At 43.9% G+C, this 72089-nt stretch overlaps 1 protein-coding gene across 1 annotated transcript; it reads right to left on the bottom strand.

Annotated features, from left to right (window-relative positions):
* Positions 1–14454: 14454 nt before the first annotated feature.
* Positions 14455–63579, bottom strand: LOC124798079 (bursicon-like). Its single transcript, XM_047261318.1, has 4 exons — positions 63422–63579; positions 36978–37302; positions 22455–22580; positions 14455–14589 (listed from the first exon to the last, which is right to left on the bottom strand). Exons 1-4 carry the CDS (start codon positions 63577–63579, stop codon positions 14455–14457), a joined length of 744 nt encoding a protein of 247 aa, XP_047117274.1.
* Between the last annotated feature and the right edge of the window lie 8510 nt (positions 63580–72089).

The following is a 72089-nucleotide window of genomic DNA, read 5'->3' as shown; positions in this document are numbered from 1 at the left end:
CCAAAAAAAATCCTATCCAAGCATGCTTTCTGTATTCTGTTCACAACCTCTTTCAAAAATACTTTTGCCGGCCGCGGTGGTCTAGCGGTTCTAGGCGCGCAGTCCGGAACCGCGCGGCTGCTACGGTCGCAGGTTCGAATCCTGCCTCGGGCATGGATGTGTGTGATGTCCTTAGGTTAGTTAGGTTTAAGTAGTTCTAAGTTCTAGGGGACTGATGACCACAGATGTTAAGTCCCATAGTGCTCAGAGCCATTTGAGCCAAAAATACTTTTTTGGCCAAACCATGTTCTTATAGCTTCTCAATGCATTTCTTCCAATTCATCACAACTCGTTCTCTTAGATGGCCTACCCCATCTTAAGCTAACTTAAATCTACTGAGCTCAGATGCATAAACTAAGGGACGAGGCAATGCAGCAACACAAAACAATTAACGCAAACAGTAATGACAAAAATGCAAATTGGTAAAGCAAGAAGCTGTAAATCTAAATTAACAGAGAAAATGCAACATTACAACTAATATGAGCCAATGTGCAGCAACAAGAAAAATAAATCAGTAGTAAAACTGGCTTAACAGAGTAATACAAAGTGAAATTCAGTAGCACTATGCGTGGTACACAGCAGCAGCAAATGCAATAACTTATACCTAAACATGACAAAGCTCAAGCAGAAAAAATAGTAAACTAAAATGGCCATGTTTAATACCTATGTCACGTCTTAATACTAGAGTGATGCATCACAATTTATTCTACAAAAGAAATTACCAAGTACTTGAAAACAAAATTATGTGTATAGTTTCTGTTATTAGTCCCTTCTTATTGTTCTTTCCTTTCCAAGTGCTCCTTTTTCGAAGAATGTGGATCATAAAATTATCATCTAACAGATCTGTCGACAGAAAGTGTTCACATTAGCAAATGCATTTAATTTTATTTTATAAAACCAATGATGCAACACATTTGGAAAACAGATATCAAATAAAATAAGCAACTATGTACAAAGTAAAGCATGAAACATCATTCGCTAGCCATATGGCATTTCATAAGGCAGTAGAAAATCTCTCAACTAGAAAGACAGTAGTCATAATCATGTGTATAGACATAAAATATTTCTCGTCATTTCATTAGGCATTTCAGTAAATATCATAAATTAAAAGCTCCACAGTGTAATCATATGTTTTCAAGTTTGAGCATGTCGTATTAGCGACACTTTCTACAAAGAAATGTCAATAGTGAGGATAATGGCCTCTTTTTTTTCCACCTGTGCCTCTGAAAGGCACACACTAATGGCTTTTTTCCAGGTGACTGTCGAGCAGCTGGGTGCCCACGACACATTACGTGAAGTTCCCTTAGGTTTCTTACCGAAATATTTACGACAGCAGTTTGCACTACAGTGACAGTCTCACACAAAAAAATTTCACAGGTCGAGAATTTGCATTACAAATGTGTACAAACAAAATCCTATAAATATAACAGTACCCAAAAAATTTTCGTCGGCATTGTAATACATCCACGCATTTACATACATTTCATAACTCTTAAAGTACGATTCTTCGTTTCCAACATCCTTTTTCACAAATCAGCGTCCCTAACCACTACTCATTATTCCTTACCTTATTACACATATACATATTCGTCGACATTCTTCAATATTTCATCATTATAAATATGTAGCATAATCAAATTCCTCATATAACATCAGCTTATTGATCATAAACATACCTCAACAGCATAATACAGATTGTCATCATAATAATAACATCGTAAAAACTCAGCCAAATCTCAAAAACGTCGTAACTTTCTGCAATAATGTCAAAACCTAAAAAATTCTCTGCTCATTTCAATAGTGTCATCTACCTCAAACGTATTTTAAAAATCATGCTCCCTTACCAAATACGACATTCAAAGCTCTCATAGTATCACAATGGGTCCGAAAACACAGTGCAGACAAAATACAATTTCATAAGTGTGAAGTTATCCGACTGTGTAATTACGTAAACATGTGTCACTGACGTAGTAAAAAGAATGTTTGTTTCTCTGTCAAATAATCAGATAGCAGTGTAATTCAGTGTTAGAGAAATATGGTACCGATGTGTAAAGTTGTATAAGCAAATACCATATTAGCTAGGGCTTCTTGTGCTTGCCAAACACATGGTGCACAAAGTAAGCGTGTACCCCCCTGAGTATTAATGTAATTATACCCCCAGGTGTTACAGATTACAGCAATGGAATGAAATGTATCACGGTAAACTTTCTTTGTAATTCAAAAACTTTGAAAAATAAATGGTTCAAGTACAAAATTAATCACTCAACTGCATGTCCTGTAGCGCTAAATGTGCGTCTTGCTGTAAGATAATTCTGTGGGAGTGTCGTAGTTATCGTCCTTTGTAAGCAAAGTTCTGCTGAAGTCAATGTACTTACCTCATCATGAACGAAAGTGAAATTCTTTGCGTATAGATATCGTAGTTATTACGTACCTCGCCGTGATCAAGAAAGTACTATAATGTAACGTATTGTTGTGCTACGGAAAAGGCTGTCTCATTGTAGCTATTCCACAAAAGTTACTATTAAAACATGTTTTACTTTCCAGAAGAGTTCAGAAAAACTGTGCAGATATAAAACAGATACACCGCAAAAGCAACAATGTAAATTGTGTCACATATTAGTAGCATCGTGATATAGTCATGTAGCTGTCAAATAAACTAACCACTGTGTCGTCTGGTATCTCTCAGAAAGCACTTTAAATCCATAATGTATTTTCAAGTAAACCAAAATGTTGCAGTAAAATCTCATTAGCAGTACCTGTACATGTTCTAAGTATGTGATCCTTATAGTCGTTATGTAATTGTGCATCTAACAAGCAAGAATGTACACGCACAATAACACTGTGTCGTCTGTTCACTATAACAATGCACTCGTAAATACTGTCTAAGTATGTTCCCTAGGTTCTAGACTGGATAGTTAACTTCAAAACATTGTTGCATGTTAACAGTTTCTCAGTGTGACAAATTGTACTAGTAGCGTGAAGTGAAAAATTTTATGGCAAAGACTAAGTTAAAAAGCGGATATCTTTCAATAAACGGTGTTACATGTGAAATGTGGTACAAGCCTTTACTCTTCCTAGTGCTCAGAATTAACTTAAAAGCCATTATCATGTTGTATACATCGGTAAGGAATGCTAAAATTTTTCTCAAGGTTAGCGTATATGTTATTTTTCTCTGAGCCAGCCGGCGCATGTTGCTTCCTGCGGTGCGACTCATTGTCTGTCTCTTTGTTGGCGCGCGTCGTTATTAGGATTAGGAGACCTAATTTCTACAAATTCACCTTGTCGAGAGTGCCCTGCTCTGTTTGAATTTCGCCAGTTCTGATGCAATTCAAGTCTGTCATTACGATTATATCGTCTGTCGTCATGTTGATAATTCCTGTAGTTTCTTTCTTGTCGGTTAAGTGGTGTAGAATTTCTCCCTGAATTATCACTGCATGGTGGACCGTTGCATCTGAAGTTATTCTATCTCCCGTGGTAATAATAGTTCTGGTTGCCATGTTGTCTGTTTCTATGATTGTCTCTGTTATATTCATTACTACGGAAATGCGATCTTTCTCTGTAATTATTACTACTGTGCCAACGGTTGTAATACGGGTGGTGTCTGTTTTGGTCACGATTTGTGTTGTGAGAATAGTCTTGTCGTGTCTTGTTATTATTTCTTTCATTGTGGAATTGTGACAGATGTGACCTGTAATTGTTGTGCTCCTGTTTTCGCGTCCCGCGATTATCAGTGTCAATTTCTAATTCTTGTAAGAGTCCCTGAAAAACTTCAACATCGTCTTTTCAACGTCCTGCCAAAATAATATGTCGTAAATGTTCAGGCAATTTGATTAAGCAAATGCGGATGAGTTCTGAGGGGCTCTATTGGTTTGACAGGTACTGATTCTTGTGCAACATGTCTTCAAAATATTTCACAAGACTGTAAAATTCAGATTGTACGAAATGTTTCATCATTATAATGCTATATTTTACTCGGTCTTGTGTAGCTTGAGACCAATATGCTGAGAGGAAGGCATGGTAAAATTCTCCTTCACTGTGACAATCATGAATGACCGATCGCATTCTTACAGCTGGTTCATTCTCTAAATAGCAACACATAAATTCTAATCTGTGCTCTAATGGCCAGTTGGGAGGAAAACAATGATGGAATTGATGAAGCCACGCTTGTGGATGAATGTCGTTGCCGGAATTCTTAAATGTTTTGAATTTACGTGTAGTAATGAACAGCTTATAGTCAAAATCATGGTATCGGCGAGTCGCATATCGGTCATTGTTACGTCGTGTCGGCGGTTCCATCTCAAAATTCGGTGCACCTTGCCAATTTATTTCATAATTTCCGAAATGCCCTGTGTTAATATTTTGTGGCTGTTCCGTATTTCTAAGTCCCTCTTCCAGTGTTGGAGCGCGAGTGTCCTCTGAAATACGTAATTCCTGTATTATCTGTGTCAGCTGATCTTGAACTTCCCGGATTTCTCTTTGGTGTTGCGTATTAATTTGATTCTGATTTTGTTTGAATTTCCTAATTTGTTCGCACTCTTCTGTGTCATTAAAGACTACCGGTTTTGTGTCATTCAGATTATCATCTACCTTCGTAGATAAATTATTTAGCTGATCCGAAAGTTCAAAAATGGTTCAAATGGCTCTGAGCACTATGGGACTCAACTGCTGAGGTCATTAGTCCCCTAGATCTTAGAACTAGTTAAACCTAACTAACCTAAGGACATCACAAACATCCATGCCCGAGGCAGGATTCGAACCTGCGACCATAGCGGTCTTGCGGTTCCAGACTGCAGCGCCTTTAACCGCACGGCCACTTCGGCCGGCCGATCCGAAAGTTCAACTACTTCCTGTGATAATGAACTAATTTCCTCCATGTGTCTTTCTGAACCAATTTTCAGAGAATCTACTGTGTCCTTTAAGCTTTCCTGAGTTTTTGCATGTTGCGTAACCGAATTGGTAGATGCAACTGAGTCAATTTTAGCTTGCAAGGTCTCATGATTTTCATGAACAACAGTTTGCAGTTCTTTTATGGCTGCTTCGTGATTTTGTAATGCATTTTCATGCCGCGAAAAAATAGGTTGAAAATGCTCACAAAATTGTGTTTTTACGTCATTACAGACTTTTTGACATTTCGATTCAATGTTATGTAACTCAGTAGTTAAATCTTCACGTGTTTGTTCAAGCGTGGTGTCTAACTTCCGAAGATTTTGTTCCATTGTGTCTAACTTTTGAAGATTTGGTTCCATTGTGTCTAACTTTCGAAGATTTTGTTCCATTGTGTCTAACTTTTGAAGCTTTTGCTGTATTTGTCCCATTTGTTGTATTAATTGTAATAACAATGCACTGGTGTCTGAAACATGTTCCTCAGTGCTTTTCTGCAGAGAATTTTCACCAGTAACATTCACATCTTGACAAGCAGAAAATGTGTCTTGACTTATTTGAGAAAACAGTGAGGACACAAAACCTGAATCTACAGAATTTGCGAGATTGTGTCCTGTCATTTCGGATTCCTGAGGCGAGCTATTGCCGACCGATCGATCGATAATGCTTCCCTGTTCTCTAATTGTTTCACTGTCTACGCCATTATTTGCCACCCACTCCATTTCCCTATGCACAATTACCAAATAACTACTTTGAATATCTGTTAATTCATTAGACAGTGGTGCTGATAGGCTACGCTCGTCGTCACTATTATTTCTCAGTTTACTTTGGAGCCTAGTGTTACGTTTTCCACACGCCATTATTGTCACAATATTTCACACGATAACACAGAAAAGCACAATTTGAAAAGCAACAATAAGAGAACACATTAACATAGCACTGTAAATAATATCTAGCTAATTGCAAGCACAGCTGTGAAATACTTGGTGCAAATCTACATACATGCCACAACTGTTTTACTATACAAGAATGAAAGACTGCACTACAATGGAAATTCTCTCTACAATTACACGCTAGCCATAAACAAAGGCTGCACTAATTGCACAAACTACAAGAAAAAATCAGAAGATTCCAGTGAGGTATCCTGGCAGGGTCGCCATAGTAAACGTCCCCTTAGAAAAATTTATCAATTGCTGTGCTGGTAAACCTCTTACATTATTTGCTTTCCAAACAGCTGAGCAAAACTGAACGTACCCTAACATTCACTAAAGTGACACACAATATTTTTAGCGCAACGGAATCTGACTTTCAATAATCCCTACAAAAGAATGGCCCTGACTAAATTAACCTATAAGTTTCACAAATCACTTACCTCACCAAAAATCTTCGTTACTCGAACTACTGCAATACAGCGAGCGCCACTACTGCCAGCTAAATAAAAGATTCAAACTACTGAAGGCACTAACTACTGATAGGCATAGTTAGCAAATGAAAGATTTTAATAGAGAACAAACAATGTATTTACCTTAATAGTGTTTAAAAATCATAACATACATAGCAGTTCATGACATCCAGTCTTACAAATTTCAAAACTCCGCCATTTCTCTCCCCACATCCACCACTGCTGGCGGCTCACCTCCAACTGCGCAACGCTACGCGCTGTTAACAGCCAACTGCCCAACACTACAATGGCAGACGACAATGCAAACTAGCCACAGACTGCACACAGCACAGCCAGTGATTTTCATACAGAGCGCTACGTGGCGTTACCAATATAAAAACTTAAACAGCCTACTTACACTCCCTGAAACTCTCTAGAACTTCTACTTCTTTCAACTTATCCAGGTCCCATTTCCTTAAACTCCTACCTTTCCGCAGGTTGTTCAGTTTTAACCTACATTTAATGACCAATCATCTGTGGTCAAAATCCACATCTGCCCTGGGAAATGTCTTACAATTTAAAACCTGGTTCCTAAATCTATGTCTTACCATTTTATAATCAATCTGAGAACTCCAGATGTCTCCAGGTCTCTTCCACATACACGATCTTCTTTGATGTTTTTTTAAACCAAGTGTTAGCAATGATTAAGTTATGCTCTGTGGAAAATTCTACCAGGTGGCTTCCTCTTTCATTGCTTACTCCCTGTCTATATTCACCTACTACTTTTCCTTCTCTTCCTTATTCTACTGTCGAATTCCAGGAAAGTATGTTTAGCAGCCTGAAAGAGGTGATGCCGACAGATGCCATCGATCCATTTCAAAAGATGTCGACTTACCCAGATGTCAACAAACAGTCACAGACATGGGAGGCACAAATGCGAATCACGAGAATGACATGTCATTAGTTTTCCCTCCTCATCTGAAACAACGTGCAGCAAGCAATCCATTCAGTAGACCTCCCACACAGGTGTAGCGATTGCTGCAGATATTTTAAGCACCAGCACGCAGCTTCGCATCGAAAGATGTCATTAGTGGTAGATGTGGCAAGAGACCTGTCGATCTCAGGCAGCACGCTTTGTCGTACACTACAGATAGGCCAGCAAATGCGGCAACCCACCAATGTCATACATTTATCATCATACACAGACAAATGTGTGCTTTCATTTTACCTGCACAGCAGAAAGATTTATCACCAACCTCGACTCTGTGTGGCGTCTAAACTGAGTACAGTATTGCATTCTTTCTGATCGGGAGCTGAAGTGAAAGAATCTAAGCCTTGAGGGTAGGTAGTGAGTTGGTCCCGAAGAGTCAATTCCAGAAAGTATTTTCGTCAATAGCAAGGCTCTGCCCCTGAGTCTGGCACGCTCTTCTTGCTTTTCGGCAAGCTTCTACAATAATCCCTACAGTATATACACTTCAACACGTTGTGAAGACACAACGTTTCATGAAAGGTTTCTTACATATGACATTTGTGAGTTCTCCCTCGATGACAAGCAAGTGAATGCACCCTCCAACTGCAACAGTCAGCAAAAGCTTTGAAACACACACCACATTTGTATGGCTTCTCGCCAGTCCGCACTTGGGTATGCCTCATAAGACTGGATGACTGGATGAAAGGCATACCGCAGGTGCGATGGGTATATGTGTACTCCCCAGTATGTAACAGCGATTGCCACCTGAGATGGCAGACTTCCCATATGTTCTCTCTCTAGTGAGTGCTACTGTGTACCACTATGGTGAAGGTTTTGAAACACGCATCCCAACTGAATGGCCTCTGTCCTCCGTGTCTTTTCAGACTACCCAACGTAACGAATATTGGGCAGGCTCCAAGTAATGACTACTGCTGTGGGCTATCACACGTCTTTACTAAAGATCCTGCATTAACTTCCAGTCTGAGCTGCATGTGGGAGCATGACGATAACTTTGGTAACCTCAGCTGTTTTAGGAATACAGGACAACATGAGTGTACAAATGAGGAATGGCAGCATTGGTGGGAAAACTAAGTATGTAAAGCAGTGCAACTGTTTTTATATGGTGACACAGCGAAAGCAGGCTTTCTAAATGAATGAACTTTGTTTTCTAAACTTTTTTCAGAAAATGCAAGGTCTATTAAATAAAACTCTCTTTCGATTCTCAAGTACATTCATTATTATAGCTTCCTAAGCTTTCAAAAATTTCTAATTTGACGAAAAAAAGAAAATTGAAAACCAAAAAAGAGCAGAATGAATTACCAGATGTTAAAAGAAACGTTACTGAAACATACTGAAAGTGAACTTCAGCAGAATATAATAAACCAGAGAGAGATATTTATGTGTAAACATAAACAGTTTATCTGGTATTCCAATTGATCTCTACAGCTTTTTGTGTGGATGTTACTATTTGCAAAGAATGCTAAGATAATCTTTTTCGTAATTAATAACTATTAACGCAAATTTCTCATAATCTTCTGAGAAATGAATGTTTGCTGAAACTATGTGTGTCAGAGTACCTGCTGTGTTAACGAAAATTTACAAATTCTTTGATACCTTCTGCATAAAATCGATCACTCCCTCATTTTTACTCAAAAATTCGTGGATATTCTAACGTTTTTTAGACTAACGCAATTTTGACACGATTTTCATAATTGATGCACTGAAAACTATAATGGCTTAAAGCACAGCACAAAATTTTGAGAAAAATAGTTGTTTGTCAACATAAAACCAGTGTCATAGGACTGATTCATTTTTAATGATGTACCAACATCCTGTATTTCATAATAAAAAATGTGCCCATTTAATGAAATATTAATTAACAATAAATACAAACCAATTTGTTAATGTTAATTCGCAAATTATTTATTTACAATCTAGCGTCGATAGCGTCTTTTGACAATTGTTGTTGTTGTTGTTGTGGTCTTCAGTCCTGAGACTGGTTTGATGCAGCTCTCCATGCTACTCTATCCTGTGCAAGCCTCTTCATCTCCCAGTACCTACTGCAACCTACATCCTTCTGAATCTGCTTAGTGTATTCATCTCTTGGTCTCCCTCTACGATTTTTACCCTCCACGCTGCCCTCCAATGCTAAATTTGTGATCCCTTGATGCCTCAAAACATGTCCTACCAACCGATCCCTTCTTCTAGTCAAGTTGTGCCACAAACTCCTCTTCTCCCCAATCCTATTCAATACCTCCTCATTAGTTACATGATCTACCCACCTTATCTTCAGCATTCTTCTGTAGCACCACATTTCGAAAGCTTCTATTCTCTTCTTGTCCAAACTGGTTATCGTCCATGTTTCACTTCCATACATGGCTACACTCCATACAAATACTTTCAGAAACGACTTCCTGACACTTAAATCTATACTCGATGTTAACAAATTTCTCTTCTTCAGAAACGATTTCCTTGCCATTGCCAGTCTACATTTTATATCCTCTATACTTCGACCATCATCAGTTATTTTGCTTCCCAAATAGCAAAACTCCTTTACTACTTTAAGTGTCTCATTTCCTAATCTAATCCCCTCAGCATCATCCGATTTAATTTGACTACATTCCATTATCCTTGTTTTGCTTTTGTTGACGTTCATCTTATCTCCTCCTTTCAAGACACTGTCCATTCCGTTCAACTGCTCTTCCAAGTCCTTTGCTGTCTCTGACAGAATTACAATGTCATCGGCGAACCTCAAAGTTTTTACTTCTTCTCCATGAATTTTAATACCTACTCCGAATTTTTCTTTTGTTTCCTTTACTGCTTGCTCAATATACAGATTGATTGACAATTGTAAAGTCTGTAATTAATGTGAAACTAGAATCAGAATAAAAAGAAGATACTACACTGAAGAGCCAAAAAACCTGGTACACCTGATTAATATCGTGTACGAGGGCCCGCAGCAGTGCTGCAACACGACACGGCATGGACTCGACTAACATCTGAAGTAGTGCTGCGGGCAGCTGACGCCATGAATCCTGCAGTGATGTCCATAAATCCGTAAGAGTACGAGGCGGTGGAGATCTGTTCTGAAGTTCCAAGGCATCAAAGATAAGCTCAATTATGTTCATATCTAGGGAGTTTGGCGGCCAGCGGAAGTGTTTAATCTCAGGAGTGTTCATGGAGCCACTCTGTAGCAGTTATGGACTGTGAGGTTATCTTGCTGGAATTCCCCAAGTACGTCGAAATGCACAATGAACACGAATGGATGCAGGTGCTCAAACAGGACACTTACGCACGTGTCACCTGTCAGAGTCGTATCCAGACGTATCAGAGGTCCCATAACACTCCAGCTGCACACACCCCACACCATTACAGAACCTTGAACAGTCCCCTGCTGACATGCTGGGTCCATGGATTCATGAGGTTGCCTCCATACCCGTACACGCCCATCCTCACGATACAGTTTGAAACGAGACTCATCCGATCAGGCAACATGTTTCCAACCATCGTCAGTCCAATGTCGGTGTTGACGGGCCCAGGCGAGGCGTAAAGCTTTGTGTCGTGCAGTCAGCAAGGATACACGAGTGAGCCTTCAGCTCCAAAAGCTGATATCGACGATATTTCGTTGAATAGTTCCCACACTGACACTATATGCCCAGCACTGAAATCTGCAGCAAATTGCGGAAGGGTTGCACTTCTGACACGTTGAACGCTTCTCTTCAGTCGCCGTTGGTCCCGTTCTTGCAAGATTCCGTCCGCAGCGATGTCGAAAGTTTAATGTTTTACGTGATACCTGATATTAATACACTCGCGAAATGGTGGTAGGGGAAAATACCCATTTCATCGCTACCTCGGAGATGCTGTGTCCCATCGCTCGTGCGCCGATTATAACGCCACGTTCAAACTGGGTTAAATCGTGATAACGTGCCGTTCTCGCAGCAGTAACCGATCTATCGACTGCGCCACACACGTGTTGTAAACATTTAGAATAAGGCGCAGCGCTCGGCAGCGCCTATATAAGACATTTCTCTGTATTTGAATGTACATATCCGTAGGAGTTTCTTTGGTGCTTCGATGTAAATGTACCATACACAGAATTATGAGCTATTCCAACATTTCACTATCCTCGTTATAATTTTAACGGAGCGTATTCTGTGGCTTGAGCTTCAGATAATACTGCCGCTACACTCCTGACTACGAAGAACTGCTATCACTTACGTGATATACGCACTAAATTATGTTGGCAATCCTGGACATCAATTGAGCAGTTCAGAGGAACATAATTACGCTTTGTGCTTTGGGCCCATATGGAAATGAATGTCCGAGTAGTCGATGAGATAGCTTTCGCGAATGTTCATATACGGGGTGTTACAAAAAGGTACGGCCAAACTTTCAGGAAACATTCCTCACACACAAAGAAAGAAAATATGTTATGTGGACATGTGTCCGGAAACGCTTACTTTCCATGTTAGAGCTCATTTTATTACTTCTCTTCAAATCACATTAATCATGGAATGGAAACACACAGCAACAGAACGTACCAGCGTGACTTCAAACACTTTTTTACAGGAAATGTTCAAAATGTCCCCCGTTAGCGAGGATACATGCATCCACCCTCCGTCGCATGGAATCCCTGATGCGCTGATGCAGCCCTGGAGAATGGCGTATTGTATCACAGCCGTCCACAATACGAGCACGAAGAGTCTCTACATTTGGTACCGGGGTTGCGTAGACAAGAGCTTTCAAATGCCCCCATAAATGAAAGTCAAGAGGGATGAGGTCAGGAGAGCGTGGAGGCCACGGAATTGGTCCACCTCTACCAATCCATCGGCCACCGAATCTGTTGTTGAGAAGCGTACGAACACTTGGACTGAAATGTGCAGGAGCTCCATCGTGCATGAACCACATGTTGTGTCGTACTTGTAAAGGCACATGTTCTAGCAGCACAGGTAGAGTATCCCGTATGAAATCGAGATAACGTGCTCCATTGAGCGTAGGTGGAAGAACATTGGGCCCAATCGAGACATCACCAACAATGCCTGCCCAAACGTTCACAGAAAATCTGTGTTGATGACGTGATTGCACAATTGCGTGCGGATTTTCGTCAGCCCACACATGTTGATTGTGAAAATTTACTATTTGATCACGTTGGAATGAAGTCTCACCCGTAAAGAGAACATGTGCACTGAAATGAGGACTGACACATTGTCGGATGAACCATTCGCAGAAGTGTACCCGTGGAGGCCAATCAGCTGCTGATAGTGCCTGCACACGCTGTACACGGTGCGGAAACAACTGGTTCTCCCGTAGCACTCTCCACACAGTGACGTGGTCAACGTTACCTTGTACAGCAGAAACTTCTCTGTGCTGACATTAGGGTTATCGTCAACTGCACGAAGAATTGCCTCGTCCATTGCAGGTGTCTTCGTCGTTCTAGGTCTTCCCCAGTCGCGAGTCGTAGGCTGGAATGTTCCGTGCGCCCTAAGACGCCGATCAATTGCTTCGAACGTCTTCCTGTCGGGACACCTTCGTTCTGGAAATCTGTCTCGATACAAACGTTCCGCGCCACGGCTATTGCCCCGTGCTAATCCATACATCAAATGGGCATCTGCCAACTCCGCATTTGTAAACATTACACTGACTGCAAAACCACGTTCGCGATGAACACTAACCTGTTGATGGTACGTACTGATGTGCTTGATGCTAGTACTTTAGAGCAATGAGTCGCATGCCAACACAAGCACCGAAGTCAACATTACCTTCCTTCAATTGGGCCAACTGGCGGTGAATCGAGGAAGTACAGTACATACTGACGAAACTAAAATGAGCTCTAATATGGAAAATAAGCGTTTCCGGACACATGTCCACATAACATCTTTTGTTTATTTGTGTGTGAAATGTTTCCTGAAAGTTTGGCCGTACCTTTTTGTAACACCCTGTATACAATATGAGCCTACAGATAAAGATAAAGCCGGTTCATCATAAAATCAACAAATCTCAGGAGTATACATATACAATACAGTATCAAAATTGTCGATGGTGTGCCTTCTGCCCTTATGGTCTCAGCGCCTGAGCTGTTTTATCAGTCTGTTCTGTGTTAGTCCTCAGTACTATGTACATAGCTCTCTGCCTGTAATGTTACCTGCGATGATATAAGCATTTCAGTTTAGATATAATGTTCTCCAAGCAGGTGGAAAAATTATATTTATACCGATGCTGTGATGAGTTGTTTCATCAAACTTGCGACTGCTTTCAGATAATTAAAGGTAGTTGATTTTTTCGTAATAGTAGGAAAGTGATAACCTGGTGGAAACGTACTACTTTTTCTGCATAACTATGTTTGCACATTCACACCTGTGTTCTCTCAGGGGTAAAATACACAGAGAGAAGGAATTATGAACAATTTGTACAAAAATCAATCTGCGTTAATAAGCATTGTTGACAGGGCAGTGGTCGCCGTGTCCATTTGTCGGTACGCTGAAGGTAACCGAGGACACATCTGTAAGAGGGAATGATACTCGAGGAGAAGCAATAAAGCTGCTTAGGTTGACTAAAGGTTGTAATTATGTCAGACACAGGAAAGGAGTTGAAAGATCATCTTAATGTAACAGATAATGAGACGAAAAGAAGTTATAAGATAAAAATGAACAAAGATAAACGAAGGACAACGGACTGTATCCTAATTCAGGCGGTGGTGGGGGAATGAGACGGGGAAACGGTACACTAAACGAAGGAAGTGAGTTCTGTCGCTCGGGCAGCTGATCCTGCCCGCTCGGAGGCGCCGCGGCCGCTGTCCAGCGTCTGGCTGGAGCCCGCTGCGGCCGTCATACGAGACGGCCTACCTGCCCAGAAGAGGAAAACTCGGATGCCCCACCGAGGGGGTACGAAATCCTGTGCGCACCTCGGTGTCTAGGATGGGACTGCCGCCAGATCATCCGCGGGTGTGAACTGTGAAGATGAACAGATGCGCCGCGGCTATTTACTGGAGGCGGTGCTCCACCTGACACCGAGTGAGCGCAGGCGGCAACAGCTGCGCGTCTGGGAACTCGCTACTGTGGTGCTCCACCTGCATTGCTGACGCACGGACAGGAGTGGGTAAATGAGCAGCGGTCGGTGTTGAGAGTGCAAGTCAGTTTATTAGGAAAGTGGGCGGTACAGAGAGGGCGGAGGGCGGCGCGGCGCCCTACTGCGACTTGCGGAAGTGCGCGGCGAGCGGCCCGTCGTCCGGGTAGCCGGCCATCTCCTGCGGGATGACGGCCGACTCCTCGACGCCGGTGCACGGCCGGCACATGCACTCCAGCGGCGCCTTCGTCGACACCTGCGGGACAACAAGCGGGGGCGTCAGGCGCCGTCGTCACAGCTCACGTCGTGAGGGGGGGTGGGGGGCTCTGCGACTGCACGAGAGGGCAGTGTCGACACCTCCCGAAAGGGAGCTAATGACAGTGGCACGTAAAGTGCCCTCCGCCACACACCGTTGGGTGGCTTGCGCAGTATAAATGTAAATGTAAATGTAAATGACACCAGGTTTGACACCGGTCTTGCTACCAATACTGACGCCTAAAATTGCACCCACAACTCGGATATAGGAACAAAGATATGTGTACATAATATTTGGTATCGGATCAATATCTGAAATTGTGTCGATACCTTAGTAATGGAGAAAATGTAGGTTCTGATAACTGGTATTCCTATCACCTCTCACAGTAGTGTAAATACCTCAATAATATTTCAACAGAAGTGTCGGTAATCGTGCTGTATGTGATATCGACATCTAAAGGTCTCGATAATATCAGTAAAAGAATAGTGGTACCAGTGCAATATTTGCGATCAATATCAACACCTTAAATCGTAAAATACTTCAGTAATGTCATAAAAATACTGATATTTATGTTAGTCATTCATACCAATATTGTCTCAATGCCTAATTAAAACGAAACTAGGATTTCAATGGAATAGAATATTTTGTACTGACACAAACATGTTCAATCATATGATTCCTTGATATTGTCGGAAAACACATCAATACTATCTAAAACTGTAGGACACATTGATGAAACGGAAAAAGATATTGATACCGATGCAGTATATGACACCAACACCTGAAATTGTACAAAACGTCAAGAGTCTCACAAAAATTTCAATAGATACAATATTTGTTATTAATATTAACGTCTAAAATACTACTGCTACCTCGATCGTAATGGAAAGAAACATTGACACTGATACAATAGTACGTATAGAAACCAACCGCTAGAATTGTAATTCTTCAAGTTTTCCCTGTGAATACTGCTTTCCATCATCATTTGGAGAAACATCTGTGGCAGCAGTATAAAAGAAGCAGCCCTCAATGCTGCAGTTTTCAAACCGACAGTGGTCCGAAGTTAAATCGATGACAATTCATATTTTGGTCGCACAGTACGGATAAATTATTGACGAACAACTTAGCTCTTCTCTCGAAAATATCACATAGTAGGAAATGAATGATTGCCTACGGGTTTTGGACATATTAATTTGACCTAGGGTTGGTGGATTTTTAAACCATTGCGTGAACCACAATCCACTTGCAGGTGTCGAGCTACCACTATGCTATGCAGACTACAACTGTACGGAAAAGTTTAGATCGCGCAGCCGGTGCAATGTCGATGAAAAGTCTATGGCCTTTCTCCTGTAAATGAGAAATGTTTCTTCATAAATTGCCAGAATAACCGAGACGACAGTTGTTCTGAGGTCTGTGAAAGGTGTTATGCTTTTGCAAAAGCCAGGTGTTTATGAGATTCCTCGCGAGTGCGGTGAAAGTTGCACGCGACAGAGTACACGCACAGAGGCGGACGGCGGCTGGCACACGTGCAACAAGTGGAGGGCTGCACCGCGGCAGGCGTTGTCACACGAGCGATGTCGCCGCCTTACCAGTGACCGAGTATTGCGTACACTGTTGTAAATTAAATTATACTTTTGCCATACACCAGAGCAATAAAACTTTATAGGGTTGTTTGTGGTGTTAATTTCAGCCTCATACCGACAGCATTAAACACAGAATTCAGAGTTCGAATGTACACTGACGAGAAAAAAAAATAAATCGCGAAACCAAAAAGTAATTAGTGTAATGCGATTGTCGGAATACTTTTGTCTAGGTAATATTTAAGTGATTAAGGATGCAAAATCAGAGGTTAGTGTAAGTTTGAGACAAGTGATTGCAAATGTGTATGCTGTCACATTACCAACCCGTGTAAACGCCAGAATGTTGAATGCAGGCGTGCAGACGTGTGGACGTGTATGCATTGTGTCGTACAGGTGCCGGATCTCAGTTTGTGAGATGTATGTCTGTCGCACTCGGTCGGTCAATGCAGGTACGGTTAATGCTGGTTGTGGATGATGTTGGAGTTGTCGTCCGATGTCCCATTGTGCTCAATTGGAGACAATTCTGGCGATGGAACGGGCCGTGGCAACATGTCGACACGCTGTAAAGCATGTCGGGTACTACAGCGTTATGTGGGAGACACTGTCCGGTTGGAGAACAGCCCGTGGAATGCTGTTCACCAACGGCTGCACAACGGATTTGCAACCGTGGTGTGTGGCATAACAAGGAGAGCGCCCTGCTGCCCACGCCGTGACTCCGCTGGCCCTCGACCTGCCTCCACTGGCACCGGACGGAGCCAGCTTTTATCAGGAAATACGGCAGACCCATCCCTGAAGTCGCAAACGGCGGCGGTTTGGCGTCAGTGGAGTGCACCCTACAGGGCGTGTGTCTCGGAGCTGTCCTCGAATTAACCGATTTGTGAGAGTCGGTCGTGTCAGTGCGGTGCCGGCTGCTGCTGCAGATGCAGTGCGACGCCGCACGCGGTGGTCTTCCCCCTGGGTAGCGACGAGCGGCCGTCCAGGGCGCCGCCGCCTCACGACAGCAGCCTACGTTCCCGTGGCCACCGCTGCCGGCGCGGCGGTCGTGTACACTGCCTGCATTCCTGCCGAGCCACTCTGCACTGTGGCGCAAGGAACACCCGGCTCCCTGTACCCCTATTTACACGGCCTCGTCCGAACTCAGCGAGGCGCCGATAATGACCTCTTAGTCAAGTCACCTTCAGATGTGACAAACATCAACTCACCGCGTTCAGTCTCGACGACCGCTACAGCGTGCATTTCAAACAAACATGATTTGCATCCTCGCAATGGTTCTTGCCACCGCCACGAAATTTGAACAGACGTCACCCTGCGTATGAAGCAACATGCACAGCAACTTCGGTCTACGTTGCAGAACTGCTTCTCGGTGTTGCGTTCCTTTTTTCCCCTCATTGTATTCGGTAAACGTCAGTGAGGAAGTTTAACGATGTGTCTAGCCCTTCGAATTGTTTTCTGTAGATCCATTTATTTTACGTAATAATTTTGAGATTTACAGAAATTATGATTAAAAAAATGAAACTCATTATTTAATATTATTGTCTGAGTGAGAGAAGGACTAAATGTGGAATGTGTGTTGCCTGTCAGTCTTTCTGATTCCACGAGTAAGTAACTCAGCACGCAAGAGCTTGAGAATGTGCGTGGGTGTTGCATCTGACGGTCACAGGCATCGGGGAAATGGTGAATTATAAGAAGTCAATTTACGGTAGTTTTAAATTATGAAATGTACTTCAGTAGTTCAGGCATTTAAAGATGGAACTAATTTACTTTCATTTGTTTATCTCAAACATATTATTTAATAATTGTGTCTATAGTGTTTTGGAAATGTAATCGTTTGGAGAGAGAGTACGTGGAACGGTGTTGATATAACCTTGGCATTCAGCCAATCGGGAGTGAACGATCTTTGCGCACAGTAGGCTTGTGAGTGCGTCAGAGATGTGGAGTCGGAAGGATAAGTGCCGAGCTCTTGTGATCGGACATGTTGCCTTCAACTGTGCAAAAATGTACTAGTAATGAGTAATTGTACGATTTCAGGAGATTAAAACCACAAATGACGATTCGGCAAAATCGAGATGTGACTTTATTTCGAATAATTAAAATTCCGTGTGGCGTACTGTGTAATTTTAAACGAGAACTTATAGTTCGAAATGAACATTGCCAGACATTGTACGAGCGTTCTAACTATAGTAATCCGTGTGTCTGTTCAGTATCAAGTTAGGGTGAAAACCTTAAACTGGTTGCTAGAGGCTGAAAGTGTTGGACGTGCGGAAGTCGTAGGGCTCGACAGCGTATGTTTGTACATCGAAGTAATAACGTATCGGTCTTTTCGTTCAGTGACTGTTACTCTTTTGGTAGTTAGTCAGACATGAAAGTTGAAATCATTTTTGCTCCCTGTCGGCACGTATAGTGCAACTACGGTATTTTTCCTTACAGCTGACACATAGAGTCAAGAATCCACCGACAGGTGGGTGAACTTTATTGCACAGCGCAACAAACTGCGCTGTCACAGGACGGAGCATCGGACAGCTCAGCACACGTGCAGGGGCCGACGGAGTGGCCAAGAAGGCCGCGGGAGGGTGACTGGCAGAGGACGCGACCAGCCGGGACGAGCTTTCTCAGCTGCAGTTAAAGGACATTAGTCGTTTCACGTCCGTACTCTGTCTTATCTGCTTGGCGGGTCAACAGGTGAGTTATAATCATTGTCAATTTACTGGATCGTCATTTACTTCGATTTATTCTCACACACGAGTCGTGCTGCTGTGCTGACTCTCTTGTCACCGAGTCGCCTTCTAGTCGGCTGTACGGCTAAGAACTGACAGATTGGAAGATTAAATATTTCTGTCCCAGAGGCACAGGAGAAAGGTATTATCAAGGTGTCGATACCTTGATGGTAGTGGAACTCATATTGTTATTTGATATCGACATCTAAAGCTAGAGTCCGACAACATCTAGAGAGTATGAGAAAAAGGTTACGATACTGACACAATTGTCATACGAGTAGTGACACCAAAAATTGTGTCAGTACCTTTGGTAATAATGGAACAAGGGTGTTGATACCGATACGGTAGGCTATTTGATATTAACTTCATCATATTAACTTGTACGACACCTAAGTAATATCAGAAAAAATAGTACAATAATTCTAATTGATTGCAACACTTAAAATAGTACTGGTGTCTCACTCATATCAGAAAAAGATTAGCACTAATATAATATTTGATGTCAAAGCTATCACTGCTGTCTTACGTATTGTGTGTGGATAACACTGGAAAAAAGTATACATACTGAATGAGTGAATGTGAAATAATATTCGAAAAAAAAAGAGTCGGTACAAATACAATATTGGGTATTAGTGCAGCACCTAAAACTGAATCAATATCTCGATAATATGGGAATAAAAGTATCAGTACCTATAGCTTAGCAAGGTATTGATTACTATGTGTGTGTTTTTTGCTCGACAAAAAAGGATTAATTGAAATACATGGCAAAAGACAGAAATTGATGTTTCTTGCTGATACCAATTTGAATATGAAATGAAATAAATGGCTCTGAGCACTATGGGACTTAACATCTGTGGTCATCAGTCCCCTAGAACTTAGAACTACTTAAACCTAACTAACCTAAGGACATCAAACACATCCATGCCCGAGGCAGGATTCGAACCTGCGACCGTAGCAGTCCCGCGGTTCCGGACTGCGCGCCTAGAACCACTAGACCACCGCGGCCGGCTGAAATGAAATACCGCATAAACATTAAAGGACAAATATTCCAGAGACAAACTGAAATGGAGACTCAATATGTAGTGAAACCGAAAAACTGTACAAAACCAGTGTTCTACAGAACCAAGATTCTTTGCTTATTGCAGACAGCCACCTTCACCAATAACGTATCCGAGCATAGTTGCAGGCCCCACTCAGGCTTTGCACGGTGTCTGTTTCCACCTCTGATTTCGAAACAGAAGTGTCACAAGTTTTCACAGTGGGTACATGGGAAGAGGCTGTGCGGTGGCGGGCGAGTACTGGCGCCCTGGAAACACTCCTAAGTCGGGAGCTGGCGTGGCCGCACGGGCCGCTCCGCAAGCCGCGGGTTCTCTGCAACCGCGTGGAGCCCAACTGTGAGCTGGATGGGGAGGGCCAGCCCCAGCGCCTGGTCCAGGCCGGCCGCGTGGCTGGGGACTCCGTGTTCACGCTGTGTCGAGGAATGGGCTTTGTGCTGACGAAGGAGATTTGTATGCCGGGAGTGCCAAAGACGGCGGACTTTGTCAAACCATAATGGCAGATATTTCACAGTTAATGTAGAAATTAATAACAGCCAGAGGAATCATGGTACCTTAAAAAGAAACATGTACATCATCATTTGCACGACGATTCTGACGGTCTAATCCGATTTTCAATATCTTTGTTAGTTTAAAGTTTAGTATCTGGCTGTAAATTATACAAGTAACACCCAGAAACCAATTTCCAAGATCTAAACGGTTCATCCGATTTTGTCGATCGACATGTCTTTAGAAAGCTATTAGTGTAAACCTAAATTGGTACGAATTATACGCCTCCGTAACTTGAATAGTAGATGAGTTATTGGAGGTCAAAGTGGCGAATTACTCTTGATCGCGTCAGGACATAAGTACGCCACAGTTACACGGAGAAACGGTAGCAGCGTGCTTATAAATATATTTATTCGTCTATGTCTTTGTTTATATTCGATGTATACTAGTCATGAAGAAATTGGTCAAATTTTTACTGTGTTTTAGAAAGCACAGAGACATTAGACTATTGGCCTACTTTTGTTTCTGTTCCTTTGATATGTGTTTATTTGATTTGTTTATGTATTTAATAATGTGTGTTAGAGCGTGTTTATGGTGCAGCCGTAGGAATATTTATTTAATTTCAAGTATTTAAATGTAAATCCAGTATTTCGTATGTGTTTCAAGAAGTTTGTGAGTGTACGTTGACTTGGAGACGTGGAGGAAGCGCTCTGGCCAATCACAGCGCTCGTCACTACGGTAGGCGATTGCCGAGGTCAACGGGGAGTCTGTATGGAAGTGGGGGAGGAGCATCGGATGGCACAGGACACGGGGGAGTGCTGGACGGGAAGGCGCGACGGACGGTCGCGGGAAATACTTGGAGAATGACGAGCCAGTTTGCACGTGCTTGCGGGAGATAGAGATATTTCGTAGTGACGACTTGTGCACTTGTGAGATTTCCGTGGCTTCTGCAGTGAAGATGTAGTATGCGTTTGGAAGTGAATATCTCACGAGCTACGTTGTTGCTCATAACTAATTACGTGAAGTAGGAATCTACTGTTTCCTTGTTATTCGACTTGTGGTGGACCATCGAGACCAATAAGTGCTTTACAGTAATAAATGGCATTCTTAAAGGTACTTCTGCTATCGTACTCATCATTTAAAGTCGTTGAAATAGTACCTGCAGATCTTTCATTTATAAATTTCTATGTTACATTCAAAATTCGCAATTGTTGAGTGATAGGAACCTTCGACCATTCGATTCATGTTTGTATTCATATTGTATACTGTAGAGTCAGCAGTATTTGGCATGTAATGCGCCAACTGTGTATCCCAGCCCCTATACAACGAAACCAGCCAAAACTTTTAATGTTTCAACTCTGAGTCTGAGGGTACGTAGTTGAGGGCCACCATTAATTTTTTTGAAAGCCCACAAGCTCCGCTCGGGTGTGAAGACAGCTGAGGACGCCAGTTGTCTCGACTGTGGGAGACGGCCCCCGGCAACTCGATGGTCCGGCATTCCTGTCGTGACGCCCGACCACCACAAGTTATGTATGTGTACCACCTGCAAAACACGTGAACTTTTCCCCTTCTCGTTCCCCAGGAGGATTACAGTTCTACTGAATGTGCAAGATGGCCTTCCACTGGACTGGGATCGTGTTCGTGCCGTGTGCTCGCAATTGACCCCAGCACGAGAGATGAGACAAGTGGTATCTATCTTGCAGAACTTGGAAAATAGTGTCCTCCTCCTATTCCACTTCATCCTCAGCACCATCATTGTCGTCATCACCATTATCATAGGTTCGCTTTCTCCCTGGAGAGCCCACAGATTTCGGACGTGGAAGTTCCCTCCCTCCCTCTGCGCCGGACTGGGCCAGCGTTGCACAATCAGCTTCAGTGGCAGAGGAGACGCTGGTGGTGGCGCTCGAACCTTGCAGGACTTGAGAAATGTGCTGCCGCCGCCCTACCGGCTGCCCGGCGCGTCGGGCCGGCGCTGTGGTGCGTGGGGTCGGCGGGCAGCCGGGCAGCCGGGCAGCCGGGCTACGTACCTTGCGGAACTTGCGCTCGCCGGGCTTGGCCTTGGGGCAGAAGAGCGAGACGCCGGCCTCGCGCTCGCCGCTCTCCTGGCAGCACATGCACGACCGCTCCATCTGCCAGATCTTGGACCCCGACACCTGCGGGCACACGCGCCGGCCGTCAGCACCACACTCAGTCGGCGCACCTTAGAACAATCGTCGCGCTTTTATGCAATATTTCTCGATTTTAATCAGAACCACACCGAAGCACATTGACAATGGCACCACTTAATCGAGCGGAATTCTCGATTGGACTGACAATTTCGTAGTTGGAGGACACACGACTTTTTCTCAGATGGAGTTATCGAATGAGGTGGGGGCAACCTCACACTATCACGTAGGCTCAGCTTCAGGTACGGCAGGTGGCGGGATACTGGGGAAAAGCAATCACTCTACAAATAAGAACGCTTGCAAAACAGTCATACCGTCCTCGAATATTGTTCATTGCCCGTACTAAATAGAACTAACAGCTAATACTGTTTACAGATTTTTTTCGACCGACGAGAGAGAGCCGTGCAAATGCAGAAGGACACAAACTCGCAGCTGCTCGAAGACAGACACGAAATATACCTGAAAACCTACGCTGGCGTATATAACTTAAGGAGGAAAGTAACTTTTGCGTAATGAATCACTGCCGACTAGCGTAGCTCTACGAATGTGCCTGTGTGCAATATGTGTTCGCACTCTCGCAATATGAGGCTATGTGATGCACCCGGCAGCACTGCCAAACGTAATTGTGCCTTGGCGGCGGTATTCCTGATCGATTCTCGATCGCTGGGCCTCCGAGTGGTGTTTCTGTGTCGGTTGCGGGGCGCCTCCTGGGGCGGGTGGCGCCGCCTCTGCCCGGTGGCGCGTGCGCCGGCAGTCGAGTCTGGGCGCCAGCATTGCCTCCTGCGTCGGACGGTGGGTCCCTCCGCGCTGTCGCTGGCCGGGCCTGGCGTTACTCGCTGCTCCCCGGGTCGGTCGTCGCCCGACTACCAGCCTTCCTGCCCTGCCTGACTGCGCCTCGCTGAGGTCTGGGTCACCATACTCGTGCCGGATCATCTTTCTCGCGGCGATTTCCCTGGACCGCACCTCGGCAGGAGCTTGTGGCTGTTCTGCTCCCGGATATAGGTTACACGGGAGTACTTTTCCGTCCTCGGAAGTTTGGTGCTGTTTGTGTGTTTCAGCGTGCTATGGCTAAGAAGATTATCTTCATTGTTATGATTGTGTCTGAATCGTGGGCAAACTCCAGTGTTCGTGTTTCTCGGCATTCTGTGCGGTGATGTACCTTACTTAGTGTGTTTCTCTTGGCGTTTTATTGTGCCGTTGCAGAATTGTAAGGAAGGAAAAGGTTAAACAGAGTGCCCTTGGATCCTGTGGCCTGTAATTTCGCTTGTGCCAAATTCCGGGGTTTTGGGGGATAATTGATTAAATTATGTTTTGCAATTTATGGTATTCTGTGTGTTTGTCTGGGGTTTTTGCTGGCCTGTACCCGTACGATCTCCCGTTTCCTCGCCCGGGCTCGTATTTGAAATTTAAGGTAAGTTAATTTTGGTAGTTCCCGTCCTGTGGTTCGGTGGGCCCCGTGACGAACTGTTTTTTTTTTTTTTTTTTTTTTTTTTTCTACACCCTGCCTGTCCTATCTCCCTGTGCTCATCTGTGCCCGTGCGCTAGTGTGTAAGTGGGCGACGGTGATCGTTTCCTGACTTGTTTACCGTTTCTTGCCGACTTCCCTGCATAGACTGCCGAATCTGTAATTTGGTCTATGCCGTGTTATAGTTGCGTCAAGTTGGTTCGCACATTCACCTTGGTAATGACATCTGCGCACCTATGAGATTGAATAGTGTTTGAACTATTGTAAGCTGGCGGTTGTCGCCATGTGTGTTAAAATTTAACTTGTATTTGAGCTTTGGTGTAAATGTATTTCGTTGACTGAGTTAATTTTATCTTGCCTACTGCTGCGATGTCAGAAATGTTAAAATCTAGCCTTTGGCTCCTTGTGAGTTTTTATGTTGATAACTGATACAGCATTTTAGTGTAATTATTTATCTTTTACGTTTTGGGGAAATTTTATCTTGGCAAATCCTTGGGGTTAGACACAAGTTGCACAATTTATGATCTATGGAAATGTTGGGGTGGATTGCACTTTCTCCTTAGGCCTGTCATTTATTGTTTTACTAAAGGCATTAAGAGATATTTGTTCAAAGCTTTTTTTAAAAAAAATTTTAACTATCATAAAATTAATCTTACTTGTGAAGCCATATTTGTGGAGAGTTGTTATTTAAATTTCATTGTATACAGTTCACTCCAATAAAGCCATCCTGCTGAAGAAAAAAATTTGGTGCTACTATTTGTGTCCCCCTTGTTCCCCTACCACGGCTCAGTAATCGTTTGGGTGGTCGAGGTGTTACGGTGTGAGGAGCATAATGTTGCACGGCCGCACTCACCTCCGAGACTCTGAACACAGTGACCAGCAAGCGTGCCGTCATTCCGAGACTCTACTCCTTCGCCGTGTGGCTTTCTTCAGGGATGTCTTCTGCTCTGACTCGACTTTTACAGACGACAGCACGAGATCTCACTGAACAGCCCAGGAGTAAGAGTTCTGAGGAGGCAGAGGTATTCGACTGATAATGAGCTCGGCCCCACCGAGCACCTCCTGCGGCTGTGAGCCGCGCCGCACCTGTCGCGGGGCTCGCCTCGCGGTCACCCCGCGGTGGTCACACACTCTGACCAGAACCGAGTCCTACCCTGCCTAGTGTTCAGCCAATCATCACAACTCGCCTTGACCTCAGTGTACGAACTGTCTTCGAATACAAGTCTCCTTCCTGCTCGTTTCATTGCGCATTTCTTTCGGTTACCCTGTCTGCTGTACTGCACTGTACTACACTGTAGTAGCGCTTTCTATGTACGATCCAAGTTTCGCGGAGCTGCGTTGCTTAGCGGAGACACATTATGCGAAAGTGACTCTCGTCCGTAAGTTATGCACACCATTGTAGTGCCGGGAACTGGTATTACATGGGGAATGTAGGAGTACAGTACAACCCCCTGCATACTGCTCCCAGAGTGACCACACAGACTCCACCACACACGGAGACCTTTACACAATAATTCTTCCATCCCTCCAAACGTGAAAGGTTTCGGAAGGAGACCTACTATCTGGTACAATGGGAAGTACCCTTTGCCATGCACTTAACAGCTGTTTGCTCAGTATGGGTATACGTTGATGTAACGGTAGACTTAACAGTTCTGGATGATGTGTCTGTGCATAGAGTATTAAGTGAAAAAAAGTTTAGCCTTCTTTGGAATTTGTCACATGTGATCTGTATTCTTTGAGTACACTAACCCACCAAAGACCAACAATGGGCAGCATATTACGGAGATATAAAGCATAAAAAACTGGAGGTATCATCTACTTGTCAAAGCAGTATTGTCTCTTAGGCATGAACCATCAGGCGTTGCAAATGTGATTAATAAAAAGAAATAATTTAAAATCTGTAATAATTAGTCACTTAATTAATAATTTTTATATAGTAATAATCATCTGATAATTTAAAAATAATAAAAAGAAACCTTGGGTACGATTGTCCCCTGCCACTGTCGCCGCATTTGCACGTCAACAGGATGTGTCCCACACGCCTACATTTGTAGTTCGGAAAAAAAGTGTCAAAGCTGAAATTTATTATTTGTTTCCTATTAAAGAAGTAGATACTGTGAAGAATAAAGGAAGCTATGTGTAAAGCACAAAGCGGAATCTCTTTTCTTTTTAGTCTTTCATACCAGGAAGTGTTTGTCGAATTTTATGTGCTTAAATCACAGTAAGTAGCTTCGTCCGTATCCTCTATTAGGTGTCGTTGTCCGCCCCCGGTAGCTGAGTGGTCAGCGCGATAGAATCTCAATCCCAACGGCACGGGTTGGATTCCCGCCTGGGTCGGAGATTTTTCTCCGCTCAGGGACTGGGTGTTGTGTTGTCCTAATAATCATTTCAATGCCATCGACGCGCAAGTCGCCCAAGTGCCGTCAAATGGAAAGACTCGCACCCGGCGAACGGGCTACCCGACGGGAGGCCCTACTCACACGCCATTTATTTGTTTATTAGGTGTCGGTCAGGAAAATGAAGGCAATCGAGGAAATGTAGTTTTCATCGTGACGCAGTTTTGAAATACACAAAGACTAAACAAACAGACCTCCTCACATTCCACAGGTTTAGCAAAGATTACATTGAAGTCTAAGGTAACTGACTGAAACTACTAAGGATAAACACATGTAATGTACAGGATTATTCACAAGTACCTCCAGACGACTGTGGAAAACACGACGGTAAACAGGAAAACGACAGGTATCAGTGCACAGACCACCTCTCCAAATTTTTAACTCAAATTACAGGTGGTCGTTACGGGCATAGTTTGTGACACGGTAAATGTCAGTACGGAGGTCAGAATCTTGCGGTACGTGTTCCGACGCGTCAGTTCGATATAAGCGAACACATTAACTGTACCTCCTTGCAACTCTTTCAAATTACATGGCAGTGTACGCACGAGCGCACGGTCTTTGACGCGAGCTCGTAATAAGAAATCACACGGAGTCCCGGGGCTGGCTGCGGAGGAGCGGAGAGCCGCGCCCAGCGCGCGCGCCCTGCTGCCTGCAATGACACGCGCTCTGTGGGACGCGCTGGAAGGCGTCGGCTGTGTTCCACAGCCGCGTGCGGATTTTCTGTGTCCCGAACACGCGCTTTATGACGATTCGGACACACGAAACGTGGCTTCGTCACTGAAGCCCGCCATTGCTTCTCGCTGCAACAGCCGTCGCAGGTCCCTGCCAGAGTGAGAACAGCTGAGCGTCGCGACAGAACGGCACAAGTTGGCGAGGGACGCGCCAAACAGCCGACTGCGGCACCTGCCTGCCGACTGACTGCTCCGCACAGCGTCGGCAGCCGGTCCCGCGAAATGTGTTGCACCAGCTTGTCTGCTGGAGCTTTTACCTGATATTCCATGCGGAACTGCCGCTCGACACTAACGCATTTAGTGGATTCGAAGAAGCAAAACCCGCGCACCACTCCGTCACGCGCCACCTTTTGACGCGCCTCACGACTACTGTTGCACTCACCGAAACCTGCAGAGGTGCTCTGTCCACCTTTATGTCTCACTTTTCGATACGTTTTCAGCTTTTCCCAAAATTTGAAATTTGTCTCTACACAACACTGGGTAGTATAAAATAAATCATTGTAGCCTAGTGCCACTCGTAACGTAAAGTTCGTTCAATTGTAAACTAAATAAGAGTCCAGTTAAATAATGGCCCATTTGTCCACTGGTAAACGAGACTTACTCGTTTACTAACACTATACACTGTCGAGTCGGCCACTACAACCGGCACGTGCAGACAGCTTTCAGTTTTCCACGCTGTTCTGTAGCTCGTCACCGTGGCGATCAGTTAGCGAATACTAAATCGGCACAGCACTCTACAAGTTATTCGAACGGATTCCGGCCATTTATTATAATCCACCTCACTGTGTAAAATGTCAACTACCATTCTCATCGGTAAACTACGACCCGTGTCGAAACTTCCGTGCGGTAATCGACGAAAATTGTTAACAGATTTACCAAATCACTAATCACGACCACGTATAAGAGGCTCGGAGCGGTATCTGCCTCGTACCGTTCACTGCGAATCGTCGGTAGGGGGACGAGGGCAGTGCTACCCCACATTCCGTTGTTGCCAGATGTATCCGAGATGGCGGCTATGACGTCATCGAAGATGCTGGCGTGTAGACTTGGCAACAGCAATGATGACATCCGAGTTTGCGGCCGTGACGTCATTCCAGATGGTGGATTTTGGCGGGAAGTTCGAATTTTGGTGGGAACGAGGTCAATTGGGCTACCTCCACTAACCTAATTCCCCACTGTTTTTCTGGGGTAGGGGAGGGGAGGGAAGTTCAAATTCGAACAGCACAATGCACCACACCACGTTTATCTCCAATAACCTAAGAAAATAGAGTGAAAATATGTCACTTGCGCTACACGTACTAACCAAATCATCCAGCCGCCACCTCTTCCTAGCAACTGGCACCGAGTTTGGTGGTAAAGAAAGATCAATTTGCATATCTCTACTAAGCTAAGAAAATGGTGTGAAAGAAAGGACACTCGGACTACCTCCACTTACCTAAGTCATCCGACCACCACCGCATCCTACGAACTGGCACCAAGTTTGAATTTTGGCAGGAAGATAGCTCAATTCGCCTACCTCCACTACCCTAAGAAAATGGTGTGAAACAAAGAACACTTTGACTACCTCCACTAATCTAAGTCACCCAACCGCCGCCTCCTCCTAGGTATTCATAGGAGAAGGACTCGGCCTGTACTGGACTGGTGGAGAGAGGAAGGAGTGTACTTTATTTATTTTGGAACAATTTAATTAGGGATGGAGTATATTTATTATACTGATGCAAAACACATGCTCTGACATGCTTGGGGTCACGTCACACAGCCTAAAGACATGCGAACCAGTAAAAGACTCTGCAAACATCCTTGCTAATTGTCAACTGTCGAAATCATGCACCAGACTTTATTTAAACAATTTCAGCCACTACCACCATCCGGTGTGTTCGCCACGAGGTCCAGAGTCCAACTGACCTAGTGCACAGCACCACCACCAGAGTGTGCTATCATCCCTCTCATCTCTTCGACCGCTTTCTATCGCTGTTCTAATGGGACACCTCTGACTCGCTGATACCAATGTCACAGACCGTATTGTTCCACTGTTCGTGATGTGTGTCTGATGCCCATACTGATGTTACAGATCATGCTGTTCCACTGCTCGTGCCATGTGTGTGTACAGGACGTGAATACGGACATAACAGATTGTGCTATACAAAAATTGTTCCATCACTCCTAAATAATTCAGTACACTGATGTGCCGACACAAAATCAACTCATAAACTGTCCAAATAACACACAGAATGGCATACAGACCTGTTTGCAAAATAATCCAACAGACACACGCAAGCACCACCTGCAGCCCCCTATCCACTGTACCGCACTGGAGGGTACCAGTGAAGTAACACGACTGTCCGCTGCAAAGTCATGCACAGCTGCCCGCAGTCATGAGGCAGTGACTCCTATTCATACTCCGGACCTCAGAAATTCAAAATATGTGTTTAACTGGACACAGTTGTTGACACAACCGGGTGAGAGTGAACACTTCTTTTTTCGGGGCACACTCACCCCGGTTCTGGACCGTGCGCTCGTGTGTTTTTTTAACATTGAAGGTGTGTTCACACTATACCTGCTGTACGGGTCCAGTGGGAACACCATTCACCATTGTTTTCAGCAGAGGAGACTTTCAGCGCTAAAATTGTTTTCCACAGATCGCTAAATTTCACTCACAGTTAAACCCACAAAACCTGTCTACTGATCATCAAATACATACATACTAGACTCAGAAGAATATTGGAAGCCAGGAACATATTTACCAATCTAACTACACTTAAATATTATTATGATTACAGTCTGACACCGATCTATGTACTTGTAATTTCTGCTCTTGACACTTGTGGTTCGGGAACGAATATTCATATCTATAACGCATAACTTTCCACGTAAAAAATCTCTCTCATACCCTCGTGGTTATCTATGTGCTGAATCAATACATCCCACACTCATCTTCTCTAGTCTGGCTACAACATAAGCCACAGCAACTTAACAATACAATATATACACATTTTATATAAACAGTGTAGTTATCTTTTATATCTGTACAGCACCCAAAAAAATTAGGGCATGCCTACACTCACACCGGCTATATGTCATGATGCTCCTCAGCCCTAGGGAAGAATTGTCAACCTTTTCTTTCTTTCTATAAACGTGACATTCAGTGGCAATAAACTGTTTTACACTTATCACCATATTGCACCGCCAACTAAACCTCACAAAGTGCCATACATATCGTCAAATGCGGAAAGATTCTTACTCAATTACACTGCTCTCCAACTGAGGACAGAAGCTTGAATATTAGAGCGTGAAACCGATCTCCATCCCACCAATATATCACTGCATACCATGCCGATCTAGTAAACGTACAATTCATATTCTCCACTATACAAAATAATCCCTTTTACATCAGAGCACCCTCAGCGGACCGAAGTCACACTCTGAACTGTTCTACAAATTCGAGATTGTCATCCCTCAGCACAAATGCATTCCTGTTTCTGATCCGAACCTGCTTCCTTGCTTGCTCGCTTTTCCACGCACATCTCCAGACTGGGAGATTACAAGAAAACATGTATTTTCGCATCGTTTGCCATACTATTATACCATTTTTGCGGTACTTCCCGATATCAAGCTCTAGGCAGCATTCTACCGATCGCTAGCGCAACATAATTCCCAAGATATAGACTGGAAATATATTTCTCTACAAACCCCAAACTTTAGTGAGGTGCAGCATGCTGTAAACCACTGACTAAGTAGAAAAAAAATTGAGGAAACTGATATTTCTGCTCTCGAATACCGATGTCGGTGATGTAGCAGATTCCAAATCATCCCTCAAATTTACAAGCCAACTAAGGTTTTTCCCATGTCTAGAGAACAGGCAAACATGTCTTCCACATGCTATATGCACAAACCACAATCGATCGCCTCTCAACTAAATAAAGGCGCGAAATGTGCAGAAGCAGTTTACAGAACAATTTACATGGGAGTCAATAACTCTCCGGCGCAATCGCACCTCCATACACAATCTTCCCAAATTTCCACCTGACCACAAAAGCCGCCCAACACACAGTATTAGTTCACTATTCACTCGTCTAGATGGCGGCAAAGTTAACATTCCTACACTCCAACAGACCTCTGCATTCAGATGGCTGCTGCCATTGTCGGGAAACGAGAATCATTAGCACCACAGGCCATGAATACATGGAATCATTGTAGAAAACTGGTCACATACATGTTTTATCATAATACTTACAATTAAATGTTATGATCATGATCTCAACTGAACGTCATTGGACAATGAGCGATGGATTGGAAATACACCCTGCTGAAAACTGTGTCCAGTTGTAAGGAAGGTACAGATATTTCCATTTCCAGAGCCAGTCTTCAGCAGGGTGTATTTCCGATACTTCGCTCATTGGCAAATGCTGTTCAGTTGAGACCACGATTGTAACATTTAATTGTAAGTATAATGATGAAACATATATTTGACCAGTTATCTAGAATGATTCCGTGTATGCATGACCTGTGGTGGGAATGATTCACATTTCCCGACAACGGCAGCAGCCGTTTGAATACAGAGGCCTGTTGGAGTGTAGGAATGTATCTGAGTCAACTTTGTCGTCGTCTAGACAACCGAATAGTGAACTAATACTCAGTATGTGTTGAGCAGCTTTCGTGATCATGTGGCAGTTTGAGAAGACTGTGTATGGAGGTGCGATTGCGCTGGAGTGTTATTGACTCCCATGTAAATTGTTCATTTTACTGCTTTTGCACATTTCATGCCTCTATTTAGTTGAGAGAAGATCGATTGTGATTTGTGCATCTAGCATGTTGAAGACATGTTTCCCTGTTCTCTAGACAAGGGAAAACCTTAGTTGGCTTGTAGCAGATTCCAAATCATCCCTATAATTTACATCACCGACATCAGTATTTGAGAGTGGAAATATGAGGTTCCCTCTATTTTTTCTAGTTACTCAGTTGTTTACAGCACGCTGTGTTCACTCTCGTCCTGTCACATCAGCAACTGTGTCCAGGTGAACATGTATTTTGAGAGGAATTCTAAGGTGCGGAGTATGAATAGGATGTCACTGCCTCATGATTGCGGGCAGCTGTGCGTGACTTTGCAGCTGACAGTTGCGTCACTTCACTGGTAGCCTCCAGTGCGGTGTAGTGGACAGGGTGTCTGTTGGACTATTTTGCGAACAGGTCTGTAGGCCATGCTATGTGTTATTTGGACAGTTTACAAGTTGATTTCGGGCCTGCACATCAATGTACTGAATTATTTAAGAGTGGTAGAACTATTTTTGTATAGCATGATCTGTGACGTCCGTAGTGGAACAATTTTTATATAACATGATCTGTGACGTCCATATTCGCGTCACTCATACACAAGTCACGAGCAGTGGAACAGCACGATCTGTAATTTCAGTACGGGCATCACACACACATCACGAACGGTGGGACAATACGATCTGTGATGTCAGTATCTGCATGTCAGAGGTGTCCCATTAGAATGGCACTAGAAAGCAGTCAAAGAGATGAGAGGGATGATAGCACACTCTGGTGGTGGTGCTGTGCACAAGGGCAGTTGTGCTCTGGACCTCGTGATGAACACAGTGGGTGGCAGTAGTCGCTCTAATTGTTTAAATAAAGACTGCAAACATGCTTGCTAACTGTCAACTGTTGAAATCGTGCACTAGAGTCTTTTAGTGGCTCACATGTCTGTAGGCTGTGTGACAAGACCCCAAGCATGTCAGAACGTGTGTGTTGTATCAGTGTAATAAATATACTCCATCCCTAAATAAATTGTTCCAAAATAAATAAAGTACACTCCTTCCTCTCCCCACCAGCCCAGTGCAGGCTGAGTCCTCCTCCCACGACTCCCTAGCTTAGTGGAAGTAGTCAAAGTGTCCTTTCTTTCGAGCCATTTTCTTAGGGTATCAGAGGTAGCCCAATTCACCATCTTCCCACCAAAATGCAAACTTGGCACTAGTTCCTAGGAAGAGGTGGTGGTTGGATGACTTAGGTTAGTAGGAGTAGCCCAAGTGACATGTTTTCCCTCGCTTTTCTTAGGTTAGTTGAGATAACCTTGGTGTGATGCATTATGCTGTTGAAATGTGAACCTCCCGCCATTTTTCTGGGGGTTGGGAGGGGAGGGGGTTTAGGTTGGTGGAGGTAGCCCAATTGACCTTCTTCCCACCAAAATTCAAACTTCCCACCAGAATCCACCATCTTGAATAACGTCATGGCCGCCATATTGGATGATACCATTCGCTGTTGCCAAGTCTACACGCCGCCATCTTGGATGACCTCATCGCCATCATCTTGGATACATCTGGCAACAATGTAATGAGGGGTAGCACCCCTCTTCTCCTCCTACTGACATCACCGTAAGCAGCATTGAATTTAGCTTCTGTCATGTTACACGTTTTCCCATCCTAAACCAAACACCAAGGGGAAAAAAGTTTTTGCTCTTTTTCAGTCTGCACAAAAGTAGGTACAACTTACTGAAATGGTTGCTCCGTAGAAACTAACCTATGACTCAGTGTTATACACTGACAGAAAAGAATTAGTACACCCTTTTAGAGGTTTCCAATCCACTCGAGATGTATTGCTGCAACAGTGTATGTGGAGTATATGAAATGATTACAAATCAATAACACAAGCAAGTCTGAGGTACCAGATATCGACCACATTAGTACATGCTGTCACCTCCACAGGCAGCAACGCAGATGCCGATTCTCACATCCGATCGTTCGTGAAGAAGGCAGGTACTATCCCGGCATACGGTATGTCACGCCTACTCGATCTGTTCACCGAGTTCTCCAACAGTTGCCCGTTGGCAAGTCGCACAAGTCACTTTTTGTCACATTGTAACGTAGTATCCCACAAGTGTGGAGATCGTGCTGGCCAGAGAAGTTGGTACATGTCTTGCAGAACACATCGGATTTCACGAGTAGTGTGTCCCTATTGGAACAACACGTGGCCTTTCTGTTGTAAGAATGGCAAAGTACGGTTCTAACAATATTCTGCATATATCGAGCGCTAGTTAGCTTCCCCTACAGAAACACCAAAGACGAATGAGCGTCGTAGCTTATCACATCCCAGACCACAAACCCAATTTGTCTCTCTCTATGTGACTGTGCCCACTAGGTCCACGTCTTAGCCACAAACGACCATCACTTCGGTGGAAGCTGAATCTGCTTTCATGGCTGAAGACCACACTGCGCTGTCCCGTCTTCTGAGTGACCCTTTGACGGCACCAGTTGAGCTGTGCACGTCGACGCTGTGGCGCGAGTGGCAGACAGGCTGGAGGTGTGCGTGCCCTTAGTCCCACTGCTAACAACTGGTTTGTAACAGTTCGTGTTGTATCTGGGCTCACAAGCACTCGTGTCTGAATTATGGTACCTGTGCCATCTTCCACTGCTGCCATTACGACGGCTCTGGCGGGCGTCTGTGTTCCCTGGACATCCAGAACATCGTCTACAGGTGTGATACCAGCACCGTTGCACAACTGGTGCAACACCTCCAACTTGTGTTGAAATCCTCCCAGAGGACCAACACGCCGCTCAGGAGGCCACAGTTGGGCCATTCGTGAGGATGGCAGTTCAAACCCTTTTGTGACCATCCCGATTTAGGCTTTCCGTCATTTCTCTAAATCGCTTTGGGCAAATGGTTCCTTTGAAAGGGCACGGCTGACTTCCCTTTTCGTCCTTCTCTAATCCGAGCTTGTGCTCCATCGCTAATGACGTCGTTGCCGACGGCACGATAACACTAATCTCCTCCTCCTCCTCCTCACAATCTGCCTGCAGGAAGCGCGAGTGTCTCTCTGTGGCACGGTCGCCTGCCTGCTAGCTTCACACAGCTTCACCCCACTGAGCCTTCTGGCTGTGAGCATTCTCTATTCAAGGGAGACTGACTGCTTAAGTGCCTCTGTATACTCTGTAACTAATCTAATCCTGCTTACACGATACATAAGGCGTTGTAGTATATCCCTGCATTCCTCACATAATACTAATTTATGAATTCTGTACATAGGCCTTCATGGATTAGATGGCATCTTTCTTCATAAGCCTGCCAGTTCAGTTTTTCCAGGATTTCCATGACGCTCCGTCATTAGTCAAGTCACGTCTGTGACCATTCACGCTTTCTTTCTTTGTACACGTCCAACTTCGTCTGTACTACCATTTGGCACAAAGATGAGACGCAGAAATGATTTGTAAGCAATTTCCTTTGCAGACGTCTGCCTTTTCCCCACTAGCCTGGCAATGAGCCTAAGTCTGCCACCTGCCTAACATACGAATGAGCCTGTATGATCGTTCCAAGTTATATTCGTACAGACTGAATGAATTTCTTGACGCAAATTGCAGGTTCTTTATAGTGTAGATACTATGGTTTTGCGTTTTTTTGAAGCACACAGTTTTACATCTATGAGCATTTAAAGCAAATTACGAATCTTTGCACTGCTACGAAATCTTATCGAGATCTGAATGGATATTTTTCTGCAGAATTTTTCAAATGCATCTTAATTTTAGATAGCTGCATCATCTGCAAATACTCTGAGATTGGTATTAATAATGTCTATCAGGTCATTAATAAATGTACGAACAGCACACAGTCTCCTGGGAAACGCTCATAGTTATTCCTACTTCTATCGATGACTCTCCATCCGAGATAACATGCTGCGTTCTGCCTACCAAATTTTCAAACAAGCCAAAAATTTCTCGATTGCGCTTTCGGTAAGAAGTGTTGGGGTGGCACCGACTAATGCTTTTCTGGAAGACAAGAGTTACTGCATGTACATGTCTTCCGTTATCCACGTCTCTCAGGATATCGTGTGAAGAACGCACAATTTAGGTTCTGCACGACTGATGCTTACAAAATCCAGTTGGGTTGACCGAGAAGAGGTTATTCGTTTCCTGCAGCTCATTAGACATACAACAGCTGACTATGAATTACACAAAAAACGTTAGACATATAACATGTCGACATCAGTACAGAAAACAACAGTGACGGTTTCGTAAGGGAGGAACACAATAAGGGGAAGAATAATAACAGAGAAGAAAATCACAGGATTTCAGTTTTTAGTGATCGTGGTAACACACAGAGGAGATGGACATTAAAAACACACAACTGAGAATTTGTGTTACCTAACGTTACAACTGGAAGATTAAAAAATGTAGGACAGAAATTAATCTAAAATTTTATAAAGTTATGTCAGTACCACATTTGCTGTGTGGGTGTGAATCTTGGTTAGTGAAACAGAAAGGTAAAGGAAGCTTATGAGCTAACACAGTGAAACTTCCTCAAAAACACAGCAGTATTCACAAAATGAGTTAATGAAAGAAGAACAAGTATTAGGAAGGAATTGAAAATAGGCTGAAGAAAAGTGGCGAAAACGGATATTCAATCTGTTGCAAGTGGAAGATTTAAGAATACCACTATATTTTTGGCAATATGTTCAGCAAGGTAAAAGATGCATGGGAAGAGATGGAAGGACCGAACGTAGCTGCAATGGGCCAGAAGAAGAAAACCAATATGTTGTAAGATTTCACAACAGACTCTGGACGGAAGTTTCCTTCTCGTAAACCAGAGTGTTGCAGCCAGCTGCACGAGGCGAGGCGGCGCGGCCACGGGCAGAGGCGGGCAGCGGCGGCCGAGCAGCTGGCGCTCAGCCGGGCCCACGTGGGCAGGCAGGGCTGCTCGGCAAGCTGGCGCTGCCCTGGAACAACCTGCCGTCTCCAACCGCTGGGCACACTTACTGGCTGCACGATTCTACGCGAGTACTTTTAGAACTGTGTAGTGTACGGACCTGCAAGTAGCTGGAGCAGCGGCCGGTGCAGGCGAAGCTGGGGATGGGCTTGGGCACGCAGCCGGGGTACTGCAGCACGTGGATGACGGGCGTCAGCTGGCACTCGTCCGCGGGGCTGCGCTCCGGCGCCTGCGACGCCTCCGAGGCGTCGGGACGCACGACGGCGGGCGCCGGCGCCGGCGCCGCCAGCAGCGCGGCGGCCACGACCAGCCACCAGCGCGCCGCCGCCGCCGCCCCCGCCCCTGCACACGCCGGCTCTGAAACTGGGCTGCAGCAGCCTCGACCGCCAACTGGGGGACCAGCTTCCAGCGTCTCCACCACCACCCTGGAAGTGGGCTAGGCCAGTTCAGACCCTAACACTGCCAGGTTTCAGCCCCGGTACGGGGGTGACACCTCGACTGTACTAATGCCTTTCTTCTCTGTCAAACTCGACCGCACTCCGAGAGCTGTCCGGATTTACATTTTCTGTGATGTTCCAAAACGACTCGATCTTTATGGTCAGAACAGCGCCGATTCACGTTCTCGAGCCTTAAAATTGCAATATCGGGAAGAACGGCAAATAAAATTTTACTTATTGTGCACACACGGTATAGAAGGAAGAATATATCATCAAGTTGTAGGTGATTTGGGAGATTAAGGAGTGTTAAACTTAATACAGAGAATTGTCACCTCTCGCAAGAGCAACAGCTCCGACCCGCTTTGGCATTGCGTCACACTCACCTCGAGAAACAGATGGGAGTACATAGTTCTGTGGCGCTCCGACTCCGTGCCAAATCACTAATCTTAGTGCCTGGAAAGGAGTGGTGTGGCAGTCTCTCGGCAACCTGTGACCAGCAGGTTCAATACCTCAAAGATCTGGAGGACATGCTGGCCAGTGCAATCCCTGTACCGACACAGTTAAGGACAGAATGGGCTACCTCTGTTCTTATGTCATCTTGTTGAAACATTTCTTCACAGAGACGTCAAAGATAGGGCAAAAGGCGAAAATAGAATGGCTGCTGTCCAGATGACTGGTTATGTGAACCAGAGGTGACTGCATCGTGTCCCCAGTGGTACCCTATAGTGTAATGAGAGGTGACGGGCTCGTACGATGGTAATGAATGTAATATCGCAATGTTCGTTCCCCTCGGACCCTCACTAGATGGATATCCCTGTGACGATTCTGTAGGCAGAACAGGAGCTCTTCTGAAAAGACAGTGTGGTGCACAGTGTTGTCGTCAGGCATATCATCGGCAATGCCTCTGAGTCTAAATTTTTAGACAACATAGTTGTGTGGAGATAGCAGCGATTAATTTACTTATAATCAATTATTCAAAATTACAGTCACAATCGCCAACCGGTTGCCGGCAAAATAAATAATGAGATTGTGACTGTCATTTTGTATAAGTGGCTACTGTGTCTGCTGGCGTATCGACGCAAACAGGACCCACTGTCAGCGTGCCGACATCTGTGGTGCTCCAGATATTATCGCACTGGCCCTGTGGATACCTGTTCTCCTGCAGACAATGCTATTTCCTGACTCGAGGTGCGCCACGTCGTATTGGCTGGCTGTGCTGCCGTCTGCGGCGCTAATCACGTGGGGTTGCCGAGATCCAGCACGGAGCAGAACGCAGAACGCAGAACGGCACCCTTCTGAATGCGTCGCTTCCACACTGGCGTGACAACCGTGGCATCCCGACCCACGTGGGCGGCAGTACCGCGGAACGGTAAACCGTACTCTCTGTAGGCTACAACTGTACCGTTGTCGAATTCTGACACCAGTTCACAGACATTTCTTTCTCCCCCAGAGGGCATAGCGCGATATCTCTCAATTGCACAACAATAAAAAGCTATTTCTCCATCAGGAGAGCGGTGTGTAACCTTTCCTTACATACAGGATGTAGATGGCGTTATTCGTATCTGATTTCGGCAGTTTCACTGAAATACCAGATCGAGACATGTAATACATTCGATACGAATTTAACGTTTGTTGCGGGGGTGTCTTCCCGGTACTGCGAATTTAACAGCCAAAAGTGCCGTATTTCTCAGAATCTCGTTGTCAAATGAGCCGTGGGGACTAAACGCTACAGCGTCCTGCTACCCTGATCTGGACCAGTATACAGCATAAGCACTCAACTGCTCTGGTCCCGTGCAACGTAGCAGTAATCCCCCATCCAGCTCCAGTCCCACCCTCGTACAACAGCGCATTCAGTCACGCACTGTCTACAAACCTATTAGCTTCTAACACTGAGCAGCAAGTGTTGTTACACAATTATGTGAAGGTATTGAACCCTGAGCTTCCCATTAGTCAATGTAGCCCTTACGATACATCTGACAGGCTAAACTCCAGACGACTGGCAGTAAAAAGAGCTGTTAAAGTTATTTTTGAAGATTTTTATGTACTGTACACCAAAAATAGGATCCAGTGTTCACCACCAGGACTACAAACAGAGCTAAACACGTAAACTGAACGAGAAGGCCTCGATTTGCCCAGCAAGCGTGTTAAAGTGCACAGTTTGCACCACCTGTGGACTGTGCAGGCACTTTCTCCGCTAGTGAGAACAACTGCCCAAGCTGTGTGGCGACACTCCCGAGGCCAAGTAGCGCATCGTGCAAGAGTGCACTTTATAGCATCGTGTCGAGACAAAACGAGACACTTCGTCAAACTCCTATGGGCTTTTGACTGAATTGAGAAATTTAAATTAATGCTGTAACCGTTTTTCCATTAAACGTCTGCACCGTACATGTACACCCTTGCACTCTATTTTTGTTTAATATCTGCAGATTTATGTTTAATAACACCTTCTGTCCCATCATTCGCTAAGCTGATCAGCTCTGCACTGCTTGGGACTTGAGCTGCGGCAGTCTACACGGCTTTGCCGGTACCCCTTCGTTTCTCTTGGTGGCACAGCCATCCTGTGGCCATCAATGTCGGGTTTTGCATAGTTTCCCCACAAGGCTGAAGGTAAATGCACGGATGATTCCTTTGTTAAGGTCCTGGCTATTTTACGTCTCCATCATTCCACTGTCCTGGATAGTTTCCAGAGGCAGATCCACCCACATTACGTCCAGGGTAGGCTCACCCACGTTACATCCAAAGTAGTTTTCAGAAGTGGATCCACCTGCATTCCACTTCTATCACACGTCACCATATTCCGCTCCGTGCAATTCAAACATGCATAATTTGTAATGTGAGCCATCAAACCAACATTCTGGACAGTGGAAATTAAAATGTCCTGTCGTACCACTCCTGCTCGCATCGGCCAGTTTGACATCCTGTCCCCTTTAAAAAAAAACTCACAATTAATACTGATTGCAATTATCTGTGACTGCAAATTTTCTGAAGAATTTCTGTCAGTCTTTACTGCCTGTTAGCAAGTAACTTTCACTTTCCTGTGATATAAAATTAAATTTAGGAAACATTAGACCAGTAAATACAAGACATAAGGAGACAGTACACATTTCATCAACTCCTAGGTCCCAGCATTTTTCTCTCTCTGATCTCCTACAGCTTTACACGGTGTGAGTATAGAGCAACCTGCACATCACCCCACTCTCCATTCTTGCTAAATGTATTCAAGATGGCGGATCCAAGATGGCGGTGATATGTAAATGTCGCAATGACGTCATGGCGGGAACTTCAAATTTTGGCGAGAAGATAGATCAATTGGGCTACCTCCATTAATATAATCCCCTCCCCCTTCCCCTCCCCTCCCCTCCCCAGAAAATGGCGGCGAACTCAAATTCCAGCAACACATCATGGCTACCTCCACTAACTGAAGGAAGTAGCGGGAAAATAGGTCACTTGGGCTACCTCCACTAACATAAGTCATCTGACTGCCACCTCTTCCTAGGAATTGGTGGGAAAAACACTTTGCTGGATAGGATGGACATAAGTCTTTATTTAAATAGTCTTTATACACTCCTGGAAATGGAAAAAAGAACACATTGACACCGGTGTGTCAGACCCACCATACTTGCTCCGGACACTGCGAGAGGGCTGTACAAGCAATGATCACACGCACGGCACAGCGGACACACCAGGAACCGCGGTGTTGGCCGTCGAATGGCGCTAGCTGCGCAGCATTTGTGCACCGCCGCCGTCAGTGTCAGCCAGTTTGCCGTGGCATACGGAGCTCCATCGCAGTCTTTAACACTGGTATCATGCCGCGACAGCGTGGACGTGAACCGTATGTGCAGTTGACGGACTTTGAGCGAGGGCGTATAGTGGGCATGCGGGAGGCCAGGTGGACGTACCGCCGAATTGCTCAACACGTGGGGCGTGAGGTCTCCACAGTACATCGATGTTGTCGCCAGTGGTCGGCGGAAGGTGCACGTGCCCGTCGACCTGGGACCGGACCGCAGCGACACACGGATGCACGCCAAGACCGTAGGATCCTACGCACTGCCGTAGGGGACCGCACCGCCACTTCCCAGCAAATTAGGGACACTGTTGCTCCTGGGGTATCGGCGAGGACCATTCGCAACCGTCTCCATGAAGCTGGGCTACGGTCCCGCACACCGTTAGGCCGTCTTCCGCTCACGCCCCAACATCGTGCAGCCCGCCTCCAGTGGTGTCGCGACAGGCGTGAATGGAGGGACGAATGGAGACGTGTCGTCTTCAGCGATGAGAGTCGCTTCTGCCTTGGTGCCAATGATGGTCGTATGCGTGTTTGGCGCCGTGCAGGTGAGCGCCACAATCAGGACTGCATACGACCGAGGCACACAGGGCCAACACCCGGCATCATGGTGTGGGGAGCGATCTCCTACACTGGCCGTACACCACTGGTGATCGTCGAGGGGACACTGAATAGTGCACGGTACATCCAAACCGTCATCGAACCCATCGTTCTACCATTCCTAGACCGGCAAGGGAACTTGCTGTTCCAACAGGACAATGCACGTCCGCATGTATCCCGTGCCACCCAACGTGCTCTAGAAGGTGTAAGTCAACTACCCTGGCCAGCAAGATCTCCGGATCTGTCCCCCATTGAGCATGTTTGGGACTGGATGAAGCGTCGTCTCACACGGTCTGCACGTCCAGCACGAACGCTGGCCCAACTGAGGCGCCAGGTGGAAATGGCATGGCAAGCCGTTCCACAGGACTACATCCAGCATCTCTACGATCGTCTCCATGGGAAATAGCAGCCTGCATTGCTGCGAAAGGTGGATATACACTGTACTATTGCCGACATTGTGCATGCTCTGTTGCCTGTGTCTATGTGCCTGTGGTTCTGTCAGTGTGATCATGTGATGTATCTGACCCCAGGAATGTGTCAATAAAGTTTCCCCTTCCTGGGACAATGAATTCACAGTGTTCTTATTTCAATTTCCAGGAGTGTATAAACAATTTGAGGCAGTACCTCCATCCAGTGTATTCACCCTTGGGTCTGGAGTCCTACTGACCTAGTACACAGTACTGCAACCAAAGGGTGCCGTCACCCCTCCCTCCAAGATGGCGCTCTGGAGGGGAAAATGACGGGAAAAGGACTCAGTATACACTTCACAGACCTGCAAACTACTTGTAAATCACCGAAATAATGCAGTACACTGACGTGCAGACACCCAAACAACTTCTAAATTGTAAAAATAATGCATGTAAAATGCTCTCCAAACATGCTTGCTAATCATCAACTGTCGAAATCAGGCATTGCACAGCCTGCACACCTGTTCAAAAATAATGCAACTGACACAAAAACAACTCGTAAATTGTCAAAGAATAACACATGTGTGACACTATTCAAACACACTCACAATGCTTAAACACCCAAAAATAATGTAGTGCACAACAGTCACTGCACGCAAAAAACACAAGGTATCAGCGAACTGTTCCAACACTCACACGCACTTTGCAGAGCCAGCTGGACTCAAGCCAGCGCCAGAGTGCAAGCCATTGCTATCGCGCCACTGCTGATGGCAGGTGAAAGTCACGCTTATTTTCGGGTATACAGTTAGAGTTCATTGAGTGTTATACTGACGTCACATATCTATATAAATAAGCTCCAAGTAACACTCTGGACTGCATACACATATTCACCATTGCTGGCGCAATCAATCTCTCTATCTGCGCTCCAGCAAAGACATAATAGCCTAGCAACTCACTCTCACAGATGCTGGAGAAATCCATTCCACTACTTCCCACAATAGCACAGACTGCATTGTTCTTAGTGATCCTAACGGGACACACAAGCTGCGTCTAGCCGGGCATGTGTTTACCAGCCAAGTGCAGCTGATGTATTGTTACGAAATGCTCCTGTAACTACACACTGTCACAAATGCACCTAAAAGGTTCTCAATGTTACACTGATGTCACATGGCTATGTACAATAAGAACCTAGTCGACCTCTCAGAAATTGTATAGTGTTCCAGTAATAGTTAACTGTCACTTTTGTAGAAGCTTTCGTGATGTCTCAGCTTGTCTGCATGGAAATACTTGCCCTAACAGAACCTGTTTACGAAAATAGCGCAGACTACTCCTGATGGTCCAAAGGTGGCACCCTGTCCATCACATGTTACCCTTCCTGGAAATCGTAAAGACAGGCTTTCAACAAACATCTCCGAAACGCAAAAAATCTCACCAATGTATAGAAGCTCCTACGTCCTGGCATAAAGGATGTCTTGTGACTGAATGGAGCATTATGATAGGCTCTTATTGAATTTACCTGCTGAATTATTGATGCTGCCGATGTGGAAGCACTGTCCACTTTTTTTTTCATTCTGCAGACGAGACTTTCAGCGGCAAAAATCTATTTTGTACAGATCACCACTGAGGGCGGGAGCTTGAATATTAGTGTGAAACAGATCTCCAACTCGGCAATGTATCACTGCGTACCATGTCGATGTAGTAAACATACAATTCATATCCTGACCCATACAAAATCACCCCTTTTACATCATTCGTATAGCTATCGACCGCCAGACACTCGTACATATACCGCAAAGACAGACAGCATAAGCACACGCACCACAGGTAAACCAGTCGCTGCACTAGACATTCCCCGCGAGGTCGGGCGGTCATCCACCCCTGACACGTGACCAGAGCGCCCTCAGTGGAACGAAGTCACTCTCAGAACTGTTCTACAAATTCGGGGTTGGCTCTCCTGGCACCAGCGCGTTACTGTTTCTGGTTCCGACCTGGTTGCTTGCTTGCTTTGCTACACCCATCTCCAAACTCTGGGAGTGCAAGAATATATGTAATTCCTCATGGTTTGCCAAAATATCATACCATTATCACGATCCTTCTCGATATCAAGCACATAGCAATATCACTTGCATAGTAGTATCAGTCGTGCAACATAATTCTGAAGATACGGACTGGAAATTATTTCTCTGCAAACCCGAAACTTTTGCGAGGTGGAGCATGCTGTAAACCATTCAGTAACTAGAAACTTATCCCGTCTGCGAAGACCTTTACGAGAAAACTCGAAAAAAATAGATGAAACTGATATTTCCACTCGCAAATGCCGATGTCGGTGATATAACAGATTCCAAATCATCCTTATAATTTGCAGAGTCAACTATGGTGTTTCTCATGTCTAGAGAACCAGCAAACGTGTCCTCCACCCGGCTTTCACCTGCTACCACACCTGCAGTCTGGGATTTGTAATCAAGTCTCACCATTCTACCACATACCTGTGTTGGATCCCATAGAGAAGTCCTTTAATGATTACAGCCACTACTGAATCATATTTCTGGCATTCTCATATGTCGAAACAACTCACCTTTCTCGAAACTATTTGCTACAGTAGCATGCCAACGTCGTTTTAGGTAGTCCCTATGCATCTTGCAACTGCTGCCATATCTGCAGCTTTATGCATGTTATCGTTCCAATTTATATCGGAACTGAGTAGAAGTCGGTGAAAGCTAGATCTACCACCTTCTGCAACCCATGTAGAAACAGGCTAAGCTGAGTGTGACAGGACTGTGTTTTGACCATTCGATGGAAATGGGAACATATGTCGTAGCTCCGCCAACCGTACACGATGTGTAAGGTCAGCGCCAAACGAAGCCTGCTCCTGCAACATGAAGTAGTATAAAAGACAGTATGGGAACTGGCAGAAGGACGAGGATTTTGCTACTGCATTGTGGTGCTTCTGCAAACTACTACAAGTGCCACGCAGGATTAGCCGAGCGGTCTAAGGCGCTGCAGTCATGGATTGTACGGCTGGTCCCGGTGGAGGTTTGAGTCCTCCCTCAGGAATGGGTGTGTGTGTTTGTCCTTAGGATAATTTAGGTTAAGTAGTGTGTAAGCTTAGAGACTGATGACGTTAGCAGTTAGGTCCCATAAGATTACACACACACAGACACACACACACACACACACACACACACACACACATACAGCTGTCCGAAGCAGATCTGCATCCCTCAGGACCCATTAACGTCTATCACCCCAACATGCTATCTTCGTTTTCTGTACCAGCCAACAGAGAAAAATTACAAACTATAAAAGCTCCATTAACTTCATCCGATAGAGAACTCTATAAGGGTTTTGCCACATCTCTCTCCTCCCATATATCGAAAATAAATACCGTCCACATGCTGGCATCGAGCACACGTGATGATAGTATTAAATATACAGCTAATGATCCATAGCACAGACCAGTGTAAAGGTGTATCGCCTGTACTGTAGCAGGATGACCGTATCTAACAAACTATAGTATAATTCGAAGAGAATCTCCCTATGGCCCTTTGTCGTTGTTTGAAATATTGTTTCTTTCTGCTGTAACACGTTTTGTACACTGCCATACATATTGTTTTTTCCCCTCACTACTTCAAGGTCTGTGTCAGGTTCTAAACTGACATTAACACATTCTTATCCATTGCTTCTCACAGAAAACTAGACTTCGCACAGTATAAGTCATGTTGTTACTGCTGCTACTATAACACACCACACACACTGTATCATTTTAAATGAAGGATAGTTACAACATAAGGAAACTGGAAGAGGCTGGCGGCGATGTGGGGAGTTTACAAACTGCTGTCTGAAGGTGACTGACGACCTCTACATTTAAACCCATCTGTCACAGTGATGGAATAGCTGATGCCTCTACGTTCCATTTCGACTGATTCCTCATATTGGAGTCATGTACGCGATCACTGTTTCGGTGCTAGCCATCCCCAGACGCTGTTACCCCTCCACCAAAACTCTTTCTCCAACTCAAACAAGTGATGTCAGTCAATAATTATGTCATAACCAACAACGTACCAGTGGACAGATGGGATGGAAAAGACACCGTCGATTTACTGAAATAATAAGCATCACAGTCGATAGTGTGAACAATTTTAGCAATTTTACAGTAAATTCAACAATGACCAATGATGCGACACCATGTTTCCCAATTTCAGTATCATAGCTAAACCGTCCCTTCTCTACTTTGCGAGTATCACTGCAAATGAAGATAGATGACTGATGATGTATATGTTCGAGAGTAAATCATGAATGGAAGTACTGCACAAAGTATACCACACAGCCCTCTACATGTTTCTAGCTCCTCTAGAAGAGTGCTTAATGTACGCTCTATCTCTATGTGGATGGGAGTCACAGTGCATTCTCGCCATGTTACAGTGCGAGGAGGTCTTTCAAATTTTATCGTCTTTGACCAACCCACACTGCAGCACCATTACCGATTTAATTTGCAGCCGATGCGACTGATGCATCCTGACAGAAGTGCGCAAAAACTGGTCAAATGACCTGCGCCAACATCTCCCTCTCTCTCTAGAATGCATCCTCAGTTTGCCATTAAATGGTACATCGTTAGAGCTCCATCTCAATCGATCACTCCATCCACACTCTGTTATCCTTTACCGCAGATGCATGTAAGTTTAGAGGCAGGCTTCCTCGACGAAAAAAAGTGTTTCCCTTCGCTTCCATGTTGACGTTTTCTCGGATTCCTCTTGCTGTCGCATACTTGTTCCCATATACAAGGACTGTTCTGCGCCAATCAGAAGACCTGTGCTGAGGGTAGCCGACCCTGAGTTTGTAGAACAGCCCTAGAGAGTGACTTCGTTCCACTGAGGGCGCCCTGATCACGCGTGAGTGGTGGATGGCCGCCCGACCTCGCGGGAAATATCTAGTGCAGCGAAGGGTATATTTCCTCAATTTCCCCTCATTTCAGCGTATTTTCCCTCAATTTATACGTATTTTCGATCATTTTTCGCTATTATATCGATTTTTTATCCCACTTCTACCCACAAGATCGTCACATAACCTCTCGTTCCGTGTTCTAAAACTGCTTTTAAATGTAGTACAGCTTCCAACACCTTGCGCAAAATCACCATTTTTCTGGTCGGTGTTCATAGTATACAATGTACTCCATTGCGTCCACTCGCACATTCCACTTTCGCAGTGGGTTTGCTCTGTCTTCTGTATGCCTGTGTATGCGCATGTGTCGCCGGACTAGTATTCCCTCCCATGTAAATTGTCCGCTTGACTGCTTCTTCACATTTCCCGTCTTCATTTGGTTGAGAGAATATCGATTGTGGTGTGTGTTGTATGCATCTAGCAGGTGACAGACGGGTGGAAGCCACGTTTGCTGGTTCTCTAGACATGAGAAACACCGTAGATGAGTTTATAAATTGTTAGGGTGATTTGGAATCTGTTATATCACTGACATCAGTATTCGCGAGTGGAAATGCCAGTTTCCTCTATTTTTTTCGAGTTTTCACGTAAAGGTCTTCAGAGACGGGATAAGTTTCTAGCGAGGTGGAGTATGCTGTAAACCATTCAGTAACTAAAGTTTCAGGTTTGTAGAGAAATAATTTACAGTCTATATCTTATAATTATGGTGTGCGAGTGATATTGCCATGCAAGCGATATTGCTATGTGCTTGATATCGACAAGGATCGCGAAAATGGTATGATATTCTGGCAAACCATGAGGAATTACATATGTTCTTGCACTCCCAGAGTCTGTAGATGGGTGTAGCAAAGCAAGCAAGCAACCAACCAACCAACCAACCAACCAACCAACCAGGTCAGAACCAGAAACAGTAACGCGTTTCTGCTGAGGAGAGCTGACCCCGAATTTGTAGAACAGTTCTGAGAGTGACTTCGGTCCACTGAGGGCGCTCTGGTCACATGTCAGGGGTGGATGACTGCCTGACCTCGCGGGAAATATCTAGTGCACCTACGATGCATGTGCTTATGCTGTCTTTCTTTGCAGTATATGTACAAGTGTCTGGCGGTCGATAGCTATACGAATGATGTAAAAGGGGCGATTTTGTATGGGTCATGATACGAATTGTGTGTTTACTATATCGACACGGTATGCCGTGATATATTCCCAAGTTGCAAATCGGTTTCACAATCTAATATTCAAGCTCCCCTCCTCAGTGGCAGAGTAGTGTAATTGAGTCTTTCCATATCTGTCGATCAGTATGCCACTTTGTCGGGTTTAATTGTCGGTGCAATATGGGGATCTGTACAAAATAGATTTTTGCTGCTGAAAGTCTCATCTGGAGAGAATCAGTAATTTGGTAGGTAAATTCAATAAGATCTAATCATAATGCTCCATTCATTCACAAGACATCTTTTGTGCCAGGATGTAGATGAGAGCATTACTGTTTCAGAGATGTTTGTTGAAAGCAGGACTTAACGATTTCCAGGAAGGGTAACATGTGATGGATGGGGTGCCACGTTAGGACCATCAGCAGGAAGGCATTCAGCGTTATTTTGCGCTATTTTCGTAATCAGGTTCTGTTAGGTCAAGAACTTCCATGCAGACAAGCTAAGACATCACGAAGGCTTCTACAAAAGCGACCATTAACTATCTCTGGGACAAAATACAATTTCCGAGAGGTCGACTACGCTCTTATTTTAAATAGCCATGTGACATCATTATAACATTGAGAATCTTTCAGATACACTCAGATGGTGTAATTATAGCTACACGAGCATTTTACAGCGATGCATCAGCCATAGTAAACACAGTTCTTATGTGTCGTTAGGATTCCTAGGAACAATGCACCCTGTGGTATTCAGGGAAACACTGGACCAGAATTCTAGAGCGCTACCTGTGACGTCAGTATCCACAGGTGGAGAGGTTTAGCGCCAGCAATGGTAAACATGCGTACAAGACCCAAAGTGTGACTTGCCACTTTTTTACGTAGACATTCAGTAGAATACTCGAAGAACTCTGTGTACCCAAAAAGAGATGCGACTTTCACCTGCTGTTGGCAATGGCGTGACAGCAATGGCTCGCGCTTCGGCATTGGCTTGCGTCTTACTGTCCTTGCAAAGCGTGTGCGTGCGTTGCAACACTTCGCTGATACGATGCGTTTTTTTATGTGCACTGAGTGTTTGTGCAGTGCATTATTTCGACAGTTTATAGTTAGCAAGTGTGTCTGCACAGCGTTTTACATGCATTATTTTGACACTTTATGAGTTGTTACTTGTCTGTACGTCAGTGTACTGCATTATTTAACAGTAAATTGCTTTTCTGTAGACTATTTACTGCGACCTCAAGCACGTCAGAGTGAGTGTTTTGCATCAGTGTAATAAATATAGTTTGTCAAATCCGTCACTAAATAAATAGTTCCAAAAATAAGTAAAGTACACTCCTTCCTCTCTCCAGTAGCCCATCGCAGGCTGAGTCCTTTTCCCGCCATTTTTCCCCTCCAGACCACCATCTTGGATTACGTCACAGAAGGGACGAGGCGCCCTCTCACGGCAGTAGTGTGTACTAGGTCAGTTGGTCTCCGGACTTCATAGTGATCACACTGGATGGAGGTACTGCCTCAAATTGTTTAAATAAAGACTTACGTCCATCCTATCCAGCACAGGCTGAGTCTTTTTCCCGCCAATTCCTAGGAAGAGGTGGCGGTCAGATGACGTAGGTTAGTGGAGGTATCCCAAGTGCCCTATTATCCCGCCATTTTCTTAGGTTAGTGGAGGTAGCTGTGGTGTGTTGCAGTGTCCTGCTGGAATTTGAGCTTCCCGCCATTTTCTTGGGGAAAGGTGGGAAGGGCAGAGGGGAGGGGATTACGTTAGTGGAGGTAGCCCAGTTGCCCCATCTTCCCGCCAAAATTTGAACTTCTCGCCATGACGTCATTGCGATGTTTCCATATCTATCTTGAATAAATTTGGCATCAATGGAGAGAGGGGTGATGCACAGTTTGTTCTACTACTGGTGTGCTTTCCTATCTATGAAAGAATCGATTACTTCATCAAAGTTTGTCAAACATATGGCTACATGAAAAATCAAATTGTCATTGTCAAATACTGTAAATGCTTCTAATACAAATAGTACCCGATATTGGTGTTCAAATGGTTCTGAACACTATGGGACTTAACTTCTGAGGTCATCAGTTCCCTAGAACTTAGAGGTACTTAAACCTAACTAACATAAGGATATCACACACACACACCCATGCCCGAGGCAGTATTCGAATCTGCGACCGTAGCGGTCGCGCGGTTCCAGCCAATATTGGTGTGGTTCCTCGATTCGATCATGTCTATTTTGTTAGTGTCTGCTAGAGAAAACGAAATAGCCCTTTCCAATGTCAGCAATTGTAACACATGGTAAATAAGCGAGTGTGTTTTGGCACAAATGGTCATTTATTTGTACCTCATTTACGTAAGTAACACGACTCAATATAAGGCACGAAGTACCAATATGAAATGCGTATTAGGCCTACTACAAGAAAAAGCATTAAGTTAGTAAATAGTGTCACATTTTATTCGTATGGTCCAGTTTCTCAAGCATGAGATAGAAAATATCAGTACGAAATTTTTATGTAAATTTGGAATCGTCATTTTCTTCCCTACTATTTATGTCTTGTCCCCGTTTCTTCTCCTTCCTCGTCCTCCCACACACTCCTGTCATTACTAATTATGTAACTATTCCTGCCACTGTCAAAACTTATTCTCCAGTTAACTTCGGTAACCCTGCCACAATCAGCGGTTCAGTTATCTCGCATCTGGATAGGCATTATTACATGTTCGTACAACGTGTTTTTAGCGCTTTTCCGACTTATTCTGGAAATAGAAGCGGTTACTAACCGAGGCTCTTAATAGCATAGCCTTCTGCAAAAATTTTCTATCAAATTTTCATTTTTTCAGATGCGCCTAGAAGATAATTGTAATCTTAAGTACCTGTTATTCTTTTTAGTCGTTTATTTCCACTTCGGTAGTCTGAATTTATGGATTTCGCTAATAATTACAACAAAGCTGCTCATTCGCACACCCAGTCAACCACGTAAACCAACAGCGATTGGCATTTATCTGGTCGGGTGTATTCGGCTCAGCTCATGTAGCCCCATCCCCTTTAATCTCCGGGAAAGTTTTTTATTTCTAGATGCGACGGGGATTTCCCTCGGAGAAACATCACGTAAGCTATGCAAGCGTTCAAAAATGACCTTATTATTCGTTCAGAAATCAACTAAGAATTTGTTCAAAAATATTCAAAAACAAACTGGGATGCTGTTCAGAGCCATATGAATAATCGGTAGACCAACGTGTGCTGGATGCTAGGCCTTCCTGAAACAAGGTTTTTTTCTTGAAGAATATGATTTGGCGCCCCCTGAAACTACCGCCCGTGGCAGATACCATGGTTTGCCAACCCCCCCTCCCCTCTCCCGTCACCAGCCCTAGATCCGGCCCTGCGTGATGACAAGATTGTTTGAACTAAATATAGTGTGCACAGAGACGTTTAGTCTTTTACTGCGCTTCAGACGTGAGTGGAACAGAAGGGAGCCCTAACAACTGGTGCAGTGGAGTGTACTCTCTGCAAACGAGCGTGAAGTGCGTGGCAGAGTGTGGATCTAGATGTCGTCGAAGATGTAACAGAGACTAGGGCACATGCAGTTGAATGGAGTTATTTTTCCCTCGTTCATTACGAGAACCGAATGGTACAGAGAATTAATAAATTCGTTACGTAGTAGGCTAGAGTAGAGCCGTGCGGCCAGCAGGACTGGGAGTCACTGTCAGTTCTAATAACCCAGCAGTTGGCTACACAGCGGCGCACGTGACAGCCGCTGCGGACGAATCTGCGCGGGGGTGTCGTTGCTGAGCAGTGCCCTACCAACGACCATGCGTTATTCTCGTGTGAAATTAGCTCAGGAAGTTGAACCTTATACTGCCACGTACGGCGATACACTGTCGTTCTTATGAAGCCTCGTCAGTTTTTCACCGAACTGTTCGGTGTGGTAGACATAGATTGATCGTTGTCCGTCTACATCTGCATTGTTTGCGGTATTTCTTATATGCATGTAACCTGTTCGTGAATTAAAAAACCATAATAAAAACGAAGATTCCTACTTATTTGGTAAGCTAGTATTACGGTAGTATATTACTAGATCACTTTAATCGTATCGTTGCTTTATGGCCCACAATTCCTTTAGGTAAACCTGTTTCCTTTGCAACATGTCGTATCGTTCTTTATGCATTATTATTTTGTTACAGGAATGCTGCAAAGAGCATTATGTACTTAAGAAAAAAAATAGATTCACTAAGAAAATGTCCTGGTGGTTCTTGTAGCCACTACATTTTAAAAGCACAAAATGAAAAATCCTACAGTTGGGTCAAGGAAGCAGCCGACGAGCACCAGGCCGGGGGAGCGGGCTGCTCGCACTTTTCTAGTGTAAAGAATGGTGGGGTGAAGGCTGTGCTGTGGCAGGAAACGCCTTTAATCGGTGCGATCAAAAAATGTTTCGAGCAGCATTAGTAAATTCATTGTTCCACTTGTGGTGATTTAAAAGAGAAAATAGCTGCAACTGAACTCACTAAAGCGTGTAACGCGATGCAGCATGGACACAGTTACAACTTCTCTGACCGTTGGCGTCCGCCGGCATTCTTCCAGAGGGGGCAACATTCCGAAATATACATTTCTTTTTACCTAACTAATGCGGTGATTCACTAAATGCGTTGTGCGCCAGTAATTAAATCTGACCTGACATACACAAAATTTATTATACTTCAAACGATTGATAGTTATCTAATTAGTGTTCTCGAGGCAGATTGGATATCTCAACGATAAGCATAATCGGTTGTACATATAAAGAGCTTTTTATGTTATTAATGTGAATATGTATGCCACTTTTTTCGTTCAACGATCTAAAATTTCATGCTCATGAAAAAATGGGCATACAGGGTGGTCGATTGATCGTGACCGGGCCAAATATCTCACGAAATAAGCGTCAAACGAAAAAACTACAAAGAACGAAATTTATCTAGCTTGAAGGGGGAAACCAAATGGCGCTATGGTTAGCCCGCTAGATGGCGCTGCCAAAGATGAAACGGATATCAACTGCGTTTTTTAAAATAGGAACCCCCATTTTTTGTTACGTATATGTGTAGTACGTAAAGAAATACGAATGTTTTAGTTGGACCACTTTTTTCGTTTTGCGATAGATGGCGCTCTAATAGTCACAATTTTAGACGAACAGTTGGTAACAGATAAGTTCACAAAGGTACATGTATCATATTGGAAGAACCGAAATAACATGTTCAAACGTACCTACATTCTGTATTTTAATTTAAAAAACCTATCATTTATGAGCACGCATGCTTTTACAGCATGATTACCTGTAAATACCACATTAATGCAATAAATGCTCAACATGATGTCCGTCAACCTCAATTCATTTGGCAATACGTGTAACGACATTCCTCTCAACAGCGAGTAGTTCGCCTTCCGTAATGTTCGCACATGCATTGACAATGCGCTGACGCATGTTGTCAGGTGTTGTCGGTGGATCACGATAGCAAATATCCTTCGACTTTCCCCAGAGAAAAAAATCCTGGGACGTCAGATCCGGTGAACACGCAGGCTTCGACGACCAATCCACCTGTCATGAAATATGCTATTCAATACCGCTTCAACCGCACGCGAGCTATGTGCCGGACATCCATCATGTTGGAAGTACATCGCCATTTTGTCATGCAGTGAAACATCTTGTAGTAACATCGATAGAACATTACGTAGGAAATCAGCATACACTGCACCATTTAGATTTCCATCGATAAAATCGGGGCCAATTATCCTTCCTCCCATAATGCCGCACCATACATTAACCCGCCAAGGTAGCTGATGTTCCACTTGTCGCAGCCATCGTAAACCGGCATAATATGCACTATTGGGCAACAGAAAATCCACGTTACGCTGTTGGTGAATGACGCTTCGTCGCTAAACAGAACGCGTGCAAAAAATCTGTCATCGTCCCGTAATTTCTCTAGTGGCAGAACTGTACACGACGTTCAAAGTCGTCGCCATGCAATTCCTGGTGCATAGAAATATGGCACGGGTGCAATCGATGTTGATGTAGCATTCTCAAGACAGACGTTTTTGAGATTCCCGATTCTCCTGCAATTTGTCTGCTACTGATGTGCGGATTAGCCGCGACAGCAACTAAAACACCTACTTGGGCATCATCATTTGTTGCCGGTCGTGGTTGACGCTTCACATGTGGCTGAACGCGTCCTCTTTCCTTAAATAACGTAACTATCCGGCGAACGGTCCGGACATTGAATGTTGTCGTCCAGGATACCAACCAACATACATAGCACACGCCCGTTGAGCATTTTGATCACAATAGCCATACATCAACACGATATCGACCTTTTCCACAATTGCTGAACGGTCCAATTTAACACGGGTAATGTATCACGAAGCAAATACCGTCCGCACTGGCGGAATGTTACGTGATACCACGTACTTAGACGGCGCAGTAATAATCACAAACGTATATCACAAAGCGAAAAAAGTGGTCCAACTAAAACATTCATATTTCTTTACGTACTACACGAATATGTAATTAAAAAAAAATTGGGGTTGATATCCGTTTGACCTATGGCAGCACCATCTAGCGGGCCAACCATAGCGCCATCTGGTTTCCCCCTTCAAGCTAGACAAGTTTTTTTCTATGTAGTTTTTTCGTTTGATGCTTATTTCGTGAGATATTTGGCCCGGTCACTATCAATGGGCCACCCTGTATGGGTCCATAATGCCTAACGGAACGAAAATTAAAAATCTGAAACAGGAAAACTGAGGATGACTGAGAAAATCCTGTTGATCATCAGCAAAAGCAACAAGCAGTAATACTCCTCAAAGTGGAGGAACGTGCTGTAAATTTTGAAAAAAGCTTTGTTAGATCTAATATCATCTATAAAACTTTCTTTAACTGAAAACACATCACGTTAGTGGCTGTATTTCGTGACTTTCGTGCTTTCTAATTTTTGATACTGACTGGTATAACAAAAAATGAAAACACGCTCACTTTCCGACCTGGTTGTGTTTTCTAGAGTCTGCCATGTAATATTGGATGCGGAATTTACGCACCGCGCACCGTCGTGTGTCTTGTTTGTCCACAGAGGGACGGTAAACCTCTAGTGAGATGCAAGGGGAGAACGCATTTCTCAGGATATTTGGTAATGATGGCAGATACGTGCGCTGTAGCACAGGAGTGAGCGCTCCAGGGTGCCTTCCTTCATCTCCTAAAAAGATGTACGAGGAAGAGGCAGGGGTGAGGCTGTTGTGGGGTAAGGCTCCGCACCCACACTGACTGTAGAAAGGTGCCGAGACTGCCGCCAAACCAGCAGAGGCGCTGCAGGCGGTACCGTGCTGCTAGCAGAGGCCATCTGCTGCCAGCGCCCGGTAACACCTTTTACACCTTTTGTGTCCGCAATACTGTCGCCATCTATAAGTGTGCATATCGCTGCCCCAAGACTTTTGTTACCTCAGTGTATAATAGATTACCGCTCTACACCTGAACGTGATCAGTTTCGATTAGATTAGATTCAGTGTTCGTTCTGTAGATCCAAAAATGAGATGATTCTCGTGGGTGTGGAACATGTCAGAAAGTGTAACATGAAAAACGTAAAACATCTGAATAGACGGTCAACATATGTGAATACACACTGGAACTAGTAATATTTACAGATTTAATACACTGTCATAATGAAACATAGTTATGCACTTTTAATAAATTTATCGTACACAAAATACCTGTCTCGACTGTTGCGACCAAGTGCTGTCAAAACTGAAATCTAACAGACTTTTTGCATAACTTGGTATAACAGTCTCCATTAAGATATTCATTTACAAAGTAGAAGGAATAGCCTATCAAAAATCCTTTCAAGCTCTGTTAAAACTTTGGTTTCAGATAAAGTACAGTTTAAAGCCTCATTCCGTCAGACATTTTACTCCCACATTGCAAGATATACCGTGGCCGTGCGGTGCGGTAAATGGCTCCAATCAGTCCAGTCTGCTCTACGAGTAATTCGTGAATGGAAGAGATCTATTTAGACAGCATTAATCTTGTGAGAAGTGTGGTTATTCATTGCATCACCAGCAAGGCACCACAACATGGTTACACTGACAACGACAGGTAGCAGTCCAACCCCTCTCAAACCAGCACCACGAGCGTCACTACCAACAACACAGCAATCAAGCACTTCTCAGTCACTCTTTATAGCAACGTATTTCACAGAAAGCTCACTTGTAGTTGTTGTTGTTGTTGTTATCTACAGTCCAAAGACTCCTTTGAAGCAGCTCTCCATGCTACTCTATCCTGTGCAAGCCTCTTCACCTACTGCATCCTACATCCTTCTGAATCCGATTAATGTACTCATCTCTTGGTCTCTCTCTACGATCTTTACCCCCTTCATGCCTCAGAATGGTCCAATCAATCGATGTCTCTTCCTACTCAGGTTGTACCACAAATGTCTCTTCTTCCCAGTTGTATTCAGCACCTCCTCACTAGTTGTACCACAGATGTAGGTTTGCCTTTTCTTAATCTGTCTGCTAAGATAAATCGTAGGGTCAGTATTGCCTCACGTGTTCCAACATTTCTACGGAATCCAAACTGATCTTCCCCGAGTTCGGCTTCTACCAGTTTTTCCTTTCATCTATAAAGAATTTGTGTTAATATTTTTCAGCTGTGACTCATTAAACTGATAGTTCAGTAATTTTCACACCTATCGGCACCTGCTTTCGTTGGTATTATTATATTCTTCTTGAAGTCTAAGGGCATTTCTCATGTCTCATACATCGTGCTCACCAGATGAAAGAATTTTGTCACAGCTGGCTCTGCCAAGGCTATCAATAGCTCTAATGGAATGTTGTCTACTTCCGAGGCCTTGTTTCGACTTAGGTCTTTCAGTGCTCTGTCAGATTCTTCACCCAGTATCATATCTCCCTTCTCATCTACATCTACGTCTTCTTCCATTTCCATGATACTGCTCTCAAGTACACGTCCCTTGTACAGATCCCGTATACACTTCTTCCACCTTTCTGCTTTAATTTCTTTGTTTAGGACTGGTTTTCCATCTGAGCTGTTGATATTCATACAGGTGGTTCTCTTTTCTCCAAAGGTCTTTTTAATTTTCGTGTAGGCGGTATCTATCTTACCCATAGTGATATATGCTTTTGCATCCTTATATTTGTCCTCAAGCCATTCCTGTTTAGCCATTTTGCACTTCCTGACTATCTCATGTTTTAAACATTTGTATTCCCCTTCACCCGCTTAATAGTGGAAATTAGAAAATATAAAAATGCAAAAAAATTAAGTTCAATATCTCTTGTGTTACCCAAGGATATCTACTAGCCCTCGTCTTTTTACCTACTTGATCCTCTGCTGCCTTTATAATTTCATCTCTCAAAGCAACCCATTCTTCTTATACTATATTCCTTTCCCCTGTATTTGTCAATCGTTCCCTAATGCTCCATCTGAAAATCTGTTACATCCTCTGGTTCTTTCAGTCTATCCAGGTCCCATTTCGTTATACTCTTGCCTTCTGGCATTTTTTTAGTTTTAGTCTACAGTTCATAACCAATGAACTGTGATCAGTGTCCACATTGACACCTGGAAGTGTCTTACAATTTAAAACCCAGTTCCGAAATCTCTGTCTTACCATTATATAATCTATCTGAAACGTTCCGGTGTCTCCGGGTCTCTTCACTTGTACAACCTTCTTTCATGATTCTTGAGCCAAGTGTTACCTATGACTAAAGTATGCTCTGCGCAAAATTCTACCAAGTGCCTTCCTCTTTCATTCCTCTCGCCCACTCCTGCTACTTTTCCTTCTCTTTATTTTGCTACTATTGGGTTCCAGTGACTCTTAACTATCTGAATAATTCCTATTATCGCATCGCACATTTCTTCAATGTATTTATCATCTGCGGAGCTAGTTGGCGCATGTACTTGTGTTACTGTATTGAGTGTGGGCTTCGTGTCAATCTTGGCTACAATAATGCGTTCACTATGCTGTTCGTAGTAGCTTATCCGTGTTCCTGTTTCTTAATTCATTATTAAATCTACTCCTGCATTACCCCTATTTAATTTTGCATTTATAACCCTGTATTCACCTGACCAGAAGTCCTGTTCCTCCTGCCACCGAACTTCACTAATTCCCATTATATCTAACTTTAACCTATCAATTTCTCTTTTTAAATTTTCTAATCTACCTGCCAGATTAAGGGATCTGACATTCCACACTCCGATCTGTAGAGCGCCGGTTTTCTTTCTCCTGATAACGACGTCCTCCTGAGTAGTCCACGCATGGAGATTCGAATGGTGGACTATTTTACCTCCAGAACATTTTACCCAAGAGGATGCCATCATCATTTAACCTTTCAGTAGAGCTGCATGCCCTCTGGAAATATTACGACTGTAATTTCCCCTTGCTCTCAGCCGCTCGCCGTAGCAGCATAGTAAGGCCATTTTGGTTGATGTCACAAGACTAGATCAGTCAATCATCCAGACTGTTGCCCCTGCAACTACTGAAAAGGCTGCTGCCCCTCTTCAGGATCCACACGTTTGTCTGGCCCCCTCAACAGATACCCCTCCGTTGTGGTTGCACCTACAGTATGGCTATCTGTATCACTGAGGCATACAAGCTTCCCCACCAATGGGAAGGGGCGCGGTTCATGGGGTGGGGGGAGGGGGCGAGGAGGGGAAAGCTCACTTAATAGCTGGAAATAAGTACTCACTTAATAAACAAAAAATAACTGAACTAGTTGAACATGAGTTCAGTTGAGTTATTGTGTCTAATCATATGAGAGAACTGGACAGGAAATGCTGGACAGGTATAGTGTGTCTCTAAACTGAAAACCGAGCAGCGCCTTCCCCACCTGAGAAGGAAGTTACAACTGCCCCTGTAGCAGTGTAGAACAGAGTGCAGAGATTTATGTAGAATCTGTCCATGTGCTTTAATGATGTTTGTATTATTAGTAAATCATATACAATGTAGCGTTAATCCACTTGTGGAAAATAAACATACCCCCTCCCCCCTCGCTCATCTTGCAGACCAACGAAGGAAGAAAGTGCATGACCACCATCTGAAAACCTATGTTCCCTCATGCTTCTAGCCTACATCCCCACCTCTCCACCCTGTTACACGCCCCAGAACACAAATTATCTATTAAGGATACAGGGTACTTCTCTGGCTCAATATTATGTAAAAATCAACACCTATTCCTTTGAGGCACTCTTTATAATGTATGTGTTTTACAGATTTTTTGCTGATATCAGGTAACGCAGCACACTTTCTAAACGAATAGGAAGTGTTTTAAATATTTTTGAACCCGCTTATGATTATTAAAAAAAATTATAAAGAAATTGATGCAATTTTATCCATATGCTTACTCAAATTGAGGTACCATTTAATCCAATGTTATACATTTGAAGGAGATCAAATTTTTACCAGATGTGCATGACATGATGGATCAGGTACTAGACCTATTTAATTTCACCTATTATGTATATTATAAGGGTAAAAAAATATCACATCTTAAATTTTAATTTTTATAATATTTTTCCTAATAAAAACGTTATTTTTTCTATAATTTAGTTGATTCTGCAATAAAGCTTAGGTCTACTACATAAGTATGGACTATTGCAAGTTACAGAAAAAATTAGATCAATTCTTTTTAAACTTTAGAAAATATTTATACCTGAATGCTGAAAAGTACAACTTGCGGGAAATTGCGAATGAAGATATGGGTCCCATTAACTGTGCCTCAGAACATTCCTGAAGCATAATCTTCATCCTACAGCATTTCTTGATCTTCAGACTTCCTCTTGGCATTCCTTTTAACACTTCTTGCTTCTTTGGAAACTTGAAGAGCGAATCTTTCAGCTTCATGCAGCCGTTGTCTGTCACATGCATGCAATTGATCTTCCATATTAGAGCCACATTTTATGCCTAAATTTCTCAAGACTTCCAACCTTCCCATCACTCCATCATTGAAACATATCACTGTATCTAATATACCAACTTTTAATGTGTTTATCTAAGAATGTTTTTGTAGGACTAATCTTTCCCATATGCAAAGGTTGAAACTTTCATTTGACTGCCCCCATGAAGACATTTACTAAGCAAAACAGGAACACACAGGTCTCTAAAAATTGCTTTTATTTCATTCATTAGAGGCTCAGGAAGAGAATGCTTGTGACGGTATATTTGACCTCTTTCTTTTGCTTTTTGATAACCACACCAAGAATCTGCTCCTTTAGGGCAAAGTCCATGAACAGGGTGGTCATCTGTAGACATCATATGAAACTAAGTCAGCTCTTCGCATTGCTGAAACAGCATTCAGAGGTGCATTTCGTCAAATGGCCAGTCCATAATAACTCTGAAGGAGGCCTATTTCAGTTTCTGTCAATCTGCCTTGGCCAGAGATTTTCCATCAGACAACAACTTTCCTTTCGTTTCTCTTCATAGCTTCCTCAATCTAGCATCCATCCTCTTTTGCACATGTCCACAACACTCCAGTTTTGTTACCATAATATCACCATAACAATTAAACTCATTAATTTTATTGAAAGCTTTAGAGTCCCGATTGCCTAGGTACTTCGCATGTCTAACGTTATTAACGGGCAACGACCTCTGAAATATTTTCTTCATCACACTCCATACCTCTACGGTAACCATCATAATTCTTAGAATACTGATGTTCAATATGCCCTTCAGTGTTACCATGGAAGGCGAGGCAGTACTTACATAAGTACTCAACACGAACAACTTTTCCATTCTCCAGAGAAGTAGCACTTACAACACCGTTCAAGGAACGATGTCCGCGACGTTGCCATGTCCCATCAAGTGCAACAGCAATGTCCCTGGTTCCACAAATATTTACAGTTTCTTCTCCTGCACGTTTCATAGATGCTTGAGATACAACCATCAAGGCACCTAAAAGTATTTTTATGTACATACTGAACCTACTGGGAGGAGGAAAAAGATCCATCAAACAACAAAACGTTTGAGCAGCCTTTTTTCCTTTATCTATTGCACGGATTGCATACACTAACTTCGAAAATTTTGCATAATTCATATTATGTGAAATTGAAGTCATTTTCGAGGTAGATTTGTTGCAGGATCTACACAGAACAACTAATTTCCTGCTATTTTGTTGTTCAGTTACTTCCAGACAGCCTCCACCATAACATCAATAACAATAAATCAACTGCAAACAGCGTCATTGTTAACGCAAAAATTTCAGTCAGCAGGAGGCGAGCCATGTGGGAGTTTCTTCCCTGAAGAACTGATGCATAGGTTATTTTCAACAGCGTGGCTTGCTTTGTTTGTGAACTTGTTACCACGGAATTTACTTTTATTGAATTTCTTGATACGTTGCCCAAGTGCTACATATATTTGTGGAAGTACATATCCTTCAGTGTGCAATAAATACAAACGTCCAGTAACACGTGAACAAACTGCTTCATCAAAACGAAAGTAAATACTAGCAAAGCTGATCATTTACAGACACTAGAAATCTGCACTGTTACCAACATGTACAATGTATCATATGTATAATCGCTGGAAACAGAAAGTTCATAGTTCTTTTCGAAATAATGCTGGTTACTGTAGCAGAACTAAAGGGGGCTTGGCGGCATACGTGATTGTAACTTTAAAATTTGGTATATATGTCATTTTTCATTTGAATCCCTATAATGTATATATCAATGTAATCAAGAAAGACTATAGAACTAAATAAAGTTATAAACGTCGGAGAAATCGATGTTTTTATAAGTAGCCTGTATCTTTAATATGCTTTACAATTAAAACTACTGTCAAAGCTTTCACATTCGAAATTACATGTTTGCAGAGCGATTATGCTAGCTTCACCATCGAAATTGTGAAGTGCACTGTCGACAAATTGCAAGTAATTCTCTGTAATCACTCTCACCCAACAAAATGGAGATCGTGCGTGGAATGTTGCTAGACAAGTTGAATATACACTGAAGCGCCGAAGAAACTGCTCTAGGCACAGAGATATGTAAACAGGCAGAATACGGCGCTGCAGTCAGAATCGCCTATATAAGAAAACAGGTGTCTGGTGCAGTTGTTAGATCGGTTACTACTGCTACAATGGCATGTTATCAACTTTTAAGTGAGTTTGAACGAGGCGTTATAGTCGGCTGACGAGCGATGGGACACAGCATCTCCGAGGGAGCGATGAAGTGGGGATTTTCCCGTACGACCACTTCACGAGTGTACCATGAATATCAGGAATCCGGTAAAACATCAAATCTTAGACATCGCTACGGCTGGAAAAAGATCCTGTAAGAACGGAATCAGCGACGACAAAAGTGCAGCCCTTCCGTAAAACGCTGCAGATTTCAGTGCTGGACGATCAACAAGTGTCAGCCTGCGAACCATTCCACGAAACATCATCGATACGGGCTTTGGGAGCTGAAGGCCTACTCGTGTTATCTTGATGATAGCACGACAGATAACTTTACAGCTCACCTGGGCCCGTCAAGACCGACGTTGGACTGTTGATGACTGAAAACATGTTGCCTCGACGGACGAGTCTCGTTTCAAATTGTTTCGATCGGATGGATGTGTACGGGTAAGGAGACGAAGCCTGAATCCATGGACCCTGCGTGTCAGCAGGAGGAGACTGTTCAAGCTGGTGGTGGGTCTGCAATGGTGCGGGGAGTGTGCAGTGATGCGGGACCCTTCATATGTCTACATACGACTCTGACAGGTGACACGTACGTAAGCATCCCGTCTCATCAGTTCTATCCATTAATGTCCATTGTGTATTCCGACGGACTTGGAAGATTCCAGCAGGACAATGCGACACCCCACACGTCCAGAATTGCCAGAGAATGGCTCCAGAAACACTCTACTGAGCTTAAACACTTCCGCTTACCACCAAACTGCCCAGAGATGAATATTATTGAGCGCATCTGGGATGCGTTGCAACATGCTGTTCAGAAGGGATCTCCACGCCCTCGTACTCTTACGGATTTATGGACAGCCCTGCAGGATTCCAACAGCTGGCGAATAGCCATCCAAATGAGAACACTCTAACAGGCAACTAACCTGATTTTATGTTATAACTGCACACAACAAAGCTGATGTGCACCAGACCTTCCCCACTAACAGATGTTTCACACAAAAAGCTGTGGCGGCGCGGGCTCACCGCCGTGGCCGTCCGAGGCCAAAGCTGTGGGGGAGAAATCCAGCCCGCACTGTCGTGCCAGTGGAAATTTAACGCACAATTACTACGTATGTACGTGGGACTACAAGTAATTCTAGATAGTGCAATTTTAAACACTCCTCTGAAAACGACGACGCGCAGGAAGCGGCGGACCAGCTCAGATTGCAGAAGTCGCGAGCCGTCCTCGTCCTCAACAGGGCCGTGGTGTGCTGTGGAGAGCGTTCCCGCCGCCATAGAGAGCAGGCGACGCGCGACAGCAAAGGAAAGCAAAGGAAAAGAAAGGAAACCTCACCCGCACGATCGTGTAACTGCGTGTGCAAAGCGATGTAGGAAGATTAATAATCTCTTAAAACCTAATAGGATAAAAAAGTGTTGTACTTTCGTTCCTTATGGAAGATTCTGAAGAGTTGTATTCGTTTCTAAAGGTCCACAGAACGTTCCCTTCGAGTAGACTTGGAGATAAACGTCATCAGACGCAGGACCCGATCCCCCGAGCTACTGTACGCTAGTCGCCACTACTAGGCACTCGCTATCGAACGAAAACTGTCTATACTTTAGTCGACCGTAATCGCAAAAGATCGATACCTTAAAGTATCGACACATCTTTGATGAATGATTAGATACTCGGCATAGGCTCCGATCTCCCCATGTCCATTTTTAAAATCTAATGGAATGAGAGAGAGAGAGAGAGAGAGAGAGGGGGGGGGGGGGGGAGAAGAGAGAGAGTCGATTTCCCAAGTTTTAAACAGAATAATAAAAGCGTTAAATAAATCAGTGTGTTTATTTTGCACAGAGACTAGCTGAAAAAAACACACTTCTCTTGCTCTTTGTTTTCTGAGAACATCCTTGATCACTTATATCTAAAAAACGAACTTCAAAAAAATCGTAATAAATGTTAGTGTTTCGTGTTTCACCCTCAAAAATACTCTAGATTGCTCAGAAATACTCTCAAGTGCACTGACGTATTCAACAGTACCCTACTGTGAAATAAACGACTGTGATTGATCGTGATTTCTGTCTAGAAAATCGGAACATTCCAAATCATTCGAGGAAATTCAATGATTCAAAGCTATTCGAGAACATTTTCTCCCTTCCTTGATTCGCTGTAATCGATTTCCAAAATAATAGTGACATTCCGGAACATACTCGAACGTCCTGACAAATTCTAGAACATTATGGAACATTTAAGAACTTTCTGAAAGGGTCTAGAAGAGTTTGCTATATTGCAGAACATACAGAATCTTTCAGAAGGTTCGTGTAACACTATGGAACATTCTGCAGCATTCTCCAACATTTTGGAACATTCTAGGACGTCCTGCTCACTGTCGGCCACCTCGGCACATGATTTGCAGCTACTCTACCGACTTCTCGTAAGATGTTCACCGGCACGACGCTCCCTTTTCACGGCGATATCTTCGAACTCAGCCCCTTCTCCACTCCACGGGTGCGGTGGCGGAGGGGCAGCGCGCGGCTCGGACCTGCCACGCCTACGTACTCGCACACTGACTGCAACCTGTACAAAATTAAAACTTGATACCGTGACAATACAGCACCAGGGAGACAACTGAATAGTAGCCAAGTTTATCTTTCCGGTACGCTCCATTCTCTGTGGTAATTCAATTATTCTTTCACATAAACTGCTTTAGACGACAATACAAAAGACAACGAAGTTATACGAATCGTTGAACAAGGAGATTTCAAGAGCACAGACTATTAACGAAATGCTGTCAACGTTGGCGAAGCGGCGCCAGTCTTCACACACTCACTGTCTGATTGACGCGACGTACACAAATTTCGGCCTGTTCGTTCTCGTGCAGACACTTGCTGTTTCTAGTGTTGCAACTGAGTAATGTGGCCAGACAATGGGTAAATAATTAAAATGTAATAAATCACTAGGACGATACGTGCTATCTGTGTAGCATATAAGGTAAAACGCTATCCCGGAACCCGGTACGAATTACAGTGTAGGGGCAACAAAAATTCGCTTGTCAACATTTCCCGTAGTTATCGACAGAATTTATGAAACTGAAATACTGTAGTAATCAACTCATTAAGAGGTATAATCCTGTGCGACACAGTGAGACGCGTACGAGACTCAGAAATTGTGAGGCGGCTCAACTCGCGTATCTCATTTCATTCAGTGTCAGAGAACGAGAGCATTTAGCTACTTCCAACAACCTTCAAACGTAATTTCAAAAGTCTGCGGAACTCCTCCTCGCTGACAACCACCGAAAAATGACGAAAGGAAAAAAGTTTATCAATTACTACATTTTCGCTCTTTGTTCTATAAAACTTCAGGAGCACGCACAGCGTCTCAATTTATTACTCGTTTACTATTAACTGTATACGCAACACAGTTTTCGGGCAGTGTCCGCGAATACCACTGAATGGGCCTGTAAAATGATATCTCCTGAACGCTACGTTGTACGGTGACATAAAGTCATAAATACTAAGATGCGTGGAAACATAGCTTTTCTTAGAAGATGTTGTTTCTTTTTGTACACGGGAGTACCGTTGTTTAAAAATTCGCGGTTGGCGGAAGTTTACTGGTAGTTATCGAATGATGGAAAACTTGGGTCTTTATTTTTTGTGTCCCGATTTTTAGGGCCTACAGACGGTGATGTTTCAGAGCAGCAATCGTCCTTCCAGTCGAGATGTTCTGCAAAGTGCACCTGTCCGTATTACTACACCGCCAGTCGTTTGAGTCTGAGGATTTGCGACACTCCTGTCACTATGTGTGCATTACAGTTTAAATTTTAGATAACCCTTTGGGACTCTGTTAAATAACATCCAAAAGTCAGACGAAATATTTTGAAATATCACTTTAATTTGCTAAGTTTACTTCAGTAAATCGCCAATTAAACCTGAAGTGCGCCATCTTGCACAAGTTTACTACACACGTCGTCGACTACCGTACTGGCGGATTCAAAATTTCCTAAAGCGTTTACGATGTAACTCTGTTTTACCCAACCGAATCGTGAGGAAGTCCGCACTAAGCGACCTAAACAAAATTTTACCGCTATTCTTGATTACACAAATATTGCAATCAACGTCTCTTTTTCAGATGAAATTACCGTAATTTGTGCTGACAGTGACGTATTTCTAAAAAGACGAATTCAGCGGCGTTCGACTCTGCAAAATTCGATTGCTACTTTCAGAATAATAACAAATTTCGAACACTAGAAGACATAAACGGACTTTTAAGGAAAGTTTGCGAGTACGTTGCTTTGTGATTTTCTTTTTACTGCTGTTGCTGATGTAATTTTGCAGTGCCAGTGTCTATTTTGACATTAAACTGGCGAAGTGAAGTTATTATTTAACACTCATTACATGACAATACTCTTACAAATCCGTTTAGTGTTTGACGTCCACATTTCTTAATCCATTCAATGTTCCACAATCATTTTTGTTTCGGGGTTTGTGCAGAAATAATGGCTGAACTGTTACAGAACTTAGTTGGTGAATCCCCCTTTGTATGTCACGTGCTTTGCCTTCCAGTTGGTGTGTTGGTCCAACCACATGAGATACGTGTGGTCAGTATCAGATTTACATTAAACCACTTCTTTTCTGTTTCACTTGACAGAGTTGAGTCCTGTTGGAGAACTCCATCGGTCCGACGCGACACTTTCGTTCAACAACCTCTGCATAATACAGCACTTCGTTTCATACTCTAAGTTCATACGCTAAGTTCTAAATACTTAATTACTCCAGAACTAATGGTAGTATTTTGAACAGTGAAACACCGTTGAATTCGTCTGGTACTGGCACCATAAATTACTATAGTTCCATTGGAGAAAACGAAGTAGATACCAATAGCTCTGTAGGAAATGGTACGAGCACGAAATTCGATAGTACGCAAGACGAATGGTCGACTTGAGTTTGTTCGCAGAATTCTAGGAAAGTATGATCCACATGTAAAGGAGACCTCGAATAAAACCCACCCTGTTTGCTGCTGGAGTGTTTCGGATGTCCAGCACGTCAGATAAAACAGACACACGGAAGCAACGCTGCCTAGCGTGTTGGAACGACGCTCGAGTGTTACGCAGATGCTTTGTGAACTCAAAAGGGAATCCGTGGATGGACGTCCAAGTTCTTTTCACACACAGTTGCGAATGTGAACCACTTTCGGCTACATATTAAAATGACGGCAAAGAAAAGTTATGCCGGACCGGGAGTCGGAGCCAGCAAGTCGTTCTTTGGCTCACAACCTGTGCTCGTCCGTTACGATTTTCCCGTCCATTAAGGAAGCGTTTACTTTATTCAGAGTCGAAGGCCTGGTACTTGCGAATTCGTAACTATTGAGAAAATTTAGGGAATTGGCATCACACTGCAAAACGATACTGCTGCCGCTAATATACATTTTCGCGTAATATTTAGTGAGGGCTTTTTCTGAATTGGTTTTTGTGAAAACAGAATTATGTTAATTTAAATAGTTCTGGAATAACTGCTTAAATCGACTGCCCTGTGCTTGTGGATGTAGAAGGATTACACTGCTTGACGATTCCTGGAACGAACTCTCTCAGAATTTCAACAGTTAACATTTCTACATTGCACCATGCCTCTCCTGTTGCGCAGACCAGACTACCTCGTCGAGTGAAGTCGTTCTTAACATACCTGAGGCGACTCGTATGCTACGGTGAACCATTGCGAGTGTGTGGGTGTGTTGGTGTGAGCTGCGGCCCGCAGAAGACGTCCCACCCGTGCGGGGCGGGCTGACGTTTTTATAGCAGCGGAGGAGAGGCTTCTCCCCTCCCCTCCCATCCCCTCCCCTCCCCTCCCCTCCCCTCCCCTCCCCTCCCCACCCCTCCCCACCAGCTGGGCTGCTCCTGCCAACGGGGGCCGCTGCTAACCACCGACTCCCCCCCCCCCCCTCAAGGCCCCCAGCGACGATCGCGTTTGGTGGAACAGACAGTGGAAGTGGGGGAGGGAGAGGGACAAGTGGCACAGCAGGGAGAGAGAGACAAAGTCAATATTATCCTCACTTCATGGAATTTCCTCCATCTCAATAATCACTAAGTGTGGCAGTTATTCAGGATTCATAAGAAATGTGTCACATATTCTTGCACGAAGTACTATTCGCCAAAACTACAAGAAACGTCACTATACTTATACGACCGGCGATCAATACCTGTTCAGGCAAGAGCCGTTGAAAATGCGTATTTCACAGCCTGCAATATGTTTACAGCCCAGCAAACCCACGACTGAAGCTCACAAGAATTTAGAAGTGAGCAAAGCCACGGGGTAATTCATCTAAGGCCACACGTTCAACTCATAGGTCGATTAAAGGAACTGAAGTCGTGCATTCTTTCATCTATCTCGGGCCAACCATCTGCTACTAGGGGAAGCTGTGAAGATGAGATAAGAAGCGTCCATGAAAAGCCCATTAGATCTGCCAGAACAGACCAATAACGAACGCCACAAAGAAATGACTTGTTGAAACATTCGCATTTTCCGTCTTATTTTGTTATTATTATTGTTGTTGTTGTTGTGTTATTCAGTGAGAAGACTGGTTTGATGCAGCTCTCCGTGCTACTCTATCCCATTCGAGCCTCTTCATCTTCGAATGTCCGCCCCGATAGCTGAGTGGTCAGCTTGACGGATTCCCGTCCTACGGGGCCGGGTTCGATTCCCGGCTGGGTAGTGTGTTGTCTTCATCATCGTTTCATTCCAATCCGGAGCGCAGGCCGCCCAATGTGGCGTCGAATGTAATAAGACCTGCACCAAGGTGGCCGGACCTGCCATGCAAGGGGCCTCCCAGCCAATGACGCCAAACGCTCATTTCATTTCCATCTTCGAATAACTCCTGCGACCTGCATGCTACTGAATCTGCTTATTGTATTCATCTCTTGGTTTCCTCTACGATTTTTACTCCCCATCATTCCCTCCAGTACGAAATTGGTGATCCCTTGATGTCCCATGTGTCCCTTCTACTCATGTTGTGCAACAAATTTCTTTTTTCCCCATTTCTATTCAGTACCTTCTCACTATTTACACGATCAACCCATCTAATGTTCAGCATTCTTCCGTAAGACCAAAATGCAAAAGCCCCTATTCTCTTCTTGTCTAACATTTTTATCGTCTATGTTTCACTTCCATACATGACTTCTCTCCATACAAATACTTTCAGAAATCAGTTATTTTGCTGCCCCAATCTTCTACATTAAGTGTCTAATTTCCTAATCTAGTTCCCCTAACATCACCTGATGGAATTCGACTGCAATCGATTAAACTTGTTTTGCTTTTGCTCTTCTTATAACCTCTGTAAAGACACTGTTCATTCCGTTCAGCTGCTCTTCCAAGTCCTTTGCTGTCTCTGACAGAATTGAAATGTCGTTGTCAAACCTAAAAGTTTTTATTTCTTCTCCCTGAACTGCAATACCCACTTCAAATTTTTCTTTGCTTTCCTTTACTGCTTGTTCAGTGTATAGACTGAACAACATTGGGGATAGTCTACTACCCTGTCTCACTCCCTTCTCAACCACTGCTTCCCTTTCTGCTCGTCGACTCTTAAAACTGCCGTCCTGTTTCTGTTCAAGTTATAAATAGCCTTTTTGTCCCTGCATTTTATCCCAGCTACCTTCAGAATTTTAAAGGAACTGTTACAATCAACATTATCAAAAGCATTGTCTAAGACTAAAACCTGTATTTTAAAATAAGTCAGTATTGCCTCGCATGTTCCTACATTTCTCGTTAATACCAACTGATCTTCTCTGAGGTCGGCTTCTACCAGTTTTTACATTCTTCTGTAAAGAAATTGTGTTATCATTATGCAGCCATGACTTATTAAATTGATAGTTCAACAATATTCACACTTGTCTCCACCTGCTTTCTTTGGAATTGGAATTATTACTTTCTTTTCGCAGTCTGAGGGTATTTGGACTCTCTCATACATCTTTGCATAGCAAGAGATTTTTGATGGCTGGCTCTCCAAAAGCTGTTGGTAGTTCTGACAGAGCGTCATCTACTGCCAGGGCCTTGTTTCGACTTAATATTTTCAGTGCGTCAAGTTCTTCTCACACTATCATGTCTCCCACCTCATCTCCATCTATTTTCTCTACCCTTCTATAATATTGTCTTCAAGTTCATCTGCCTTCTAGAGGCCTCTACATGGATACTCTGAGAGGCACTTAAATGTGATTCCTTCCAGCTCTTGGCTTTACCTTCTTTCCTTATGACTGGTTTTCCATCCCAGCTCTTGATATTCATACAGCTGCTTCTCTTTTTCCAAAGGCCTCTTTAATTTTTCTATAGTGATGTCTATCTTTCCTCTAGTGATATACGTTTCTAAATCCTTACGTATGTCCTCTAGCGATTCCTGCTTAGCCATTTTGCACTACCTGTCAGTCTCATTTTTTAAATGTTTGTATTTCTTTTCGCCTCCTTCATTTATTGAACTTTTGTATTTTCTCTCTTCATCAGTTAAATTCAATATACGTATCCTGAACTATCAAGGTGTTTCTACTAAGCCTTGTCTTTTTCCTATTTGATCCTCTGCTGCCTTCAAAGGGTAGCTGTGAGAGATGAAATAGTGGTCTTCTACTGTATTTTTTCCCAGTTCTAGTCAATCGATGCCTAATACTCCCTCAGAAAATTGAAAGAACCGGAGGTTGCTGAGAGTTTCACAGTCCCGACTGCTTAATTTCCTGCCTTGTTGCAAATTCTTTAATTTTAATCTACAGTTCATAACCAATAAACGGTACTCAAAGTTCACATCTGCCCCTGGCAATTATTACAATTTAAATTCTGATTCCGAAATCTCTCTCTTACCATCATATAATCTATCTGAAATCTTCCCACAGTCCATATTCACCTACTATTTTGCCTCTCTTCCTTTTCCTACTATCGAATCCCAGTCTCCCAGCACAGAAGAAATGTATGATGAGATAAAAGAAATTATTCAGGAACTTAAGGGAGATGAACATTTAACTATCACTTCATCATCTGTGGAGCAATTTGGCTAATAAACTTTTACTATGAACAGCAAGGTGAATGCATTTTCGTAGCCAAGTTAGTCGTGTGAACCATATCCCCCAAAGTAGTACCTTACCCGTGTTCCTATTATCTAAGTATTTTAACCAACATCTTCATTATCCTTCTTTGATTTGGCATTTATAACCTTATATTCACCTGAGTAGATGTCCTGTTCCTTCTGCCATCAACCTTCACTAATTCCCACTATATCTAAGTTTAACCTATACATTTCTTTTCTTACATTCTTACCTAACTGCCTAATATTCCACCCTCCAATCCGTAGAACGCCAGTTTGTTTCTCCTGATGGTGACATTCTGCTGAATAGCCCTGCCCGGAAATCTAAACGTGAGACTATCTTACCTTCGGAATATTTTAGTCAAGAGGATTCTATCATCATTTAACCACACAGCAGAACTGCATGCCGTCAGGATAAATTATGGCTGTCGTTTCCCCTTGCTTGTACGTATTCACAGCACCAACACAGTAAGACCATTTTTGTTGCTGTGCCAAAGCCAGATCAGTGAATCATCCAGACTGTTGCCCCTGCACCCACTGGGAAGGCTGCTGCCCCTCTTCAGCAACCACACGTTTTTCTGGCCTCTCAACAGATACCCCAGCGTTGAGGCTGTACCTACGGTATTGCTATCTGTATCGCTGAGGCGCTCAAGCCTCCCCACCAACGGCAAGATCCGTGGTTCTTCTTTTATGTTAGCGAAACGTGGACTCTTAATGGATGATGGTGCACATAAAATGGACTGAAACAGTAACTCAG

The sequence above is a fragment of the Schistocerca piceifrons genome, chromosome 5 (genome assembly GCF_021461385.2).
Source record: "Schistocerca piceifrons isolate TAMUIC-IGC-003096 chromosome 5, iqSchPice1.1, whole genome shotgun sequence".
Lineage (NCBI taxonomy): Eukaryota > Metazoa > Arthropoda > Insecta > Orthoptera > Acrididae > Schistocerca > Schistocerca piceifrons.
The sequence above is the reverse complement of the archived record's forward strand: the minus strand, read 5'-3'. Positions and strand labels throughout refer to the sequence as shown.

Bases quoted from the DNA above. Each gene is read 5' to 3' on its own strand.
- LOC124798079 (XM_047261318.1), bottom strand. From the start codon at position 63,579: ATGGCGGCGGGAACGCTCTCCACAGCACACCACGGCCCTGTTGAGGAC. The intron at 37,303-63,421 runs GTACATACGTAG...GCCCACTTCCAG, and splicing joins AGAATTACTTGTAGTCCCAC to GGTGGTGGTGGAGACGCTGG. The intron at 14,590-22,454 runs GTACGTAGCCCG...GTTGTCCCGCAG, and splicing joins GCGAGCGCAAGTTCCGCAAG to GTGTCGACGAAGGCGCCGCT.